The sequence below is a fragment of the Astatotilapia calliptera genome, chromosome 7, assembly GCF_964374335.1.
Source record: "Astatotilapia calliptera chromosome 7, fAstCal68.1, whole genome shotgun sequence".
In the NCBI taxonomy this organism is placed as follows: domain Eukaryota; kingdom Metazoa; phylum Chordata; class Actinopteri; order Cichliformes; family Cichlidae; genus Astatotilapia; species Astatotilapia calliptera.
The window spans coordinates 37576872-37648960 of record NC_137428.1 but is presented as its reverse complement, the minus strand read 5'-3'; the positions used below and the strand labels follow the sequence as shown (position 1 = coordinate 37648960).

General features: G+C 40.0%; 1 protein-coding gene across 1 annotated transcript; it reads left to right on the top strand.

Moving 5' to 3' along the window:
• The first annotated feature begins 38169 nt into the window (after positions 1-38169).
• On the top strand, positions 38170-61383 carry st8sia3 (ST8 alpha-N-acetyl-neuraminide alpha-2,8-sialyltransferase 3). Its single transcript, XM_026174505.2, has 4 exons — positions 38170-39175; positions 52697-52816; positions 54136-54693; positions 56924-61383. The coding sequence occupies exons 1-4, from the start codon at positions 38922-38924 to the stop codon at positions 57204-57206; spliced, it is 1215 nt and encodes a 404-aa protein (XP_026030290.1). The 5' UTR covers positions 38170-38921; the 3' UTR covers positions 57207-61383.
• Positions 61384-72089: the final 10706 nt, after the last annotated feature.

Below are 72089 nucleotides of genomic sequence, written 5' to 3'. Positions count from 1 at the left end.
ATCTGAGGCTGAGACCACGGGACTGTAAAACATGATTGTTGGGCTTCATGTCTGTGCTGAACAGTCATTTAAGATTAGTTAGTAAATAACAATTAGTTAATGTTGTTCATGAGACCAAAGTCATCTCACTGTGGCAATGTAAATATAATATGGCCAATATTATAGTATTGTCAGATTATTATGATATATATATATATATATGTATATCACTGACTTCCAGCTTGTTGTGTTTGTGGATATATGACTGACTTTAATTATTAAACATTCGCACATAAATAAGTGACGTCATATTCAGTACTTTTGACAGTTCACTCTTCGGGCGCTCCATTTTATTAGGGAAATTCCACATACATAAATGTAAATTTCAAAACTCAACCCCATCATTTAATTTGTTTTTGATTGAAATTGAATATTACTTAATCTCTCTTAAATTAACGTCCAATAAAAAAGGTTTATCATTGATTGAAATTCATTCAGAAATGTTTAACGAATGAGCTGTCACAACTTTCAAGTACAAAGTTGTTATGAAGTCTGTCACATTCCCCCCTTTTTTTTCTTTTTTTCTTTTTTTTTATCCTTTATTAATTTATCCTTCTTATTTCATTGTACTGTATATTGTTACTCTTATTTGCCTTGTATGTCTACTGTACAAACTGAACTGGAATGACTGACTGTTCGCTTTATGATTTCAATAAAGTTTGGGAAAAAAAACCCAACCTCTTCGGCCGCTCCCTTCTGCCGTATTTTGCGGCACAATTCTCCACACCCACCGGCGCGCTATGAATTGTGGGATATATGGGACCACGAAGCGTGCACCGGACCACGCTTGATATTTGGGGAAATCGACGGCGCATTTGGAGTATGCATTTGAAGCACACTTCGAATTGGGACAGCCGTCGTCGCGTGGCGGTGACGTAACCGCACTTACAGTTTTTTACAGCCGCTAGGACACATTTCACAATACTTAGGTCACTTTTGCAAAACTCTTCACACAATCCTCCTAACTGACCGTCAGCTTGGCAAAGCGGTTCATTTCACATTCAAAATGCACTACAACTACCAAAACACTTTATTCAGGTCTCAAATAAACTCATTCTTCTAGAACACTAGCAAAGGTTGACAGCCGACAAACACACTTTGTCACCCACAAAACAATGACCTAAAAAACACTAACAACATGTAGCATTACACAGTGTTTTCTTGTGTAAAACAAGGACACATCTCTGTTTATAATTTCAATATATGTTACTGGAATGAATCAGACATCATGCAGAATTCGTTAATATTTGTTTATGTATTTTTATTTTTTTGCACTAAGTAATCCCAAAATACAAGAATTTGTATACACACCATCCACTGATACACATACAATAGTAATGCTAATCTACTCGGTCTTCTCCATTTGGCCACATGTTCTCATCCACATCACATCTTATGTCATCTAGGGCAACACACCTAGGAAATAATCTTCTGGCTGCCAGAATTGAAGGAGTTGAAAAATTGAAGGAGTAACACCTGTGTAGATGTTCATCTACAATGAGAATCAGCTGTGGCTGGTTAAACTGCATTTTTAGATTTAAAATATGTTTCAATAAAATATTGCTGTTGAATTTTGCTGTCTTTTTAAGTTTTGCATTGTGTTATTGTTTTGGCCATAAGTTTAACAGTTTTGAAAACAGTATGTAAGCACATGCAAAATGTCCTGTACGTACAAAGATTTTTGGCAGTTGTTGTGTCTGAGTGAGAAAATAATTCATGAAATTTGAGAGATGTAGTCATTGAATGCATTTTGTGCCAAAACAATGATAACTGATCCTCAGTTTAGCCCACATAGACTTCTGTTGTGCTCACTGTGTGAGGAGTTTTGCAAAAGTATTGAGAAATGTGTCCTAGCGTCTGTAAAAAACTGTAAAATGCGTACTTCAAGCGTGCAGTCTCTTAATTGGGACACAGCCGTTGAGGAGCTAATTTAGCCATTTAAATCAGCTGTGTTGGTTCAAGGACACATCTAAAACCTGCAGGGACACCGGCCCTCGAGGCCTGGAATTGCCCACCCCTGGTCTAAAAGCTGGTGGCAAAATGAAGCAAAACTATCAGAATTTTACTGTAGATGAAAACTGATTATTACGATTAAGAATTGTAACAAAGAGTCAACATGGTGCTCAAATATTCCTTTCATAGGAAGTCCAACAATTGTTTCTAGTATTTTTCTAAATAATTAGCACAAAATAAAACAAAATGCCAGAATATAAGAAGCTACTACATCCAGGAGATGGAACTATTTTTGAGTAACCATTACATGTCAAAGCACAACATACTTAAAACATCCAGGCATGAGATGAATAACGTGTGTCATGCTGTGAGAGACACGCAAAGCCAAATATGATGACACTTGTTGAGTTTAAGCTTTTTTTTTTTTGTATTGGTATGATCAATACTTCTTGATGCAGATCCTGCACTGGTTTGTCCTGATGAAGGGAAGCTGAGTGTTTACCTGCAGATTGACCTGTAATCTATGTTCCTATCCTCACCTATGGACACAAGCTCTGGGTAGTGGCCGAAAGAATGAGCTCCATGATACAAGCAACAGAAATGATCTTCCTCCAAAGGATGTCTGGGCTCTGTCCTAGAGACAGGGTGAGTTAATTTATTTAGGATGGGCTCTGCTCCTCCACCTTGAAATATGATGCTTCTTGGGCATGTTTAAGGTACATCCAACTGATAGGAAACCCTGGACACACTGGAGAGGAGATGTCTCTTAACTGACTTTGGGAACACCTTGGTATTGTCTGGGAGAACTGGAGGAAGTTCCTCAATAGAGAGAGTTCTGGGCATCTCTGCTCAGACCAGTACTGAAGGACAGGCGTCACATTGCTGCTGTAGAGTCTTTTCTTGGTCAGACTGGTAAGACTTGCTTCTTGGGCGAATGCTGCCAATACTGGGGAGATGTATAATTCGGAGTAGCGGGAGAACCATGAGGATATAAATACACATGTAAAAGCAGCAGAAGGCAGAAAACGATTTGATCAAAGTGTGTTTCTGAATGAGCTGCAGTGTCTTTCAGACTCTCATTGATCTAAAATACACACACTTGATTCTCTTTCTTTCCTTTCTCACTCTTTTGATTTACTAACTCTGCCTGGCCCCTTTTCATCCCCCTCTCCCTCTCAAACACACACACTTACTTTAACATGGCCTCTGGTCTGTTCTCTACTCACTGGCAAATCAATAGACAACATGTTGAGCTCTATACAGGCACTGCTACTATGGATCCAAGGCCTAATTGCATGGCTGTAAAGCATTTGTGTAAAATGCAGAGGTTTAACTAAACAGTTTGTATGTGAGAATATATAGAATCAGAGACTTTGTGTGGTTCATTTTAGGTTCATGTGGGATTGTTTTACTATTAGACATAAGGCTGCTATTAACAAAGTGTCTAAAGATTTAAAACTGGTTTGAGCCTAAGGTGTCAGTTCTGTGTAGATTCAACACCAGCTCAGACCTTGTGTCAGGTGCACTTTTTAGCAGGTCACATGTTGGATTTTCCAGGTGGTCAGGTACAAGGACTTGACTGAAAATAAGTGAAGAAGCAGCAAATGTCTAAAGTAAAACTTTGAAAGACCTTCAGAAAACCCAGAGAACTGTTACTAAAGACCACTTTAAAAAAAATACAAGAAAGTCTGGCTCATTTGAATCAAACTACAAGGGGTGGTTCCAGGCTTTTACACAGTACTGTGCTTCATCAACAACCAGGATAAAGAAGCAAAGTGGCATCAGCTGTGGTCAGAAGCGTACAATTGCTTCCACACTGCTCCAGAAAAATCATCTAGAAATAATCTGTGTCTCCCTCCTGTCCATCCACTGAAGAGTCATCCAAGAACTTGTTCACGACAGTCTGAGGTGCACAAACAGCAGCAAACAATAGGCTTAATTATGCTCTACATGTCTAGGACCTGTAAGAAAACAGCTTTTTGATGCTACTTTTTAAACACAAATTTTCTGCCTCATATATTAAACACAAAGGCACAGTTTAACCTTCACAGATACACTCCAGTAAAAATGTTTTCTTTAATCTCCTCAAACTGTTTCCGTGGAAAAGTGGACAGTTGGTCCAAAGCAAGGTGACCTTCACCATCAGACAGGGTGGGACACATAATGATGATGATGTCACAGTGATGTAATCTGTCAGGAAGGTAATCAGGAGGTGACGTTTTCAATAAGTGTAGCTCATCTAAGATGGGTTGACCCAGAGTTTATTGTCTTGAAACTACAAGACGTGTGGAAGATGAGGAGGGGAAAAAAGAGATCCAAAATGTGAAGATATACGCAAAAAGGGAAGGCTAATCTGATGGGAAACAAAGGAAAAGGCAGATAAAGTATGAGAGACAGGCAGAGAGACAGGTACACGTGTTGACCCATGCAGCGTCCCCTCATGTTTCTGTCGTCCTTTATCCCCCTTACTCACAGATGAGACACAAACGTATGATTTGCCCTCTCCACCGAGGCTCCATAACTCACTGCCGCGCCTGCCGCTCGCTGTCACTGCAGCGAGACCCTCGCCGTTTTCGGGGGTGAAATATGGCCGCCTGCCCCGTCCCTGCGGCCCTCTCCAAAACAACGTTAGGCTGGAAAAATTGCACGAGGAGGCGCAGGGTTAATAGAGCGCTCCTCCTCTTTTAATTGAAAAAGTTAAACGAGGCGACGGGGCGAGGATGTTATTACAGGCAACGAGCCGGGAGCAGAGAGATGAATGGTGGCCTTCGAGGTTGGGTTAATGAGGACACTGGGGAGCATGTACTGGATACTGGGTACTGGACATGAGGGTCAAACGTGTGTGTTTGTGTGTGTGTGTTGAAAAGCAGGGTTCGCAGGGATAAAAACTGAGTTTTTCGGCTTGTGGTGGACAGTTTCCATGGTTTCTCAGGGGCTGATTTAAGGTAAAACCAACAGATTGTGACAGTTTCTTGAAGCTTAGCTTCGTTCATTCCATATCACTGGTTACAGGTGATCATTTGAATCATGAAGACTTTGGTGTTTTGCTGATGGCACATACATATGTGAGATTATTCTGGGTTTTCGTTTAATCATTTCCTGTTTCATTTTCCAGGAAACGACCTTGAACTTGGCACTTCCTGTCTTTTTCAGTTTCTTATCTACAGTATCTACTTCCTATTCTTGACATTGTCTCTGCTATCACGAGAGCATTATCAGAGCTTTGTTGTGATCTTTTGAAATAATTCACAGTCCAGTTATTCCATCTTCTCACTGTGTATACTTCAAGTCTTTCACCCTTTTAGGTTTCATTGTGTTTTTTCTGTCAGTTATTTTCCTTGTGTTCCTAATTCATCAACTTTCAGACTGGTTTTTGCTTCTCACTTGCTCATTTGCTCGCTTCTCCATGACCATTACATATATTTACTGATCATTTAGGTAATTGTAAATATAATAATGTATGCATCATTTTATTCATGACGGCTTTTCAAACGACTTGAAAACAGTGAAAACAACACAACTTTTCATGAGGTATAGTGCTTTTCTACTCTGGGCACTCAAAGCTCCTTTTAGGCCACATTCATACACATTAAGATGGAGGTAATTTAATGCCTTTTCTGTCACATGCACACACTCACACTCTGCATCAGGAGCAATTTGGGATTGGGACACTTCAACATGCAGACTATCAGAGCCACGCATCAAAACACTGACCTTCTAATTTGTAGATCACCTAATCCATCTCCAGGTAGCCAGATAGTCACCTGGAACTGTTTTCAATTATGAGGTGGGGCTTGTGAAGCATTAAGAGCTAGGGTGCACTTACACTAGACCAGTGGTTGTTAAACTGTGGTACACGTGGTGGTACTTGGGCTCTCTCTAGTGGTACGCTGGAAATCTTCCAAATATTTTTTAAGATTAAATAATATACCATTGTGGAGGTATGCAAAGAAGACACCAGAGTTCATGAGACTCTTCTGGGAGCCGGAGTCGACCAGAAAACATCTCCCCGAGTGTGAGTCTTCTATGAAGAGCAGCCTTTCCTCATCGCCAGCGGTCGTAGCGGCTACAGAGCGCTGGCGGGCTTGTTTCCTTGGGCCTTAAAACTGTACCGTGCTGTGGCGCCAACACACTGATGGTAAAAACACAGCCCTTGTGCTGTGCCGTGGTGCCACGATCCCAGCCACCATCGATGAGTCTGAGGCACCGGGAGAATCAGTGGGGGCACAGGAGATGCCGTCAGTGAGTCAGGAACTATCGCCTGGATGCTGAAACTCCTAGTAGCCAGGAGAATGTGATCTGCTTCTTCTGCGAGTGAGTGGTAATCCTTTGCAGCCAGCAACGGGGAGTCGGAGGAAGAGTGAGTTAAGAGGAGTCTTCCGTCATCCGTTCCTAGCAAGGACAGCGTGCTCTCCATGAGCTCAAGAGCAGTACCGTCACCCAGACCCGAGAGAAAGAGGAGTTTCTCGGCCCGCTCTGCGTCAGAGAGGAAGTAGCACCGCAGCAGCGCCTTGAGAGCGGTGGTCAAAGGAGCTTGCAAAGAAAAGCGTCTGGACTTCTTTAAGTTGCTTGAAGACGTTTCACCTCTCATCCGAGAAGCTTCTTCAGTTCTAAGGTCAAATGGTGGAGAGTCCCAGATATAAACCTAGTGGGAGTAACCCCCCACAGAGGGACAAAAGAACCCCCTGATGATCCTCTAATCGTCTGAGCCAAGGTGGGAAACTGGGTGTGGGTCCCAATCAGCCAGAATTTCGGGTATGTTCATTGTGAAACCTGGCCCCACCTTATCATGCGAATTCCTGAGGTCAGATGGCCCAGGATGTGAGTGGGCGTTAAGGTGTCTGGGAAGGGATCTCAAAACTGGATTATAGATGGCAGAGAGTTGGTGTCGTAAACCCCCGCCTCTGTTCAAAGATGGTCGCTCACAGTGGACATAGATGGCTTCTTTCACTCCTCTTTCAAACCATCTGTCCTCTCTGTCCAAAATGTGAACATTGGCATCCTCGAAAGAGTGTCCTTTATCCTTAAGATGCAGATGGACTGCTGAGTCTTGTCCTGTGGAGGTGGCTCTTCTGTGTTGTGCCATGCGCTTGTGAAGTGGCTGTTTGGTCTCTCCAATGTAGAGGTCTGAGCATTCCTCGCTGCACTGTACAGCATACACCACATTGTTAAGTTTGTGTTTTGGCGTTTTGTCTTTCGGGTGAACCAGTTTCTGTCTGAGCGTGTTGCTGGGTCTGAAATACACCGGGATGTCATGCTTGGAGAAAACTCTCCTGAGTTTTTCTGATACACCGGCTACATAGGGGATGACAATGTTGTTGCGTCTGTCCTTCTTATCCTCCCTCGCTGGTGTCTGGTCTTCTTTTCTGTGCCTCTTTGCTGACTTTAAGAACGCCCATTTAGGATAGCCGCACGTTTTGAGAGCGGTGTATTTCCCTTGGGTGGGGGGATCCCGGAGGAGGGTCATCACATGGCGGGTGGACAGCAGATCCAGCGAGGCCACCACATGATGGTATTTCGTGTCATCAGCTGAAACGCCACAAAGAGCAAACTGAGCTTTGAAGTGCACGAACCATGAAGGAGAGTCGTGAAGGCAAAAATCCGGAAGCTTAACTGTCACAGCAAAAATTAAAACTGCTATCACTTCTGACATAAATGAAGACAGAAAACTAAACAGCAGTGACGTTTGTAGGTTCAAGGTTCAAGGTTCTTTATTTGTCACATGCATAGTTATACAAGTATAACACACAGTGAAATGTAGCCAGTAGGGTTACTGAAGTTGGGCTAGCTGGTATATAATGATGTGCTACGTGGTAGCTAGCTACACAGCTATGGTTAGCATAATATGAACACAGTGAAGCTGGAGGATGAACACTAACTTTTATCCACTAGATAAAAGTTAACGTGAGGGTTCCTGATGGTTAGGGACAAATGCAATTGCTAAATGTTTAGGTCAAAGTGTGTTAAAAGCCAGTCCATAAAAATGTGTCTTTAGGAACGATTTCAAATGTTCAAGTGTTTGTGCAGATCTAATATTTAGAGGAACCATATTCCAGAGTCTGGGACCTGCCACAGAGAAGGCTCTGTCACCATGAGACTTAAGTTTAGTCCGTGGCATGGATAACACATGGATAACACTAACTGGACCTCATGGTTTTCTCTGGAACATGAATAAATAGGAGCTCAGACAGGTAAGCAGGGGCTCGACCGTTAACTGACTTAAAAACAAAAAGTAAGAGTTTAAATTGGATAACATAAGGAACAAGGAGCCAGTGTAGAGAGGCCACAACCTGGGATTAAATGCTCTTTCCATTTAGTGCCAGTTAGCAGACGAGCAGCTGCATTTTGGACGAGCTGGAGATGATAGAGAGAGGCCTGGAATTGCAGTAGTCCAATCTTCAAGTAATAAAGAGGTGAATAATACGTTCAAAGACATTAGCTGGAAGGTATCTCTTAATCTTGGCTAGCTGTCTTAAATGAAAAAAGGATTGCACTCTCCTGCCTACACAATTTGAAGGAACCATCAAGGTACACACCAAGGTTTTTTACATTTGTCCTACAATTGGAAGATAAGGGGAATTAAACTGATCATAAACCTGGCTTTAAGGACTGCCCCCACTAGTGATGGTTGAAGCAGGGAACAAAACCAAGCTCAGCTGATCTCGTATAACTTTACTGTGCCCGCAGTTGCTCTGCGAACCACTTTTTGCAACCCATGGCAGGTCCTTTTTTCATGACATTTCTGACTTAATAGTATAAATGTGTCATTATTATCATATTTTTTTTAAAATAAAAACTAATTGTAAAAACATAAAAGTGTGATTCTATTTTAGAGAAGAAACTTAAAAATCTGATCTGAGAGAGAACATATGAAAAAGCCCCTCCCTGGTAATCAGAGCGTGAAGTTTTAGGAAAGATTTAATCACCTTGTTGCCACAAAATGAGACAAATCAAGCGCTCCTTTTTCTGTTTAATATCTGAAACTGATCCAGTTCCCCCCCTCCTTCAGGCACCGTCAGCGCTCACAGCACCTCTCCCCCTCTTTACATGCCATCATTTATTAATGGTAAGAGGTCTGCATAAAGCATTAGCCGTGTTTGTGATAAACCATTAGTGATGTATTTCATTTCTCAGTAGGAAACGGAGGAGCGTTGGGGGCCGTTAATATCCGTTAATGTTAAGAGGCGGCGGAAGGGGAAGAGGTTCCTCCCTCTGAGGTGATTAGACCCGTCCATTTAGTTAGAGGATGCTGCGTACGTGCACACACAAACACATTACTTCCACAGGCTTTATGTGAGTGTGAACATGTCTCATTAGTGTGCTGGGCAAGCGACTGGGATTTAGCCTTTGTACCACCACTGCTCTTTTTCCAGCTGGAAAGTACATGCAGTAGTAAGTACTTGAGTAAAATGTCAGTTTACTCCAAATGTACTTGCATGTACATTACAGTCTTGGCAGGAAAACACAGCACACGCTCACTGTGTTACGCTGTGCAGACATTTTTCCAAACAAGCAAACGGAAACTTGGGAAAATGTTTTAACACATTTTCTACAAAACTAAGCAAAGCAAATATAAAACTTAACATAACAAACTAGCAGCAGCTCCTCCTCTGATATACTCGTCTATAATATTAACACTGTAGAGCAGGATTTGTTAGATATCAACCGACCTTTACTTGATGTTACAATGCAGGGAGTGAATAAAACCTAACTCTCACTTATGGTCATGAACTGACATGGTCATGGGTAGTGAGCTTCCTGTGAAGAGTGGCTGGGCTCAGCCTCAGAGCTAGTGTGAGGGGCTCAGAGTAGAGCAGCTACTCCTCCACTCTGAAAGGAGCTGGTTGAGGCCACCAAGAGCCTTCTGATAAGGATGGTGTCTGATGTGGCCTACTGGTTGGAAAAACTGGGGACAGACCCACTCCTAAGCCCCTTTTATGTTAGTACCTACTTGGATCAACTCGGCACGGTTTTCCACGGTTTTCAGGGTTTTCCATTAGGTCATAATACCTGGTACCAGGCACTTTATTAGTGCCTGCATGCTACGGACTGGCCAGTAGCATCACTCAATGAGTCTTAAGACCCTCTTGTTTACGAAAATTAAAACCGTCATTTTTGAAACCCGAGAACGAGGGAACTGGCTACAAAAAACACCGTGTTCCCCAGAGTCTGATGAAAACATACAGACCAAACAGCGGGTACATTCTTGCCTTGACGTCCACCTTTTTTTGTAGCGTTCGTGTTGCACATTAATTACGTTGTGGGACATTCTGACACGTTGCTATGATGACAACCATGGACGTTAGGTAGTACCAGATTGTAATGGAAAACCAGTCTATTTGAGTCGAGCTGATCCGAGTAGGTCCAAATGGAAAAGGGGCTCCAATAGACTGGAAAGAGTTGCATCAGGAAAGTCAGCAAATTTTTGTCAAATCAAACATGCAGATCATCAAGAATGAGATGGGTTGGAATAGTTTGTAGCGTGTATAGACTGCGTTTTATAGACAATCTGATATATTGAGTAATATTAAAAACACAAAACTTAGGAAATCTGTACCCCAGTTTTTCAAAATAAAGTTAAATGGTGTTGCAAATTACAGGAATCAGACTAGTTACAAATCATTTACCATCAGGTTCTTCCAAAACATGAGTGTGATTTAGAGAGAGGCGACCATTGTTCAGCAGTCCCCCAGACCAGTCATGAACGGCTCTCCTTCACTGGCATCCCCGAGACTGAGAGACCACCTGAATGCTACCTTATCACTGTTGCTATGCAGAATTCTGACTTAGAGACTTTTAGTCATAATTTTGCAGCCTTGCAACCAAGGACATACTTAAAATGTCTGAATCTGTGATTCCTTTTGTACTGAGCAGGATTACTATTACAACAACACATCGTCATTGAGGTAAAACTAACCTGTGTCATGACTAATCCCAGCTCATGCACCCTGTTAGTGAGCGAACAATCCAACGCTTGTTGAATTCTGCTTCACAATGATGGAAAGAGCCGACATCGAAGGGTCAAAAAGCGACCAAAGAACGCTTTCCCGCCACAAGCCTGTTATCCCTGTGATAACTTTTCTGACTCCTCCTGCTTAAAACCACAAGAGTCAGAAGGATCGTTAGGCCCGCTTTGGTGAATATACAACATGCTCACTCATCCAAGCACTTTTTCTGTGTAAGTTACCTCACACTCTGATGAATGCACCTGAGAGCAACTTGGGATTGGGATACCCAAGGATATAATGGCATGACCTTTGGAGCCAGCCTCAAGTGGACATTAGAGGAAGTGCAGTTACCGAAAATACTAACATGTCAAACTATATGAATGCCTGTAAAGGATCACTTGGTTTCACATTTAAAGGCACAAAAACAATATTTTCCTAAACTTAACCAAACACCTTTCCCAGCAGGACACTAATAGAGGTCTCCTAGTTGCGACTTATGAAATCACCATCCCTCCTAACAAGCTTTGTAGATCTTTAAAACGGCACTGTTAGTCAGTATCACTGAACACTGCTGTTTAAGTCTTAAATCCACAAACTTCGTTGATCAGTGAGAAAAACGATTCAGCTGTTTGCTTTTCAGCTCTCATACCAGTTGAATGTAATGCCATTACTACGGATTTGTCATAAGCAGAAGAAAATGGATGGATGAATGAATGAATGCTAAGAGCGATTATCCGACTTATGCGGCAGTGGGAATTTTATTGTGCAGAAACAGCCGGAAGAACAAGTGTAAATAATAAAATGATTGATTGCCTAATTCCATTCAGCTGCTTCAGTTTCAGGTTCCTGGGATTGTTCGTGTTGGCTCAGTGTCAGGGCATACTGGTGTGTTTCACTGGAGAGGAGCCAAAGTTAATGTATAATGTAGATAGTTGGAGAAAAAAAGAGCTTCTCCTGTGTCCAGAAAGTATCTCTGCGGCACGGCAGGATCCCCTTTACTCTCAGTCCTCTCTCTGCTCTCTCTCTCTGAGTGTGTCAGTCTCTGGAGTTTTAGCCGACACAATCAGATATAAATTAGTAATGATGAGCAAGCAGCTGGTGTGACTCTTTGTGTCCCTATAGTGTTCATCTTCACAGCTCAGAGAACATCCACTCCTCTCAGTGTCTGAGATTCACCTGCCGTGTTTCTTTATCATTCTCTCTCATACAAGACGTCACGACTGAGGTTTTCATTTACATTAGCGTGGTTTATGATCAAAGTGCATCAAAACGAATTACCATCGGACCTGCCTGAGCTTTATATTGCATTTAGTGCTAATCTTATCCTTCTAACCATGGGAATACAAAAAGCTCCATCAGTGACATCCCATCTTCTGTGTACGGCCTCAGAAGTGAAACGTTTAGCCTGCACTTATTTTGAAGCTACTCCTAGTGAATTCCTGGCCTATGCTAAACCAAGATGTTAAATATTACATTGCAACCATGAGCATGCCAGCATTGCCACTGCGAGTATCTTAGCATGGTAATGCCATACTATACATCTCTCTCTCTCTCTCTCTCTCTCTCTCTCTCTCTCTCTCTCTCTCTCTCTCTCTATATATATATATATATATATATATATATATATATATATATATATATATATATATATATATATATATATATATATATAGGGTGTATTTTGCAAGCAAGAGCGAACAAGAGGGTGAGAGAGCAAGAGCTGGAGAGTGACCAAGAGTGAGAGAATGAGTAAGAGCGAGAGCAGTAAATCGAAAGGTTCACTTTTTGGCTCAGCTCTCTCTCTCTCTCTCTCTCTCTCTCTCTCTCTCTCTCTCTCTCTCTCTCTATGTAGTCAAAGGAGTGCTAAAGAATCGCCACCTTAGCGTGGACCAGACAAGAAACCATTCAAAATGTCTTGTGAGTCCACGAATAAATAGTAAAAAGTTAGAAGCAAGGTCATTAGCACAGGCTTCTCTACAGCCAGGAGTCTCCCCCTGTGGTTAATTAAAAAATTGCAAGTATAAAGCACCTCCATGTTGGCTTCACTTTTCAGAACTGAAGGCTAAGCAACCTTTATTTGGTAATTGTTGCTTGACTTAATAGAGTATTAATAGTATTCAGGAAACTGATTAAACACCTAATTTTCTGACATCCCACACATGAATAAGAAAAGCAAAACGGAAGTAGAATATTTATTAATAAACACATGCCAATTATATTTAGTCATATGCTTTAATTTCAGTGTATTTTGTTTTGTTTCATGCCTTAATTTATATGGCTGTGCTTTTGTATTTATTATGTCTTCTTTATCAAGGCGCTGATCATTCTTGCTTTGTGCTTCAAAAGAGTAGATGAAAATTATGTTGGCATGCTTATGTCACCACTTCATGTTGTCTAAATACATCTAGGTCATAGAATCCCACTCCGTAGGGGCAAAATTTGCATTAGTTGTGACATATTAGTGTAAAAGCAGCAGGATTGAATGTCACTGGAGAGTTTTAATGTTCTTCTTTGTGTGTTTTTTCTCCTGCACAAATGGAAGTCATAAAACCGCACCTTAGACAACGAAAAACAAAATAAAGTTCAGTTCAGCCTCGGTTCGAGCTCTGCACTGTTGCAGCTTCAGTCTCAGTGTAATAAGTCAACTGCTAATTACAGAACAAGTGATATTACAACCTGAGTGTGTTCCCGCTGCCGCCTGGTTGTCAAACATCCCTGCAGCAGAAATCAATAGGTCATCATCTCTACATATTACTACATATCGGGAGGAGATGAGGGGGAGGGGGAGGCAGAGGTGTGGACAAGAAATCAAAGGAGGTAAAAAAAAAAATAGGAGGACAGACCTATGTTGCTCCTATTTCTTGGCATAGGAACACATTTAGGTAAAAAAAACATTTGACAGAAGATCGGTGTAACGCAATGGTGGCATCAAGTCTGTCTACAATCCAGGCATCTTCTGTCTTTTCCAGGCTACTTAATCTCCACGTGTGAAATATTTAGTGGGGTTTAAGTCTATTGTTTTCAGTGTGAAATACCTTTATAAGTTAGAGGAGTGCTGTGCCCTCAGTAGTGAAGCTCAGAATACATCAACCGTTGGCCATTGTCCAGAGAAAGAGAGCGATAGCATCAAAGCGTGAGTAAACAATTGGAATATTAATGGTTAAACTGAGAAACTGCAGAGTAGCTGCAGGAGGGTGTGTGTGAGTCAACAGAAACAGAAAATCCACTTAAAATGTGCCACTGACTCAGAGTCAATCATTAAACAGTCTGAGAGTCCGTGCAGGGATGGATATTGATTGCCATTTTTACAGGTCATTTCCTCTGAAGATGATTAATACGTCTGTTTCTCAATTTTCCTTCGGCCCGCCGTCTCTGATGTTTAACCTCCAGGCTGGCTGGGTCTCTGAGGAAGCCGGGGGAAGTTTGAATGCACTGGAGGATATTTCTATCCACAGAAAGCCAAATTCAAACCCTGGTGCTGGTGTAGAACCAGTTCTGAACTGGTGTCCTTTTAGAACCTGCTTACATGAGTGCCACATACAGTACTACAGTGGGGCAAAAAAGTATTTAGTCAGCCACCGATTGTGCAAGTTCCCCCACCTAAAATGATGACAGAGGTCAGTAATTTGCACCAGAGGTACACTTCAACTGTGAGAGACAGAATGTGAAAAAAAAATCCATGAATCCACATGGTAGGATTTGTAAAGAATTTATTCGTAAATCAGGGTGGAAAATAAGTATTTGGTCAATAACAAAAATACAACTCAATACTTTGTAACATAACCTTTGTTGGCAATAACAGAGGTCAAACGTTTACTATAGGTCTTTACCAGGTTTGCACACACAGTAGCTGGTATTTTGGCCCATTCCTCCATGCAGATCTTCTCGAGAGCAGTGATGTTTTGGGGCTGTCGCCGAGCAACACGGACTTTCAACTCCCGCCACAGATTTTCTATGGGGTTGAGGTCTGGAGACTGGCTAGGCCACTCCAGGACTTTCAAATGCTTCTTACGGAGCCACTCCGGGCGGTGTGTTTTGGATCATTGTCATGTTGGAAGACCCAGCCTCGTTTCATCTTCAAAGTTCTCACTGATGGAAGGAGGTTTTGGCTCAAAATCTCACGATACATGGCCCCATTCATTCTGTCCTTAACACGGATCAGTCGTCCTGTCCCCTTGGCAGAAAAACAGCCCCATAGCATGATGTTTCCACCCCCATGCTTCACAGTAGGTATGGTGTTCTTGGGATGCAACTCAGTATTCGTCTTCCTCCAAACACGACGAGTTGACTTTATACCAACAAGTTCTACTTTGGTTTCATCTGACCACATGACATTCTCCCAATCCTCTGCTGTATCATCCATGTGCTCTCTGGCAAACTTCAGACGGGCCTGGACATGCACTGGCTTCAGCAGCGGAACACGTCTGGCACTGCGGGATTTGATTCCCTGCCGTTGTAGTGTGTTACTGATGGTGACCTTTGTTACTTTGGTCCCAGCTCTCTGCAGGTCATTCACCAGGTCCCCCCGTGTGGTTCTGGGATCTTTGCTCACCGTTCTCATGATCATTTTGACCCCACGGGATGAGATCTTGCGTGGAGCCCCAGATCGAGGGAGATTATCAGTGGTCTTGTATGTCTTCCATTTTCTGATGATTGCTCCCACAGTTGATTTTTTCACACCAAGCTGCTTGCCTATTGTAGATTCACTCTTCCCAGTCTGGTGCAGGTCTACAATACTTTTCCTGGTGTCCTTCGAAAGCTCTTTGGTCTTGGCCATGGCGGAGTTTGGAGTCTGACTGTTTGAGGCTGTGGACAGGTGTCTTTTATACAGATGATGAGTTCAAACAGGTGCCATTCATACAGGTAACGAGTGGGGGACAGAAAAGCTTCTTACAGAAGACGTTACAGGTCTGTGAGAGCCAGAGATTTTCCTTGTTTGAGGTGACCAAATACTTATTTTCCACCCTGATTTACGAATAAATTCTTTACAAATCCTACCATGTGAATTCATGGATTTTTTTTCACATTCTGTCTCTCACAGTTGAAGTGTACCTCTGGTGCAAATTACTGACCTCTGTCATCATTTTAAGTGGGGGAACTTGCACAATCGGTGGCTGACTAAATACTTTTTTGCCCCACTGTACATACAGTAGCATTTCTAGGATTTCCATATATGCTTGTCACCATATTCTGTATATTTAGTTAGCTAGCTAGTTACACTCGCAGTAGCACAGGAACAGAGCCGGAGGGAAGGAGAGAGAAAGAGAGCCAGGGAGAACAACGTCACATTAGAAAGGTATAGTAATCATCCACAACTATTTTCAGTTGCAGATGATAAAGGATTCAGAAAGTTTATTCATGCAGGCCCATATGACAGAGAATGTGCATCTTCTTTTTGTTTTCATATTTTTATTTATATTTAATTGTGTTGTGGTTTGCAGTGTTTTGTGTTGTTTCAGTTTAAATTGGTTTAAAAGGAAAAAGTTGAACATTTTTTTAAATTATTTGAATATATATGAGTGCTTGTGTATAAATACACAAACAATACACACATGCTTTCAAATTGTGTAATTTAAGTGATCTAGGTAGCTCTGTTTTGAAGTTCAGTTAACGCTAGAAATGTGTTTTGGAGTTTGTACGTGTTTTGTCTCTAGGGACCACTGTATATATTTATATATAAACATATATAAATAAAACCACGTTTTTATTTATTTACATTAGTAATTCCTTTTGTGCATAATTTTATATTATTGTTAATAATAAATTAATTAAAGCAACAAAACAACCTGAAGAGCCGGTTGGGAGCCAAAAGAGCCGGCTCTCTAAAAAGAGCCAGAAATCCCATCACTACTGCGAAGTACACTTAATGTCCATTCCAAAATACAACCACAACCACTTCATTAGGTACATCTGTTCAACTGCTTGTTTGCGAATACTGAATCAGCTAATCACAAGTCAGTGCTTTTAGGCATATAGACGTGGTCAAGTCGACCTGCTGAAGTCTAAACCTAAATAAAAATGGGGAAAAAGGAGCTATAAGTGGCTTTAAACATGCCAGACGTCTGAAAAAGAGAACGCATCCAGTGAGCGGCAGTTGTCAAGGCCCAAAATTGTTGATGTCAGGGGAGAATGGCCATACTGCTTTGTGCTAAAAGAAAGGTGTCAGGAGTTTTCCTGTAATGCAACTCAGGTCAGAATAAATGACACTCAGACAGGTTTGCAGGTTTAACGTGCACACGGGTGAGAGCTCAAACGGAGACTCACACTCCGCAGCAGTTGCCACCCTTTATTTATACTCAAGCATGTTTGCGTCACAGACACATGAGTGGAAGAGATAACATACAAAGGTAGAGACTTCATCACATGCAGGAAGAGATAACATACAAAGGTAGAGACTTCATCACAGATACATGAGTGGAAGAGATGACATACAACAGTAGAGACTTTATGCTGAGCTTTGCACAGTGTAACTTCTCTAGTAAAAAGAGCAAACACATCTAGAGAACTTTAAATGAAATGTACTTCTATACATAAACATAATAAAATCTTTCAACAAAAGGCAATAGTAATGCACTTGTTACAATCAAGGTATGCAGAACTGCATCCCTAAATACACATGCCCATCCCTGAAGCAGAGAACGACAGTAGCAGAAGACCACACGAGGTGCCACTCTTGTCAGCCCAGAACAGGAAACTGAGTGTACAATTCACACAGGCTCAGTACAATTGGAGAATGGAAGATTGGGAAAACATTGCATGGTCTGATTAGTCGTGATTTTGGCTGCAAGATTTGGATAGTAGTGTCAGAATTTAGCAAAAACAGCATGAAAGCATGGCTCCAACAAGGCAGGCTCATGTTAGTGGTGTAATGGAGTGGGCGATATCTTCTTGGCATGATTTTGGACCACTTAGACTGAGCATTATCTAAACACCACAGCCTACCACAGAATATTGTTTTTGGCTATGCTCATCCCTTTTTGGCCACCGTGTACCCAGTGTAGCCTCCACAGCTACAAGATGTCAATCCTGTAGGGCACCTTTGGGATGGGGTGGAAGAGGTGATTCAAATCATGAATGTACAACAAACCTAGAGCAACTGTGTGATGCTGCCATGTAAATATGGACCAAAATCTCAGAGGAATGCTTCCGCACCTTGTTGGATCTGTGCCATTAATAAAATGAAAGCAGCTCTGAAGGAAAACGAGTTTCCAACCCAGTACTAGCGTAGGTGTGTGTAATAAAGGGATTGCTAAAATGTCCAGTAAATGACAGGTAGACCCTAGAAAAGTTCGGTTTAGGCCACATTGGGTGTTAACTTTCCAAATAATTTATCTTGTAAAAATATAACTTCCACTCTAAACTAGTTGGTTTGCCCACTGGCCCTAAAACACTTTCATTTAAACAGAAATAAATAAGCAGCAGAAAACATTCCTTTTGAATGCAGAATGAACATCTATAAAAATATGAAAGCTAAGGGGAAAATGGACGACTTTCTCTATAATTCAAAGTAGCTCATTTTTTCTCTATTCTAGTCAAACTGAAATTTATTTGATCTTTTAATAGGAGTGGACTTCTGTGGGGTTTTCGCTGTTATACCCAATAGAAATGAAGCAAATTTAAAAATTTGCTTAAGCACCTCACGGCCTCGTTATTGTATGTCTGCCACTTTCCATTTCTCTCTCTGTATATGAATCATTCTCCTTCCTCTCAATCATATTTACTTCCATTTTCACCTTCATCATTTCATAATCACATCCCAGATTACATTTTCTGAAATGAACCGAGTCAGTGTCACTGCCTCATTTGTTGGACTGTGCCTGTTTATTCTTCCTGATTGGATGTGAAGTCAGTTCACTGTAAAAACTCCATCACAAAAACAGCACGAAAGAGGAGGACCTTTGTTCCCTGGGCACTGTGAGGTTTTTTAAGCTAATGTTAAACACTCCAAAGGCTCTCTCTTCTTTCTCCACAACGGGGTAACACAAATCCACTCACTCGTCCACACGGTAACAGGCAGGCAGGGAAAGGTCCGGGGTAGATCTGTACACAGAAACTAGTGTTAACGGCGAACAGACGGAAACCACTTTACAGAGTTTAACTCACTAATGGTAGAGTGACTGACGCTGATAGCTCAACGATCCAGCAACGAGTAACACCGTGCCGCCGTCTTAAATAGGCCTTGCGATCACCCAGATAGGCAGCAGGTGCGTGGGCCAGGGGCGGGAGCCCATAATGAGCACCGCCCCGGCAGGTGAAAGAGAGAGAGAAAGAGAGAGAGCAAAAAAACCACCAAAACACATGTTGCCTAATACAGGATCAGCTGGTGAGGCACAGGGACCATGACACTATCTGCAGAAAAAAAAATCTCTTAAGGCAATTTTACTGTAAAGAGTTTAGGTTCAACTGAAATTTCATATCTTAAAGATTCAAGTAGGGTGTAAGCATTTCTCAGGTCAGTTGGTATTGCCTGAAAGTATAGCCGTGCCCAGTTGACAATATGTTTGGAATCACTGTCACGCTGAAAAATGAATAAGATGCTCTCCAGAATCTGATGGTACTTGTCTATATTTTCTATAGAGTACAGACCATGACACAGCCTGCACCGTGTTTTACAGATGGCTGCAGACACTCACTGATGTACCTCTCTCCTGATTCTAAACAATATCATGGCGTAGTTATGATAGGAGTTGAAATGCTGGCCGAGATCTCTTCACTTAACATCAGTGGCTTCTTCTCTTACCGTCAGTGTGAAGGACCTGATTGAGCTCTACCTCACCTCCTGCCACAGTCTGTCATCTTGCAGCTTGACAGCACGTCTACCTCGGTGTCTCTCTGCAGCAGTTTTCATATGAACCTACAATGGTTTTCACAGTAGATGTCTTGCACAAACAACTCTCATTAGGATGTTTTTTTTTCTGGTTTTGAGCTTCTAAAGAAGAGCAGAGTAAATCTTGCAACCGTACTTTATTTTTAATTCGACCTTTTCTATCTAGAACCACGCTGCTTTCACTGCTTGCAGACGCTGTAAAAAAGAAACTGGATCATTGACTCATCCATCAACCTCTTGTTGGGTTGAATCAAGGTTAGAACTACAGCTGTACCCAGTTTAATCTGTCTGATGGATGTTTATTTTGTAATCTTCACAGGTTTGCACATTTTTCCTTTCATCATATCACTCCAAAAATATTCACTTTATTTTCTGAAGCCTCAACAAGGACACTCGTCTCCATCTAGGTGTTGAGAAGCTAAAACTTAGTCACCAAACACTAAATCTCTCTGGCAGAATTTCCTCTTCATAGCAGAGAAGAGGATAAAGTCCAAACAACCTCAACTGGTGTTGCCAGAGCTTTAACTACACCAACAGATGTGGCAAAATGATCAAGGAATTGTCTTTGAGAACCCTGTAGACCACTAAAGAACCTCAAACACATTTGTAGAACTCAGGCTGGTGAAGTAAGCTTGAAGTTGAGGTACTGTGAGGACAGCTGACACCAGGCTGGAAGCTTTTGCAGTGATTACGCGTCACTGACAGTCACTTCTGTTCTGACTCCAGGGTTCGGTGCAGGGAGATGATTTGTGAGGCCTGTCATATTTTACAGTGTTCATCTCATGGGCTAAAATCATCCTAAGAGATCAGATCAATGTCAGCTCGTATAAGGACAGATCAATAATGTTTAGAGACAGACTGATCAGTAAAACCGGCGAGTTCTGATGTCTGGGAGCCTCGAGTGTAATGAAAGAGACAGGCAGAGAAAAAGAGGAAGGCCGGAGTTTTATCTACAACTCTTGTACATCTCCAGGTACTTTTCTTTAGTTTGTAACAGTTTGTAGTCCTGTAACTATTTGGGGACTGAGTAACTGACATTATTTTACAGTCAACATATTCCCTAAATGCTTCACATACACGCAAAGTATGGAAGGTGTGAAAGCAACAGAAAAGACTTATGAGCTAAATCTGAAATAGATCAGATAAACTGCAGTTACCAGCTTTCTTTCCTTTTTTCAACTTGCTTCATTTCCTCATCACTAATTGGCTCTTAGCTGAAATAATCTTCACACATGACTGCACATTGCACTTTTTTCGATGGAATATCTAGGTTGTTTTATCAGGCTTATATTATATTATAGTATTTTTTTTAATGAGTGTACGTGATGTGTTGGTTGTATGGTTGTTGTTTGTTTTGACATACTGTGAATCAATTTCCCATCAGGGACAATAAAGTTACCATTGACCATTGACCATCCTCTTTCACTCTCTCCTCCATGGACATACACTATCAGTCAAAGGTTTTAGAACAACAATTTTTCCTGGTTATTTATTGCAATTCAAGTCGTTCAAATCCATTGAATAGCTTGAAATGATACAAAGGTAAGTGGTGAACTGCCAGAGGTTAAAAAAAGGTAAGGTTACCCAAAACTGAAAAATAGTGTACATTTCAGAATTATACAAAAAGGCCTTTTTCAGTGAGCACAAAATGGGTTAACAATTTAAAGCTGTTCTGCAGCAATAGAGGCTGATCAAGCCTTGAAAGCTGGTGCTACTAATTCCTACAGGTGTTCCAACTTTTCTGGATTGCTTACAACCCCCTCTGTCTGCATAAAACCAGCGTTGGAACACACTGTGGTACTTTACCCTTGTGAGCATCAGTTGAACAGTACTGTACTGCAGAAAGTAGCGTGTTGCTACAAAAATGGTGAGAAAAAGGCAATTAACAATGGAAGAGAGACAGACCATCATAACACTTAAAAATGTAAGGCATACAGAAAAATTGCAAAGAAAGTCAAGGTGTCAGTGAGTACAGTTTCCTCTTCACCATCAAAAGGCTCTCAGAAAGTAGGGCAAACTCTGACAGCAAGAGGTCTGGCAGACCCAAAGCCACAACTGAATTAGAGAAACAAGTTTCTGAGAATTAACTGCTTGTGTGATAGGCAGCTCACAGGACAACAACTTAAAGCACAGTTGAAGTTGTGTGGTCATAGTAACCAAGTCTCAGTTTGAACTATGAAGAGAAGAGCTGCAGGTTTGACAGGACGAGCTGCAGCAAGAAAGCCACTGTTTTCAAGCAGGCGAAAGGCATGTTCCACAGTGTGTGGCATCAACTGTCAAACAGGGTGGAGGAAGTGTGATGGTCTGAGGCTGTTTTGCTGGATCCAGGGTTGGTGACTTGTACAGAGTGAGAGGCACCCTGAACCAAAACAACTACCACAGCATTCTGCAGCACCATGCAATACCCTCTGGTATGCGCCTAGTTGTTCAGGGGTTCAGCCTACAGCGAGATAATGACCCAAAACATAAGTCCAAGCTATGCCAGAACTACCTCAGGAAAAAAGAACAAGATCGTAAGCTTGAAAACATGGAGTGGGCAGCACAGTTTCCAGACTTAAACTCCATCGAGCTGGTTTGCGAGAACCTGGACAGAAGCGTGAAAGTAAAGCAGCCTACAAGTGCCACACATTTATGGGAACTTCTGCAACAGATATGGGAAGAACTTTCTGAAGGATATTTGATTTCTTTTGTTGAAAGAATGCCACGGGTGTGTTCAGCTGTTATATCTGCCAAAGGTGACTACTTTGAGTCAAAGGTTTAGAATACATTTTGGTCTCTAAATCGATTCCATGATTTCTTTTTTAACTCCAATTGTTTATTTGTACTATGATTTCATTTCAGAGTGCAACGACACATTAAACTGCATAATTTTCAATAAAAAAGAGTTAAAAAACTTTGACCGGTAGTGTACACAACTTGAGCTTATTATATAATATTATACTACAATATGTTCCGTTATTTGAGGTTATGGATGTTATTTGACTGGAGGCATAACTCACAGACACACGAGACGCGCCATTACTCCATGAGTGTCCTTTATTATTTTCCATCCCCCCCTACAACAACAACCCAGCAGAAACGTTCCTACCACTTAACATTTACCTGATACTACACAATATATTTCTAACTAACTAGGCAGTTCATTCTGTTTCTCTTGACAAAATATTCTTTACAGATACAATACATTTTTGGGTCAACCTGAACATTTGACCTTGAAGAAGTGGTCAGACGTCCAGCATAATGTGATATTTAGACTCCCCATATATCATTCCTTATAAGCTTATTTGTTGTAAATACAAACAAGAAATCATTTTAAAAGCTCTATATAGCATTAATATCGCTTATGTCACCCACTTATGTAGGCAACATCATGTAGCAACAAGCTCTACAAGATTCAGTGCAGAAGGCCAAATCATCTATAAGAAGTAAACCAATTTTCTAAGGCAGAAGGCCCAAAGTTAATTCAGCTTGCTAATTCATAAATGATTCAATGGTAAGGTTCTGGAAGACAAAAGCGAGGCTACCGACGAACCCATTTTCTGGAAAATAGCATAACGATTCCAAAGGATTCCTCTGACCTCCATATGTGAAGAGTATGAGTTTTTTTTTTTAGAACATCTAAAGTCTTTTTTCATGGTTTTTGATTGCTCCCATCCATGTTCCTTTTCACAATCAGATAAATGAGAAATACAAGAGACTCGTGTATTTCTCTTTATCACCTCGACTGTGTTCACCTTTCATTCCTTTTCTTGTTCTGTTTCTTGGGCCCAAAATCTGAAATAACATCACAGAGACACCTGAGAGATCCAAGAAGGTGAAAAACCGCTTTCTTGAGTTTGATTAACTATCAAAGTACCATTTATGAATGATTGTTATTATAAAGTGTTATCCATTAAAGTGGACTAACCATAGTACATGAATGGAGGCACACTCTACATATGCACATTTACTGCTGCATGCTATTATTTTTATTGCTATTTGTCTCCATCCTGATTATTAATGCATATTATTGTAACGGGATTGGTTGTTTGAACATTAACTGAATTAGTTTATGGTGTTCAGTTTCACAGCAGTGAAATTTTAAGACACAGACTGCAGCCGGAGGCCTCAACTCAAACTCTTCTTTAATTTTCATTTCTTATTCCTCCGCTGCTCTCTCTGGTTCTTCTTTACATGAACACTATTTTTCCTCCTCTTCTTGTTACTTTCTCAAATTGCTCTGTAATGAATGACTTTTCCTTCGTGTGTCTGATTGATGCTGGTCAGCTGTGGTCACGCACCTGCTGCAATTGATTGGCCGGAGCGACTCCTGCAATCAGTGAGCGGTGACCATCGCCTCACCCTGCCCCCTCCTCTTCCTCCTTCTCATCATCCGTCCTCCATCTCCTCTTCTCTCCTCACCTCTCCTCTCCTTCCTAGTCCCTTTATCTCCTCCCCCATCATCATGCCCCTCCTCCTCCTTATTTGCCTCTCCACACCTCGTTGGTCAGGCGAGTTGCTTGGCAACAGCTGTTCTCTCCCCTCCTCGCTCTCGCCTATGGTACTGTGGATGTGTGAGGTGAGAAAGGTGGGTGAAAAAAAGATGAATGATTGGAAATAGGAAGAGATATAATAAGGGATGGAGGAATGTGAAGAAAAGGGAGACAAAAGGATAAGTAAAATATGGGGATGCTTGCAGGGGGAAAGGAAGGCGTCATTGGGGGGATGCGTGGAAGTAGGGAGTGTATGTTCTGCAGCACAGCGACCATCTCCGCTCTCCTAATTCTCCCATTTATCTTTCGTACCTGCTCTCAAATGGAAAGAAATTGACCTTTCAGCTTCTGGACATGACAGCTGCTGTACTCGCTCTACAGCTGAGTGAGTTAAAACTAGAGCCTTGAACAGAGAGAGTTCAGCACAGGAGTAACCCGCCAGCCGCTGGTGTTAAGTTATTTCTTTAAATGTGAATTAGAAGTGAGAGGGTGGTGTTGTTTGTAGGTAAACCTGGATGTTGGATATCCTTTAATAAAAAGCTAAGGGGATTTTTCCACATACACTACAAAGTATAAGTACCATGTAAAACAATACTAAAAATTTAATTCGAGTTTACAATACTTAAAGAGCAACATCAGGCTATGAAAGACTACACAATGGATGCATGATGTTAGTGTCACCACCACTCGATGTATCTATTTCAACACAGGATGTTTCCAGGAGGACCAGCTAACTCCAGCTTGTTGTGGTCATGGTTCTTTGGGTTTATGAAGTGATTTATACATTGTTTAACATTATTTAGTCTTTTGAGTGTAGTATTATCTGCCAGTGCTTCTGAGTTTTGTCATCTGTGTTTCTAGTTCTTAGTTAGTGTCAACTAACTTTTGTCCCTTTTGTCAACTAACTTTTGTCCCCCTGTGGGGGGTTTCTCCCACTAGGTTTATATCTGGGACTCTCCACCATTTGACCTTAGAACTGAAGAAGCTTCTCGGATGAGAGGTGAAACGTCTTCAAGCAACTTAAAGAAGTCCAGACGCTTTTCTTTGCAAGCTCCTTTGACTACGATGACCTGGATGACTGAGAACCTTCACAAACAGTTAGTGTCAACCCTCATTTGATCTAATTGTGCGCCCCGTGTTATTGTCTAGCCTATTTTCTTGGTTTTGTGTTTTGATTCCCGTAGAGCCAATAAAACAATAAAGCTCTTTCTGAGTTTACATCATGGTCACACCATGGTTTTCCCATCTACGGTTGGGGTGGCATGATGCAACGGTAGACAGCACTTTTGCACATTTTGATTTGTACAGGTATTTGTTTTAGAAAAGCAACTTTCAAGGTGATTCCATATTTTGTTTCCTATACTTGATCTGGAAGAATGTCATTAATTTAAAAAAAAAAAAGTGTTTCATGATAGCCATTATGTTCAGCTCTTAAACAAAAACAGTTGTGTCCTGTTTGTAGTTTATTTTTAACAAAGTACATCCTCTACATTTCTACTGTCGGCTCTCTATGATGTCATAAAGATGTTAATTTGTTTCAGACAGGATGAGCAGAAGAGCTGCTGGATAAAATAAACAAGGATTATTTTTAACTTTACATCTTGCAAAGCTAATCCATCAGAGTCTGAGAGTCAAAGATGGAGATGGAGATCAACAGAAGAGATTCAGTTTGCTCTACATCCAGCTTTTTGCCACAGTGACCTCAAAAAGAAAAAAAAGAGTGACTGTGCTGACTTGAACATTATTCAAGTCACAACGTAATCCACCTCTGTCTGTGCAGCGCTAAGGCCAGTTTGGTCTATTTGGCTTTGTGGCACAGTCCTATAGTACTGTCTAGACACACACACACACACACACACACACACACACACAGAAACAGAGGGCTCAGGCCATCGCTGTCTGAACTATGAGTGATATACAGTCTATCTGCTGTCCTCCATCGATACAGTGGACGTAACAAAGCACTGCTTCCTACTCCATTTACACACACACACTCCATCTTCAGAGAGGAACAGGTTCAATTTCCAGGTGGGGATGATGATTTATGAAATGTGGAAACTGGATTCTTCAATGTGACCTTGGACATTCGGCCGAGGCTTCATTTACAGTCGCTCTCTGTTCTTTACCTGATGAGCTCCATCTCACCCGACACTCAGTGGAACATAAATAAACTGACAACAGAGCACATTAGTCACTTTTCACATACATAGATGGCAGATTTTAAAAATTAGGTGAAAAAGTGCAGACCAAGGCTGGATCACCAACCAGGCCCCGTACCATTTTCATGTTTAGTGACAATTTTCACTATTAAAGTGAAATATATATTAAAGCAAATGGTGGATTGTTAACTTTGAGCACCGAACTATCTGTCTTACTATTGTTTATGTCATAATTTAACATACAGGGTGATTTTCTAAGGCACAGAGATACCCCTCCAGCATCAATTTCCAATATGAGAAAACATGAGAAATAGGTTGTTTAGAGTTCTGAAGACTAGAAGACCCAAATCCAGAACTCCAGTTTTGGCGTGAACATGATCCGACCCCAATCCGAAGCAACTTTCAATTAATCTTTCTTTTTACATTGTTTATTAACTGTAGTTGTATTCGTGGTGTATTTTGGTTTCATGTAAATAAAAATAATAATAAACTTGTTTTGTATTTGAACTATGTTAAACTGTCCCTTTTTAAATGAAGGATTATTATTATTAACTTCCAGGTGTACATTAAAAGTGTGAGCTAAAAAACATCCCGCAGCCATGTATGCTTTGTATCCTAGAACAGCGGTCTCCAACCTTTTTTGCGCCACGGACCGGTTTATGCCCGACAATATTTTCACGGACCGGCCTTTAAGGTGTCACGGATAAATACAACAAAATAAAACTAGTACTGGTACCGAAAAAAAGAAGATTTATTCATAACACAAGTGAAAAGACCCAGGAAAACCGAGTTAATGATAAAAACGATAACAAAATAAAGCTGAAAACCGATAAAAACCCTGACAACCATACATTTCACACCTGAGCCTCAACTCTCGCGGCCCGGTACCAATTTAGATGAGGAGGCGGCGTTAGGTGAAAGTAATTAACAATAGGTGAAAACAATCAGACAAACAGGAAGTCAAAATTAAAATACAGCGCCAGGAAAAATATACATACCAAAGTGAAACAGTAAATACCTCTACAGACACTACTTAACACTGGGACACTGGGTGGGCTGTAATAATACTAATCAACTCCAACCAAAATCTAACAATCAACAAACTAAAAAAAATCACAAGAATAAAACAAAGGGATCAAAAACTTCATAAAACTAAATTAAGCACTGATACTACTTGGTTTGGTTTAACCCAGGAGTATGTGTCTGAAGTCATGTGTCCGGTTAAGTTTTTCTGAGTGCTTCATTCACACTGGGAGTGACTTCATGCCTTCTTCAGCCACTCTAAGCAACTTAGGACAGCTTCTGGCTTCTGGGAGAATTATATGAACGATGCATTTTGTGGAAATGCAAGTGTTGTCTTAAGTTGGTGCAATTCAGTGGCCATGGTGGGTGTATTCTAGGATTAAATCTGAATTCATGAAAAAGATCTGGTTTAAGGGTTTAAGTTTAGGTTGAGCTTAGGGTAGGACAGAGGTTCTCAAATGGTAAGTCCAAGCTTGTCTTGGGATTTTGTGTCAACTCATTAGTAATAACAACAACAAAGGAATACTTTATCATGTATAAGGGAAAATCTTTAATTATCACTGTAACCACATAAATAATAACTAATGAAAGCTAAATGTACCCTGTTAGGGCAGCGGTTTTGCTCAGCAGGCGACCCTGTGCTGCATGACTGGAAAGTAGCAGCTCTTTGCTATGTGTCTTCTCCTCTCTCCTTGCTTTCCTGTCTGTCTACACGTTCCAATAAAGGCTAAAATGCTAAAAAAAATAAAAAAGAAAAGAAGGTATTATTATTTTTATATTTATTCATATTAAAAAATAAATAAATGTACCCTATTAGTATCTGTTTTATGGCTTGCCCAGTTCTAACATGGTGCTAAGCAAGCTAAATCAGGACTTTAAAACCAGATAGCTTGTTGTGTCCATTTGCTTAAATGTTCTATCAAACATGCCTTGAAATATAAAAAAACAACAACAACAACAACACACCATTTCGGTTATATGGAGGCTAATCTCCACAGATTTGAATACTGGTATGCCTTGAAACTTCATTTTATCTTTTGGTAAGTCTGGGGTAAGTATTGTGGTTTGATTATGACTCTGTGTGTGTTTGTCTGTGTGTGTTGATGTGTGCACGTGCGTGCGCGTACAGTGCATTCATTTCATGCTCCCCCGGCTCAGGCGGTGCTGCAGACTCTGATCGTCCACCAACCTCTCTGCTCTAATGACTATTGATTATTAATTGACTCTTTCATGAGATGCGAGCTCCTCTGATTGGTTTCATATCGCGGGGTTCACATGAAAATCTGATCAGTCTGATTTATGAGTTCATTCTGGTTTTATTGAGGTGCTCAGTGAACTGCTGCGAGAACAAAGGAAAACAGCATATCTCATCCTTTCAAAGTAAAAGCTTATATTTTTGCTTGTTTCACTGCCAGTATTACTGAATAAATTTTTTATTTCTCAGTGCAGTCATGGTGTTTTTTAATATCTAAGTAAGTGGTTCTGCTGTAATGATCATAATAATTAAGTTCTTTTTTATTATACCATCTTTTTTCTGAATAAATCACATTTGGAGTCAGTTAAATTGTGCTAAAATCAACCCGAGCCTCATACCTTGCTGCGAGCAGATAGTCGGGCACGGTCAGCATTAGGTCATTATTTTCATGGCAGTTTTCATGATTCTACTAATGAACTGGTTGGACTATATAAAGAATACAAAGTATTCTAGAGTTAAATGTGAGGTCATCTGTCTGACTTGCCTGAAAGTCGGTCATGCAGCAAATCGATAACAGAATGGCTGAAAAAACCCCAAACTGAATCAAGGATCAAGGTGTTGCAGTGGTCAGTCAAAGAGAGCTATGCATAAACAAATTCCTGCAAATCTCAATGAACTGAAGCAACGTTGTAAAAATGAATGGAACAAAATTTCTCCACCATGATGTGAAATACTGATAAAGTCATACAGAAAATCATTATTTTAAATTATTGATGCTGAATCCTGGTGTGTAGTATGTTTTTCAGATGACTATATGTAGAGTGTGTGTCATGCTGAGAACTGGTCGTGTAGTGACATTAGCAGCTTATGGACGCTGGGGGTGGAAGAGAGGCACTTGAAAAAGAGCATAAGCATCACACCCTTTGGATTTTCATTGAAAATTCAACCCAAGTACATAGAAATCAGTCCACAGTTCTCACTTTTTACGTTAGGCTACATCTGCATATACAGTCCATGGGTATTTTTTTCTTAATGGGGATTTTGTACTTTTGAAAATTATTTCTGTCCCCATGAAACGACAAAAACCGATGTCACAGCTGTGCTAAGAATAGAATAGAATGAAATAGAATAGAATAAACCTTTATTATCCCACAGATGAGAAATTGTGGTGTTACAGAGCTCTTACAGCAAGAGAAAATAAAATATAAAAGGAAGACACAGGGTGCTCCTATAAACATAAGCAACCAAAGTTCGTATATACAGGTATATACAGGTAACAATGTACATCTTGATGCATGCTCAATCATCCGGGTAAGTAGATCTCCAAAAGTTGATTCTGTTCATCTGGTCTGTCTGAAGCAGTTAGAACAAGACAAGGCTATTGACCGGATCTCATACCACTGGCTATACCCAGGTGAATCTACACCAAGTCTGTATGGTTTACTGAAGATACATAAACAGGGTGCACCTTTAAGACCGATTGTCTGTATGATCAACTTGGTCACCTATAACATCTCCAAGTTTCTGGCTTCGATCCTCAAACTACTGGCTCTGAACACCACATCCAGAACATTTTGGATTATGTTGAGAAGGTGAGAGATGTCATTATGGAGGCAGATGAAACCACTGTCTTGTACGATGTTACATCTCTCTTCACTTGCTTGCTTGCTTCACTTGCATCCCAGTCACGGAAGCGTTGGAGGTAGTTCGTATGAGATTACAGGATGTTTGCTTTTGGAACGGAGTCGTCATTCCACCTACTTCACATACAAGGGTCAGTTCTATAAGCAGAAACATGGGTGTGCCATGGGTTCCCCAGTTTCACCCATCGTGGCCAATTTGTACATGGAAGAAGTGGAAAAGAGGGCTTTGCTATCCTACCCTGGAACACCACCAAGCCATTGTTCAGGTATGTGGATGACACCTGGGTGAAAATCAAATCTCAGAACGTACCACAATTCACGGATCACATTAACTTGGTTGACCAACATCAGTAATGGGGGACATATAAAAGCTAATGTGTACCATAAATCTACACACACGGATCAGTATTTAAGGTTTGACTCTCATCATCCACTGGAGCATCAATTGGGTGTCGTCTGGACGCTAAAACACAGAGCGAACACCATCTCCACTGACACAGCGGCCAGGGAAGCAGAAGAACATCACATCAAGAAGGCCCTAAATGTGGTTATCCCAGCTGGACTTTTGTCAAAGCTGGGAAGGCGCCTAAAGAAAGCTCCAGCCGATCCAGGAGAGACCACAGCCTAAGCGAAAACCTGTAGTGATCCCATATGTGTCAGGAGTATCAGAACAGCTGAGACACACTTTTTCTAAACACCGGGTCTCTGTAGCTTTTAAACCCCAAAACACGCTGCGCCAAAAATTGGTCCACCCCAAGGATCGGGTCCCCCGACACAAACAGAGTAACATAGTGTACGCTGTGAAGTGCCAGGAGGATTGCCAGGATTTATACATCGGGGAAACCAAACAACCTCTGGCGAAGCGGATGACACAACACAGAAGAGCCACCTCATCAGGCCAGGACACTGCAGTCTATTCACACCTACAGGCCAGTGAGGTGTGAATAGACTGCAGAGTCTTTCAGTGATGAGGATGTACACATCCTGGACAGGGAGGAACGCTGGTTTGAGCGCAGAGTCAAGGAGGCCATTTACGTGAAAAGGGAAAGACCATCTGGAGGGCCCGAGGAGCCCGTCCAGCCAGCTGCAGCCTCATCATCCTCGCCTGCTGCAGCGTCATCATCAGCTGCAGCCTCATCATCCTCGCCTGCTGCAGCTTCATCTTCCGCCTCGCCTGGCCCAGCCTCCGTGCCTTCAGCCTCGCCTGGCCCAGCCTCGTCTGGGTCTGGAGCTAAACGGCCGTTTTCTAGACCGCTGGCCGAGCGCCATCGCCGTCGTGGGCGGCCCCCGGACCGCCTTCGCCTGAGTGGCCGCCGCTGCCTTCCGCACGGCCGGCCCCCGGACCACCATCGCCTGAGTGGCCGCCGCTGCCTTCCGCACGGCCAGGCCCCGGACCGCCATTGCCTGAGTGGCCGCCGTTGCCTTCCACACGGCCGGCCCCCGGACCAGCGCTGTCGTCACCGCCGTTGCCGTCCGCACGGTCGGCCCCCTGAACTCTTTTGTCTTGGACTCCTGTGCTGTCGGCCTCCTGAACTCTTTTGTCTTGGACTCCTGTGCTGTCGGCCCCCTGGCCGGCCCCCTGGGCCTTTCTGTTTTGGACTCCTGTGCTGTCGGCCCCCTGGCTGGCCCCCTGGACCTTTCTGTTTTGGACTCCATTTTCCTTGGGCTATGGTGTGTTTTGTTTTATTGGTCTTTTTTTGGTTTTGGTCTCTGTTTTCCTGTGCTTTGGTGTGCTTCTTTTCTTTTGGTCTTTGGCCTCGTGTTTTGTTTTTCTTTTTGTCTTTTGGCCTTCTGGTGCTCCTGTTTTGTTTTGCCTCGAGCCCTCCTTCCTGGGTCCCCCGCCGCCCGCCCTGGTCGGGTTGTTTTCTGCTTTGGGCGGTTTTCGTTTTTTTTTGTTTTGGTGTTCTTGTGTTGGGCTGTCTGGGGCCAGCCCTTGACGGGGGGGGGGGGGGGGGGGGGGGGTGTACTGTCATGATCCTGGGTCCTTTTGACCCAGCGTTTTGTGTTTTCTCTTCGTGATTGTGGTTCTGTTATTTCTCTGGTTAGTGTTTACTCTGTTCTGCCCGTGTGTTCCTGTATCTGGCGGGCGATCGTGGCTCAAGAGTTGGGAGTTCGCCTTGTAATCGGAAGGTTGCCGGTTCGAGCCCTGGCTTGGACAGTCTCGGTCGTTGTGTCCTTGGGCAAGACACTTCCCCTGTTGCCTACTGGTGGTGGTCAGAGGGCCCGGTGGCGCCAGTGTCCGGCAGCCTCGCCTCTGTCAGTGCGCCCCAGGGTGGCTGTGGCTACTATGTAGCCTGCCATCACCAGTGTGTGAATGTGTGCGTGAATGGGTGGATGACTGGGTATGTAAAGCGCTTTGGGGTCCTTAGGGACTAGTAAAGCGCTATATAAATACAGGCCATTTACCATTTACCATATCTAGTCCGCGTTTCTTAGTTTGTGTCTTTTCTTGTGTAAGTTCCTGTTTTATTGTGAAGGTCTGTGTCTTATGTGAGTGTTTTCAGTTTGCCTCCCTAGTCTCGTCTTGTTAATCACTCCCAGCTGTGTTCCCACCTGTATGTAATCTCCCTGTGTTCTCTGAGTGTATTTAAGTTGTGTCTTCTGTCATAGTAATTGCTGGTTCGTCTGTGTTGTTTCCCCTCGGTCTCCCTGCGTCTCTCCGTATGTATTTCCCCGGACCTCCCTGCATCTTCGTTTCTGGTTTGTCTTATTAGTTTACCCAGTTTAGGTTTCTAGTTTCATGTTTTGCCACCCTTGCTGTTTGTATTGACCCACTATTATAAATAAACACTCACCTGCACCAGAACTGCCGCCCTTTTGGTCCTTACTACAAATCCACACGGCTTGCCCCGCAAACCGTGACACTTGGCATGGATACAAAGCTACCTAAAATATAGCGCATGGAAACATGGCACAACAGACAACCTGACACTGAACAAAGGAGGACAGAGGACTTAACTACACAGAGATAATGATGGGATGGGGAACAGGTGGGAACACAGCTGGGAAAAATCAGACCTAACGAGACAAAGGGAAGCAAAACTAGACACACTGTACATAGGACGGGGACTAAAACACAGAGGGAATCTAATAAACAAATGAACTTAGCTAACCTAAAGAACTTAAACATAAACATCAACACCCAAATAAACTAAAACTTAAAACACTAGGCCAGAAGACCCAGGAACGTGACATCCATGACATCTTTTACATTATGTCCTGCTGACGAAGTATAAAGTAGTAGCAGCTGGTGTCTGTTTGAGGCTTAAATGGACGGAGGAGGACCATGACAGAATCAGCGAATCAGTGAAGAGAAAAACCCCCCCGATGGCCTGCTTTATCTGGAAGCTGATACACCAGTATCTTGATGCTGGATTGCTCTTCCTCGCCTCTCTTTCAGTGTCACTTTACTTCTTGTCTGTTACATTCGCGTCTCCCACCCTCAACACTTTTCTTCTGTCATCTTATTGTCTTAGCTGAACTCATAACCTCTTTTTTTAATTTGTCTTCATGGATGCTCAAATCATCCAGGTAAGTAAAATCAAAAAGGTTGATTCTGTTCATCTGGACGTAGCGTTTTCAGTGCGAGAAACATTTCGTCATAATCCAAGTGACTTCTTCAGTCTCAGCTGACTGCAGGTTTCCCCAACCTTAGAGTACATTTGCACATCAGTGGAAACTAGCCCACTGACTGAATAATGGGCTGTGAGGTCAGTTCCTTGATCATTAATATGCAAATTCTCATGACCATTGATCAACAACCACTGATCAAAGCCCATTGATCAAAGTATTTTTTAATTCCCCCCTTTAATTTCTATTAAAAAATATTGTTGGCTTTTTGTTTACTTTAGATTTTTATATTTAGAGGATTGGGGGGGGGTTGCGGTAAGGTGCAGGGAAGTAAAAAGATATCAATGGAAAAGCATAATACAGTGCTGTGCAGTGAAATAAAGTGATGTTAAGGGCTCACTAATATAGCAAGCGGCAACCTCTGATGCTGAAAATTTGAGTGGCGAATACAGCAGTTCCTCTAACAGCCACTTGACGCTGGTTCCAAAAGGGAGTTGGTCTCCACAGACCCCCATGTTGAAATGTACAGCAGAAATAAACACATTGATTGGTTGCCAAAAAAAAAAATCTTCATTTCTATGGATTGTTTATCCCTTCTTAAAATCTTTTTTTTTTTAAAGAAGTTTGATGCTGGTGAAGCTTAAAGTTCAGTTTGGGGCTGCTGATAGATTCAAAGTGCCTTACCCTACAGGTAATATCACTTCATTAGTCTGTATAAAATATGTCATTTCTTCTTTACTAATGTGATGTGTCTGTTGGCACGTTGTAATCATTATTTTTTTGTCAGCAAAAATAAAAAAACCAAAAAACTGGCAGTGGGTAGTTTAGGTGTGGAACATGAATACACCATTTATAGTATACTTCTAATATTTAGTTTTTCTGTATCTTTTTAATAGGAAATTAAATATTTAAAATTATTAATTAAAGTATTTCAGTGGAATTGTACTTGGTCTTTTTTCCCCCAATCAGATGGATGACCTCCTTTTTAACACTGCCTGGATCTCTCTGTGTCTCCCTCTCTGCTTTATGTCCTATCAGGCTTCAATAGCAGTATAAAGGTCACTGCTGAAATGCCAGCAGCCATGTCAGCCAGTCTTTCTCTCTGTGTGATGGCTTTGTGGAGCCTCATCTAATCTTTCTTTGTTTCGGTGGAAAATAATTGACATGGAGGAATCCCTAATCTTTGTTTCTTTACTTCTGTCTAGAGGAGGTGATCTTAAACCAGTCTTTACACTATGTCTGTAATCCTATAAGGCTGCGCTGAAATGTGGATAAAGAGATAGCATGATCTGCTATTAACTGCATGATTCAGTTAAAAAAAAATTTCCTTATTTAGCTTAAACTGGGCCTTACATAAACACATTATCTGAACCTACCACGTTTAATGTGATCATGCACCACCTATCTATCGGAAAGAAAATATTAAATTAACAGGCCTGCTTTAACAACCTCAAAGTTATTCAGTGATTCGACTATTACGCACACATTACTGACTATATTTCAGCATTGGGCGTTTGATCATTTCCTGTTTTCTCTGACTTTGACAGTATCGCACGTGCCTCGCTTTGAGTTTTGCTTCCTTTCTAGACCTGTTTTTCTTTTTTGTCATTGTCAAGTTGCCTTTGTGCATATCTGTGTTTTTATTTATTCACCAGCTTGATTGTGACTTCCTTTTTCTTGGAACAGTGATTAAAACTTGCCTTTTGTTAGTCAACACATTGCTTCATCTTTTTTCTGACACAGTCACAGCTTTTTCTTTAGTGAACTGTAAATACCTTTTAAATCAGTTAAAAAAAACCTCACAATCTTGATTTACAGAGCTTATATGAATGTGTTCTTACTGAAAAACAACACCTCAGTAGAATATTTTTTATCACCGCAGTGTAATATAAAGATTTGTATCAGTTCTGTTGATTGTTTTCTTGAACCATCAGATGTTGCGTTGCTATGGGAGGGTTTCCTGTGTTTCTTTCATCAAAGAAGTTTATCTTCTGCAAAAAAGAAGCAACAAAGGAAGCTCTGGAGCACCTTTCTTTGCTAATTATTACACTCTGCCTGCATTAAAAACCCACGTTTGTTCAACACAGCGGTTTGGATGACTTCTGCATCATGGAGGAATGGAAACATTTGTGCTGACTTAATCTCAATTCCGTCAACAGCAATGACAAGACCCTCTGACAGTAATATAAACAGCTAGCACCGACCAGCTCCTACTCTGGCTACCATGCAGATTATTCTGACTCACTTCACTCAGCTCGAAACCTTAAAAAAATATATTTCAGTTGCACCCCAGCTTTTTTGTTCTGAACATTCTTGAGACCATTTTCCTCTGAAAATGTGTTAAATTAAAATAACAATACCTACATTAAGATCAAATTTTGTGCAGATACATACCAGTACAAGTGACCAAGCTCATACAGTCATCCTCAATAAAAAGGTTTCACAATCACACTCATACTTATTAATCTTTGTCTCTCTTCCACAATAGGTCTTCTATCCTGTCTTCCTTCTCTCACATCAACTGGTAATATAGTTCTTGTATAGAACGTGTAATACAGTGGAGTATAGTACTTCTGTAGTCTTTGCACTATTTTTTTTTTTATCTGTGCGCACATTCTTTGTTCTTTATGTGCATATTAAATGTTTGCATTTGCACTATTTTTTTTATGCCTTGCACATCCGGAGATGCCAAAGTAATTTAGTTGTTTTGGTTGATTTTTGATTGTCATACCTTCTTTTGGGTTCTGGAAAGCACTTTGTAGCTTAAGGATAACTATTATTATTATTATTATTATTATTATTATTATCAGTAGTAGTAGTACTAGTAGTGTAACATCCTAACATATTACAGTTTGAATAGTACTCACTATAGTGCTCTGAAACAGAATTTCAAAATATGCAAAATGTAAAATGTTTTGTGTAAAGGCTTCCTCAATCTCAGCTGACTGCAGGTTTCTCCAACCTTATAAACAGTATATTTGCACAATGCCTGAAACTAGCCCACTGAATTATTACATTTATTACATTTAAAAGCTGATGTGTACCATAAACCTACACATACGGATCAGTATTTAAGGTTTGACTCTAATCATCCACTGGAGCATAAACTGAGTGTCATCAGGACGCTACAACACAGAGCGAACACCATCCCCACTGACAGAGAGACAGCGGCCAGGGAAGCAGAAGAACAGCACATCAAGAAGGCCCTGAGTAAATGTGGTTATCCCAGCTGGACTTTTGTCAAAGCTGGGAAGGTGCCTAAAGAAAGCTCCAACCAATCCAGGAGAGAAGGACAACCGCGGCCTAAGTGAAAACCTGTAGTGATCCCATATGTGTCAGGAGTATCAGAACAGCTGAGACACACTTTTTCTAAAACTGCAGCTGTGTGTTTTTATGCGTCTCTGTAGCTTTTAAACCCCCAAACACGCTGCGCCAAAAGTTGGTCCACCCCAAGGATCGGGTCCCCGACACAAACAGAGTAACATAGTGTACGCTGTGAAGTGCCAGGAGGATTGCCAGGAATTATATATCAAGGAAACCAAACAACCTCTGGTGAAGCGGATGACACAACACAGAAAAGCCACCTCATCATGCCAGGACTCTGCAGTCTATTCACACCTTCAGGCCAGTGGACACTCTTTCAATGATGAGGATGTGCACATCCTGGACAGGGAGGAACGCTGGTTTAAGCGCGGAGTCAAGGAGGCCATTTACATGAAAAGGGAAAGACCATCTCTGAATCGAGGAGGGGGCCTAAGGGTACATTTTTCACCATCTTATAATGCTGTGATTGCAGCCATCCCCGAACTCTCTGTGAACGGTACTCATGGCCTTTGATCAGTGGTCTTTGATCAATGGTCATGACAACTTGCATATTTATGATCAAGGAACTGACCTCACAGCCCATTGTTCCTTCAGTGGGCTGGTTTTAGATATTGTGGAAATGTACTGTTTATAAGATTGGGGAAACCTGCAGTCAGCTGAGACTGAAGAAGTCATTTGGATTATCACGAAACGTTTCTCCCACTGAAAACGTCCAGATGAAGAGAATCAGCCTTTTGGGATTCATGTCATAAGGTTTCTAAAGTAGCCATGCATCATGCGGTCCTGCATATGACCATGTGTCAGAAAAGGAAATTAAAACTCCCAGTGATGCATTTAGAAACTTAGGACACATTGAGTGGACAGCGAGTTCAAGTGACCCTTTGCACTGCAGCAGAGGAGAGAAGCAACACCCTCGCAGAAACTCATGAGTCACATATTCTGTTATTTAACAAATACTGAAAGTCTACGCAGCAGCAGACTAACACTCAGTCTAAACTGACGGCTGCTTTGTCACGAGCTGAAAACAGTGAAATGTTGTCACGTGTCTGCAGATCTGCGTCTATAGACAGAGCGACACATGACGCCTCAGCTGCCTCCTCTCTCCTGCTCGCTCTCTCTCCGCATCTCTGCCTCCATCAGGACACGGAGCTCCGCCTCGGATGCTGCTGGAACTGTTTATCTGATTACCAGATACACGAGCTGCGCTTCCTTAAAGCGACACCCTGGCCTTAATTAATTACACTGCCAGAGAGAAAGAGAAAGAAGGAGAAGAGGAGAGAGAGACGCCGAGGATGCAGTGCCCACCTCCTCCCTGCAGGATGCCGCGAGCCGCCGCTTCATCTCCTGCCTCGAGGTTATGAACTGTAATCTGACCCTGCACGCCAGCAGGAAGACCCCCTCCTCTTCCTCCTCCTCCCCCCTCCTCTCCATCCTGGGATACATCCACGATCAGTGTGTCACGCGGGTTTTTCTTCCGCTTTCTCTCTGCATCACGCTCAGCTGATGAAACTGGCAGCAAACGCGCGTCCCTACAGCCTGCACGGCATCTATGGAAGGCGTTTTTAGGTCCGCGTGTGAGCGTCCTCTCTGCTGTGCTGGCGGCCTTCCTGTGTTTCTGCACTCCTGTTTCGCCGCTGGTACTTTTCCGCTCGCACGCAGCAGATGAAACCCCGACTCCCTGCCTCTGCGCTTCCTCCCCGCGTGGGCTCTGAGACCTGCGTCAAGCGCGCCTCGTCCTCTCCGCGCCCCCGCCGTCGCCGTGCCGCTGATGCGGTGCGCCTGGGTGCTCGCTTTCTCCTCGTCCTGGCCGGTTCCTGATCCTCTGGGCCGGAGGGCCAGCCTCCTCCATCGGGGCAGGATGGTACGGTTTGTGAGCGCGCTGGGGCTCGTCATATTCAGCGTGGCGCTGCTCATCCTGTCTCTCATCAGCTATGTCTCCATCAAGAAGGACTTCCTGTTCAGCACCCCGAGATATGGACACAACGGCGGACCCAGGATGTACATGTTCCACGCGGGGTTTCGGTGAGTCCAGGCCAGGCTGTGGACCTGCAGGTTGTTTGGATCGCAGCAGCTGAGTGTTTGCTTTTTATTTTTGCATCAGTAGGAAACCGTTTTTTGGCGTTGGTCACACTCAGGCGAAGGCCTCTCTGCTGGGTGAGGCCTGCCTGCTTTTTCATTTTTACTCAAGCTCATTTCCATAATTTACACTCAAGAATGTCCAGAAGTATGTGGACACCACATTCCCGTAAATAGCCTACATTGTAAATGTAAACAATGTCCACGAATTTAAAGTTGAATTAATACACTTAAACATCTTTGAACCTTAACCTTCTCACTCATTTTTGTGTCCACACACTTGAGCTTTAAATGTTTCATTTCATTTTTTTCTGAGTAATGAATAACTGCAGTTTTTATGACTTCCTCTTTGGGTTCAGTAATTTAGTAAATCTGTGCAGTGGGTCTTAGTCAGAGGGGAAGCATTTAAAACAGTGTAACCAAGGAGGAAGTGCTAAAATCTGCTGTTCCTCCTACTTAAGTAACTGCTGACTTTGGAGTCAGTCTGCTTAAGGAAAGACTCCAGTCTTTTCGGTTTTGCTAAAGTAATAACTCCAGTAAGGACATTGTTAAAGACACGAGAAACAAAACTCTTATAATGACTCAGCAGTCTCAGAGAGTGTCCATGTTGTTGTTCAAAACTGTAGCTGTGTGTATTAATGTAAGGAATTCAAATTAAAGAAGATACTCTAACTCAGCCGGGTGACCTTTACTTAGTTTTTGAAACATGTTGTACTTCTTAAGTCTAGCTTGTCTTGCACTTTTTTCTGGTTTAGACTTGAGATCCTGATTTACAGTGACGGAAAACCACAGTGTTAAAGCATACAGTTATACAACCCCAATTCCTCAAAAGTTGTGAATCTGTGTAAAGTGTAAATAAAAAAATAATAACATGATTTACAAATCTCATAAACACAAATCTAATCTAATGTTTAAACTGATCCAAGACTGGATAAGAAACATATTAGCTCATTTTGAATTTGATGGAAGGAACATGTCTCATGGTCATGCTTAACTCTGTAGCATCCCCACTACTTTTAACATTGGTCTGTAACTGTCTGGGAACTGACATTCCATATGTCAGTTCCCAGACAGTTACAGACCAATGTTAAAACATCCATCCATCCATCCATCCATCCATCCGTCCATCCATCAGGTGACAGTATTCCAGACATATTTTTCTCCAGCCACAGTTTCTCCTGTGGATCCTGGGGTGCTCCCCGGCCAGACGCAAAATATAATCTCTCCAGAAGGTTTTAGGACTACCCTGGGTTTTCACCCCAGTGCCCAGGAGGCATCCTATTGAGATGCCATACCCACCTTAGCCAGTACCTTCTGACACGGAGCAGCCGCTGTACTTAAGATTCTTCTGGAAGTCTGAACCTCTTACCTTTCCGTCACCTGACTATAATATCCCAAGATACTTGAACTTCCTTGCAACTCCCTTGCTTGAGGCAACTTCTCAGTTTTGGGTTTTATAAACTGCTCTCACCTTTTCTGTTTTGTCTCTTATGTGATAAGATTAATGCCACTTATGTCTGACAGTCAGCACAGGAAACAGCTGACATATCTCCCTAAAGTTGAAAAAAACAAACAAAAACAAAACCCACATGAGATCCATAACGAATATATTTATATAACTGAAAAGAGAACATCTATCTCTATGTGAAAGAACAGGAGCATGACTTCCTCTCTCTTCTGTTAAATTTCCAGGAAGTCAAGGCTACAGTTTCTAGCACCTGTTTAACAAAAATAGCAGCATGCTCTTCCTCCAAAATCTAAAATTATTTTCACTACAGATGTTGCTACAGATTAAATTTATAGCCTCCCGTTTCCCCGTCTTCATTCTAAGGTCAACTAAACTAAGAAAAGTCGAAACGGGGTCCACAGGCCCACACAGCGTGGTACATCCTGTTTACTGCTAATGCTACGCCTGTACTTGCAAGTGCAGGTGGGACTTCTGTATCACCCCCTGATTAGGTGAAAACAGATGATGGTGGCAATTTGATCAAAACACTGCAGAGTTGGTTCAGCTTAACATTTTCTATCAAAGTGTCCGTTTGTTATTGATCAATTTGCAGTTAATACACCGTAGAATGACACTGACTGCTTCCTAACTCATCACTGGTGGAAGGCGTTTTTTCCCCCACTGAATAAGGAGACAGCTTTGTCCTAATAAACCGATCTAAATGTGGTACACGTCAGTGTGTTTTCCAGTCAGTGTGAGTGTGTGTCAGCCTGAAGAAAAACAGGGCATCTGTCACTTAATCCCACAGCTGTGAACTAGATCAGCACTTCTCACTCTCATTTAATTTTATAAGTTTTATTCTAATGAAGGAAGACGTACGTTTTGCTCTTATAAAAAAAAACCATTTGCATTCATCAGCCGCTTTATTACACCCAACAAACTACATGTTAATGCAAATATCTAAATCAGCCAGCTACATGTCAGCAATCCAGTGCATTTAGGCATGTAGACATAATCAAGATGACCTGCTGAAATCCAAACCAAGCATCAGAATGGTGAAGAAAGGTCATAAAGTGAATTTGAATGTGGCATGGTTTTTGTGTTGTCAGACAGGCTGGTCTGAGTATTTTAGAAAGTTCTGATCTGCTGGGATTTAACTGCACAACCATCTCTAGGGTCTGCAGAGAATGGTTTGAAAAAGAGAAAATATCCAGAGAGTGGCAGTTCTCTGGGTGAAAATACCTTGTTAATGCCAGCAGCAGAAGACAGGGTGTCACTCCTCTCAAATAATAAGAAGAATCTGAGGCTACAATTTGCACAGAATGTTAGAAAAACATTGACTTGTCTGATTAGTCTGGATTCTGTTGTGGTGTCTGGATGAAACGGTCAGAATTTAGTGTAAACAACGTGAAAATATGGATCCGACCTGTCTCTGATCAATGGTTCAGACTGATGGTGGTGATAGTAGTGGTGGAATAGTGTTGTGGATATTTTCTTGCCACACTTAGAGCCCCTCAGTATGTACTGATCATTATGTAAACGCCACAGGCCACCTGAGTATTGTTGTTTATCATGACCATCCCTTTATAAGTACAATGTACCATCTTCTGATGGCTGCTTCCAGCAGGATAACGCAAAATGTCACAAAGCTCATTTGTGCCGCAAAGAATTAAAGCAGTTCGGAAGGTAAAGGGGTGTCCAAACTACAATATCAAGGTGTACCTAATAAGGAGTGTATATTCCCAGTGTTTACGCAGGACTTCTGGCTAATATATGAACCAAAGACATCAGCGGGTTCATCATAAGTGGTTTATTTAGTCATCAGTCATTTAGACACACTCAGATTACAAAGTTCTCTCAGATTTGACCTCATCTGTCTCCAAATTCCAGGTTTTATACTAATTCTACACCAGTAATGTGTTCATTGTATAAAAGTGGCAAAATTGATGTAAATCCTCATACAAGCCAGTATTACAGCTACTGTCAGGTTTGTCTTTAAAACATTATTCCTCATAAAGACTGATTATAAACATTAAGGATTAGCTTGAGTTACATTTACTGCAGGAACTTACAGTCTAAATACAATGTAAAGTGCATTTCCACAACATTAATTCCATCAGTACAACAACATGTCATCAGTCATGTCACACTCGCTGCTCTGTAGCTTCCAAATTATCTCTCCTCCTCAGTGTTAGGCTGATCTTCCTACAGATGTTTCACATTCAGTAAGGGGGGTGGGGAGTATTTTGTGAGCCGCTGGAAAGTTTTTAAAGTGAAACATCTGTGCAGAAAGTAAAACATCCTAATAAATAAGCTGTCTCCCTACGGTGGCCCCTAGAGACAAAGCATGTACAAACTCCAAAACACTTACAAATTCCAAATAGCACACACAAACTCCAAAACACGTACAAAATCCAAAACACATGCAAAATCCAAAACATGTGCAAACTTCAAATCCAAGACGCTAGGGGCAGTGTTGAACTCGATTTGCAAAATAAACGGCAAGTTTGTTGCAAACACATAGGCTCTAGTCTCCCTCGCGCTTCCCAGGTTGCCTAGCAACCATGATACTAACAGCTGGAAACGTGTCATACAACTTTGTTTGACAGAAATGAAGGAGAACATTTTTTTCATTTGTTTGTTTGTTTCTACAAGAGCTTTGTGTGATTTGATAAGTATCTGAGGCTGAGACCACAGGACAGTAAAACATGATTTTTGGGCTTCATTTCTGTACTGAACAGTCATTTAAGATTAGTTAGTAAATAACAATTAGCTAATGTTGTTCATGAGACTAAAGTCATATCACTTTTGTAATGTAAATATAATATGGCCAATATTCTAGTTATTATATTAATCATTATTAGCTATTACAGCAGTGAACATGAACTCTGTGTCAAATACTGAGCCTCAGTACAGATTCAAGTTGCAGTTATTTACATGTCTTATCACCTTAAATCTTCACTGCCAAATTTATTTGCCACTGAAGCAGAAGGATGGCATCTGAATAAAACCTCTCTTGACATGCCTAGATGACATTAAAGCTTGGTTGGCTCTAAACTTTTTAAATTTGAATGAAAACAAAACAGATTTGTTGGTGTTTGGACCCAGTGGCCCCTGTGAGTCCTCTTCTATTGATTTAGAACCCTTGGAAGTTTATTTTAAACCTGTTGTTACTGCCCTTGGTTTTAAGTTGGACCAGTCCATTTTTATCATTTAAGGCGACTGGCAAGAGTGAAATCTTTTCTTCCTAGGCAGCACTTTGAAACCGTGATCCATGCTTTTATTTCTTCCCCTGTGGACTACTGTAATGCACTTTATGTGGGGGTCAGTCAGTTGTTACTCTGACATCTGCAGCTGGTTCAAAATGTATATTGACAGTGCATATATAGGTGTATCATATATAAGAGACAAATGTTGTTCCTTCAGTATGTTGGCATTACTAAGTTTGGCTCAATGCTTACATACATGTGTAAAAAGAAAATGTAAAAGCTGTGATAACTGTTTCTGATAGAATGAAGAGTAGACTGATATATGAAATATTCCTTTGAGAAAATCAGACCCTGTCATAACTGCTTTAAGTCATACAGAATAGATATCAGAGCCTTAAACAGGCTGAATTCTGCTAAATGGGTCAAACTGGGCAGAAAGTCTACAAACACATAACATCCTTATAGAATATGATGTAACACTATAGATCAACTTACCTCAGAATATATAAAGCATATAAACAATTACAGCAATATGATGCAACAAACACAGCAGTGCTACTAATCCAAAATACTCAAAGCTTCATAGAACTGGAACAAACATTTATTTTTAGTTCCATTCTGCTGCTGATACATACTTTAGGTTTCTGAACATTAAACTTGTTGCTGCCTTTCATAGTGTGTAACCTGAAGGCCCTGAGTACTTTCTCCCACACTGAAAACACTGGAATGATAAAATTATTTGAACATTACCTAATAAGAATGATTCAGGACAGACAATTAGTTATGTTAAACTTTCCTAGCAGTCCTTCACAAACAGGGAACAGTCTGTCTATTCTCTCCATCTGTCAGCTGCTGCTGGCTCTTCCTCCTCCTCTTCCTCACACACTGTTGAGTTTGTCCTGGTGGATCATCAGGGGTGCAAAGCCTCACAGATGATGTGCAGCAGTGGGTCCCTCAGTCTGTCCTCACTCTGGACACTTGCAGGTGTCACACATAGAAATCAAATGTGTGATAAGCTGCAGGATTCAAACACAAGTGTAACTTATAAACACATGTTCATACTTTTATTCCACAATCAGAGAGAAAGAAACAGAGAGAGAGTGCAGGACAGACAGACAGGTGACAGTCTCAGGTGTACACACTGCTACAAAACAGCACAAAAGAAGGAGGATTTAGTGTTTGTGTTATTACGAGTGCTAAACAAGAACAGTGCCCAGATGGTACAGTGGACACATGTGTGACTCCTGTGATTAAAGCATCTTTCTTTCAGCTTAACGAGTGAACCGTCAGCTGACTGACATGACTGACTTTAATTACGCATAAAATCATCACATTCTCTGTAAGATTAAAGTCAGCTATTGAACGGCGTATATTTTGAAGTAAAGGCTTTAAAACCAAGTTAGTACAAACATCGCTAATGTCACATAACTTTCCCGACATGTTGCCAACAGTAATGTTTTAATGTTCATCATTATAAAAACATTTGCGCTTAAATAAGTGACATAATATTCAGTACTTACTTCTGAAAGTTTACTCTTTGTCCGCTCCGCTTCCGCCGTTTTTTTTCCGGCAAAATTATCCACACCACCGCCGCGCTATGAAGTCTGGGATATGTTGGGCCATGAAGGCTACACCGACCCATCCTTAAAATTCAGGGGAATTAAGGACACATTTGAGGGCCGCATTTCGAGCAGCCTTTGAATTGGGACAGCCTTCGTCGTGTTGCTGTGACGTAATCGGCCTTAAAATGCGACCTTTAAGGCTGCAGACCCCAAATCCGGTCATTGGTACTTCCTGGCTTGTGTAGTTACTAGGTAGCAAAAGCTCAACACTGCTCCTAGCGTCCTGGAGCACTTCCGTTGTGTTTTGGGGTTTGCATGTGTTTTGGAGTTTGCGCGTGTTTCGGGGGTTTGCACGTGTTTTGGAGTTTGTAAGTGTTTTGTATTTTGTACGTGTTTTGGATTTTGCATGTTTTTTGTATTTTGTAAGTGTTTTGGAGCTTGCATGTGTTTTGGAGTTTGTAAGTGTTTTGGAGTTTGTAAGTGTTTTGGAGTTTGTACATGCTTTGTCTCTAGGGGCCACCGTAGGGTCTCCTGTATACAGTGCTTAACACATTCATTAAACCACCAACAAATGTAAAGTTTATACCACAGCTGCCCTAAATTGTCAGTAGTGGTAATTACCAAAAATCATTTTTATATTTCTGATACCATCAATACACCTGTGTGCACAAGCTGTTAATCAAAATTATATTTTTAATTCTAAAATATTATTATTGCTATCCCTGAAATTTCAAATGTACACCTAAAAATAGTAAAGCACATTATTATTATTTTATCAAGATTACAGTTTTACTTGATTACTTACTTCCTGAAAAGAAAAAAATGTTTTAGTGGTTGAATGTTATTTGTGATTAATTTGGAATTTTTCAGAGAGATCGGCCATAAAAAAAAAAATTCAAATAATTTTTTTTAGTTTTAAACAAGTTTTTGAAATATCACACACACACACACACACACACACACACACACACACACACACACACACACACACACACACACACACACACACACACACACACACACACACACACACACGCTTTGTCCAAATATTTATAGTGTTCTGTTTGAAAACTGCATTTGAAAGCACAATTTCCTTTTAGCATTAGTTGTGATGCAAAAGTACAGAAACTTTGCTCATAAAAAAGTGAAGTGAAAAAACCTGAGATTAACTTGGGGGATGTCCCCTTCCAGGTCATCTCTTTGTGCAGCTTTGCACAGCTTCCTGCATAGCTCCTTTCCATTTTTCACCATTCACTCGTCTTAGATTTGATGATTAGAGCTAAAACTCTACCTCCGACCCCATGAACACAAAGTGGTCCACACAGCCCAGACCTTGGAGGTGGCCAGGTGTGCTCAGTTTTCTAAACTGGATTCCCAGCAACTTTAGCGACTTATGTTTCATGTTTTGATTGGTTCCTTAAACTTTCCTTTCAGCCTGTTGTGTGGCAGGTCTCATCTGTAGACACTGGAGATGTGGTGTGGTTTGCTTCCAATCAGTCACACTGGCACCACCTGGGCCCAGTCTAACAGTGCTATAAGCCCTCAGTGTGGTTCTCCTCCCTCAGCCACCTTTTGGATGTTGTTTGGTCTTTTATTTGATTTTCTACACTACACCATACACCATTTCTTTACTCAAGCAATCATTTATACCACTGATTGCATTGATTACACACACCAGTTCAAGTTCTTTCCTTGTTTCCTAAATTTGAAATAGTTTAATTGGCATTTGTGTGCATCCCCCTTGTGAGATTTCACACCAATGCTGGAGAACTAGAGCCCATACAAGTAGCAAACAAAAACCTGGATGATATCGAGGACTACCACAACAGTGGCCTGGCCAGCAGTTGGTGTAGACCGGGGATGGCTGGTCAGCAGCTACTGATTGACAGACCTGATGGATAAAAATATAACTAAGAAAGAATGATAAAAAAGTCACCAAATATACAAGTGTGTGTGAAACAATGAACCACAGTCTAATGCACTTAAAAAGGTGTTGACATTTTTCTGTCCAGTCACGCAGCAGACAGTCATTTATCTTAGAATATGAACAGAAAACATCAGGAGCTGCTTTTCACAAAGACTGATGGCAGAAATCACCTGTGCTAAAAAAAAAAAAAAAGGAAGAAGAAGCAGGTTTTAGTAGGGACAGTGCAGCTGAGCTCCACAGAAATCTGTAAATCTTTGCTGTCCGACATGTTGGGTCATGTGCGATGTTCAAACAGCGCAGGTCTGATGAGGGCTCTGTAGGCCGGCCGGCCGTCCTTGGCTGATTTGATTTACAACACGAGTGCCGCATTCATTTTCCTCCCGCCTGTAATAATTTTCCCCCTCGCTTGCTACCATCGCAGGCCAAGGTTACGCTCAGAGTGAGTTAGATGTGGAGCAGAGCAGCATTTTTAAAAGAAAGCAGTTTGTTAGTGGACAAGTTTCTTGTCATGTTGTTGCAGCGTGAGCCCTAATTTATCATCAGGAACTTGGTGATTGCTCTGATCACTGTGCAGCCATATTGGATGGAGAAGGTTTTAGTCCATGTCATGGACTTTCTGCCTGCCAATCAATATTACAATTCAAATGATATTAGTTATCTTTGTTGTTATATCTTAATCAGGAAGAAAATGTCACTAGTTTCTCATTGCTTTCTTTCTGAAGAGGAATGAAAGCAATGCCACAGCTTCTGAAAGTAAATCATGCTGATGAGCTGTTTTGTTAAGATATAAATAATCTCAAGGTTTCAAGCTATCTCTCAAATCACCTGCTTTGTATACAGTAACAAACATAGCTAGATGCAGGGAGCTATAGTTATGGAGCTTTTCTTTTTTTGCATAGTCTCTACATGTGATGTAATCTCAACCAAGAGCTATCTCACTCAAAACCACATGTACCACCAGCCTCTTAATTGTACTCGCTGAAACATCAGAGGGTTAAAAACATCTTTCAGACTCTTGTAACCGATCCATTTTGCCAATGCGGAAGTTTCTTAGAAAAAAAAATGTACCGCTGTTCTTGATTGAAAATGCCTGTTTTCACTTTCCCATTACAGTGAAAGTATTTTGTTTAAATCTGTGCTTTGTTGTGTGTGATGATTGGAGGTCTTCTTATTTTTGATACTGCTGTCACAGTTATAAATGTGCTGTTGAGCCATTTAGATGATTTGCGGTGAGTATTTGAAACGCACTATAGCCTCTGCATGCCTGGTCTCCAGCTCCAAAGTGGTGGGTGTCATTTGAAATGTCAATGAAGAACGAGTGAGTTATTTATCTTTTCTTTTTGTTTCACGCCCCTCCTGCAGTGAGAGGCCACCTCGCAAACCCGACCTGAGGTGAATAAAGAGTGCTGATGCTAAAAACGGAAGGATGCAGTGCAAGCCTTTCTTTTTTTATATCCGGGTTTATGTCAATCACATATGTATCAAATGGGTATATGTATGTCAGTCGACTGCTGTTAAAGCTTGACCTGCCAGCCTACTTACCATCTTTCAAGTCAAATCAAAATTAAGATCACGAATGCTCACTTGAGCCCTGTTAATGTTGTGGTGCTGAATTTGACATGGCATGAAGAAATGTACCATATATATATATATATATATATATATATATATATATATATATATATATATATGTATATATATATATATATATATATATATATAAAAATTAGATGTATATTTGTATATTGTAACCTTACTCCGTTTAAGCAGAGGTTGCAAAATGATTCAGCATTTCATTGTAATCTGTGAGCATTATAATTTGAGCATACACAGCTAAATACATTCAAAAATAAGAAGTCTTACATACAAGCTTAGATCCTTTCCAACCTCCAGTTTGTAGAGCTTTAATGGTAAAAATTGTATTTCATGCTGATTCAGATTCAACTCCTAAACTGCAAAAAATGTCCGCAAAAATGTCAGATGCTACAGCAACGCCTGAGTTGCACAGACATAATAGAGGCCGAGCCACCAGTTCATTAGGGGAAAATGTGCATTCTCTAATTGGTGGCAAGTGACTAGGTGGCGGCAAAGAACTTCGTTATGATTGCTTTAGTTGCTAGCAGATTGTTGCCTGTAGTTTGCATGAAAGATGCCAACTTTTATAACTTTTATAACCTTTGGGGTTATGTCAGAAAGGGTATCTGGTTTTAAAGTCTAACAAAACAAATATGCAGAGCTACCTTGTGCTAATCTTGTGTTGCACTGTCTAGCTTCACTGCTGCTCAGAGAGTAGTTGGCAAGTGTTTGCAGACAGGTTGGTGTCTTCCATTCAAACTACAGGCAACCATCTGCTAGTGAAGAAAGCAGTCATAAGCTGTGTCCCAAAACGTAGGCTGCATCCTTCGGAGGCCACATTTGAAGGCCAATTACGTGACAGCCAGGCGACGAAGGCTGTCCCAATTCGTCGACTGCTTCAAATACGGCTCACAAATGCGTCCTTCATTTCCCCAAATTTGAAGGATGGGTCGGGTGTGTCCTTCGTGGCCCACCATATCCCAGAATAAATAGCACGGCTCAGCCAATTTCAGTTTTCAACAATGGCGGCCGTTACTAAGTTTTAATATTACTCTTATTGCTCTTTCTGGGTCACAAAATAAACTTTTAACATATTTTCAGACGAGAAAGTAGCCATGTAAACTTCAAATATCTGCTTGGTTTATCAAGACATCGCATATTTGCAAAAGTGCTCCGACATTTTCGGAGACGTCTTTTACCCACCCGCTTGATAGCTAGCCGGGGGGTTCAATGGTCACTCGAGCCGGCAAGAGCAGCGGACTCCCAGCTTCATCGTTTTCAGACCCTGCTGTCTTTCACTACTCAGGTTAAACATGATATATAAGTCACTCGGATAACTTAAAAATGTAATTTTTTTTGAAGGCTAGACCGTCCCATTTCACAGCCTCGCACTTACGGCCTTCTCGGTCTTCGAAGGACCCGGCCCAGGCTGGGTCCTCCGAAGGATGCGGCCTACGTTTTGTGACACAGCTATAGACTTTCAAAAATCTCAAGCAAACTCCATGCCAACTGGTCAGGGAGTGCATATTTTTCCCTAGCAACCAGTCATTACTGGCTTGCCTGGTAGGACAGTCCAAGTTACCTCTGTTGCTTTCTGGACTGTCCTAATGCAGTCACCTGCACGAACCTGGTTCTTCATGGAGGATAAACATCAAGGACTTCAAACAGTATTTGATCAACTATTATTTGCCTATGTCATACTAGAGACCTAAAATCTTGACATTTTGAAGTTTAGTCTGTGGCAGGAAACTAGTCTTAATGACTCAGTTTTCCCAGACAGGGATTAAGCCTTGGAATAAAACTTTCCAGTGGAGACCTTCATTGAATTTTTGTTTTAGTCTAGGCTTAATTCACTATATACAAAATGTCGAGTTTTCATTGCAAAAACCCGGTGTATAGAAATTCTTTTAAAATACTTACCTGATGAATCTCTTTGTTGAGTCTAGGTTTTATTACAAATGTTCAGGACGATTATCATTACCGAGAAATTAAAGTTGGGCCTTCTTGCACTGCAAATAAAAATGTTCATCTTAACACGTTTGTTTTGTCATTGATGTGAATCAGTGTTTTAAAAGCATCCCAAACACAGACACAGTGAATGAAACTGTATTAGGCTGAACAGTCAATATTTCCTCAATGTCACTATGAATAACTTGTTAAGATGGACAGAGTTGATGCAACTGTTTGGCCTTATTGCTCATTTTTCCACAGAATCCCGAAGAGTCTATTCTTTGACTAAACCAGATTCGCATGCAGGAAAGAGACTGAAAGTCTGCATTTACATTGAGCTGAGTGTAAATGAATGAGTTGTTTTTCACTGCAGCTGATTTCCAAATGAACAGAATGATAGATATTTGCAAAATGGCTCTTTAAAGTCTTGCACATTTCAGTAAGTTTCTTTTGGAAGCATTTTAGCTTTGTGGAGAAAAAGACAAAATCTGATTTATGAATGGAGAGTTCCCATCTACAGTTCCTGTCTTATTTATATTTTCATGTAATAGTTTTAGCCATATTGTTTTTGTTACTTTTATTAAAACATCACTGTAAAGAAGTTGTGAAAAAACACCAGCTGACAATCAGACAGGTTTTTAAACAATTCAGCATTTTTGGTTCCAGGTATTTGCCCAACTAAATATCATTGAGTATTTGTGGCTGTAGCAAGAAAGGCTGGCATGCATGCTGCATGCACGAGGTGCGATCAAAAGATGCTTGGCCATATCAGTGCAGTCCCTACTCATTAACTGGACTACTGGCCAGATTTGCATCCCTGCAACTTCATCTTTCTTAAACTTTCTTAAAAATGCAAATAAAAGTGGAATGACTAAAGTTTTGACACAGTGGAAGAAATCAAGTGCTTATTGTAGAAGGAGTCATGCTGACCTTGATGGAAAGATTGTTCAAATTTGATTTTTATTGACTACCTTATAACTTTCTGATCACACCTCACATACTTTGTGCAAGAAGACATAACGACATAACAGTGCAAGAAGCTGCTTCTCTGGATGGGCTCCAACTCCACCGCTTTGGACTGCTGCTAGTGACTGTAATCCATGTTCTGCTCTGCAGCTTTGGTGAGCTCAGTGTAGTGGCATCAGCTCCTTACCTTTTATGGATCACTGGGCAACACTCTGTAGTTGGTGGTATTGGACACTCTCTCTCCAGAACAGAACAACATTTACAGTCGCCAGCTGCAGTTCAAGGCACTTGTCGGTGTCTGAATGGTGCTGAGGACCCACCAGAGCATAAAGCTGACCAGCATGCAAGTGTTAAATGCTATATGAAAAAAAAAAAAAACTCAAAACACTTGGGCACTCATACCAGTATAATATGCATGTTTGAAAAAAAAAAAAGATTTCTTTAATAATTAGCTTATTCTTAAAAAACACGCCTGTTGACTTCATGTAAAGATATGCACAGGATGAATATTTCTGACACACTAAAAGTGTATTTAGTATATTTATTCTCAGACTGTTGCTGTACTATTGTACAGTTTCTAGTTTTATTCAGAAGCCACTAAGCCACAGTTTTTACTACCAAATAAAAATGTGTTTATATCCTGGCTTGGTCAAAACCTGCCTGATTGCCTGACTTTTTGTTATTATGTCCATTTGATGATATTCAAAGCTGCTTAATGGTTTACCAAAAAGCTAAAATGCTTCATAAAATATTTCTAAGTGCAACTGCATGATTTACTTTCATTAAAAAGAGGACCAAGTTAATTGACATGTCTCTGCCTCCTCTGTGCAGCTCCCAGTTGGCGATGAAGTATTTGGATCCAGCTTTTACTTCTCTGACCAACGCTCTCAGCGAGGACCTGCAGAACTCATCTAAATGGAGGCACAACAGCACTGCTTTTAACCAGCAGAGGTAGAACACACACACACACACGCACACACACACACACGCACGCACGCACGCACGCACGCACGCACGCACGCACGCACGCACGCACACACACACACACACACACACACACACACACACACACACACACAAAAACTGTCTCCTGCATTGGTTTCTGATGGTCTTGAAAGCTTAACATGCTTTTAGCACTCCCAACAGCAAGTGTTAGTTGTGAAAAAGTTTGCCACATTTTTTGTGTTAGTGAAAGCTTTGGGTAGCTGTTCAGAAACACTTCACTGAATCCGAGCCCAGTATCACTTCTGTTTACTGATTGTGGACCATTTTGAAACTCTTCTGGATTAGTGCAAGATATTTTTTGCTAAATGAAAGCATGAACTTAAAATTCATCTAGTAGATTTTTCTTTGTGGATAGGGCTGCTACTGACCTATATTCTACAATACAAAAACATACAAGTCCAAGCTATGTGTAGTCATAGCGAGTCACATTAAAGTCCAGAAGTTTGATGCTAATCTAAAGAAGTTTCAAGTCTGAAGTTAGAGCATCACTTAAGTCAGTTAAGTGTTTAGTCACATTTTAAAATACATCCTCCTGCTCTAAAACTGAAGGCACTTTTCTCAACAGACTCCTAACTGTTTAGTAGAGTTCGCTATCAGCCAATGAAGATACCTTAAACCTCTTAAGATTCTTTTTAATGACCACCAGGGGGCAATACCTGTGGTTGCAAGAAAGATTTTTGATAAGAAGTCTCCGGGAAATTGGCCTTCTGACCTGACCTCAGTAAATAGTTTCTTGATGAGTTTATGGGCTTAGTCAAATAATAGTCTCAGATTTAGGTTACTCAAGGCAATCCTACAATCATATCTGCCTCTTGCTTCTCACATTTGGCTTCAAAAGACAAAGATGGTCATTATGAAAACACTCAGATAGAGCCATCAAAGCAGGACTTTGGAACTGTGGTTGACATCATGTAGCTACATCCATTTTTTATACTATCTATGGTTACCACCAATTATCAGACCCAAATCTATTTGTGTCAAAATAGAGTTCAATGTGCCCACACAAATACAAGATACAGGGTAAGAACTCTGGTGCCAGCAAAGTGGAGGGAGGAGAGCCTTTCTTCCTGAAGATCGACTACATATCAGCTTCCAGTCCTACTGCCATCACCTTGTCTTGTTTATTTATTTTTGTCCACCTGGAACAACTCCCAGCACACTTTCGCTGCACATGCTTTTGTAGTGTTCTACCTGACTGACTTTCTCTGTGTTGTCTGTTGTAGCTAAAAAAAATCTCAACAAGGCAATATATTTCCATCTTGCAGGAAGGAGATCTCTCAGTACATCGACATACCCCACAACTTCACGCTGACTCGAGACTCAGTCCGAATCGGTCAGCTGATGCATTATGACTACTCCAGCCACAAATACGTCTTCTCCATCAGCGACAACTTTCGCTCTCTCCTCCCGGAGGTCTCACCAATCCTCAACAAGCACTATAACGTATGTGCTGTGATTGGCAACAGCGGTATCCTCACTGGCTCACGCTGTGGTCCCCAGATTGAGAAATACGACTTTGTCTTCCGCTGCAATTTTGCGCCAACTGAGATCTTTAAAAAAGATGTTGGGCGTCGCACCAACATGACGACCTTTAACCCCAGTATCCTGGAGAAATACTATAACAACTTACTAACTGTGCAGGACAGAAATAACTTCTTCCTTAGCCTGAAGAAGCTAGATGGCGCCATTCTGTGGATCCCGGCGTTTTTCTTCCACACGTCGGCCACAGTGACGAGAACGTTGGTGGACTTTTTTGTGGAGCATAAAGGTCAGCTCAAGGTCCAGCTCGCCTGGCCTGGAAACATCATGAAATATGTCAACAAGTAAGAAAAAGCAGACTATTAAAGTACATTCAGGTGTTAAATCATTAATATCTAGTACGTCATCAGTCCACATCTCCACATGTGATCACTATGTCATTAGTAGCAGTAAAACATTTTATAACTCTACTCATTAAAAATAAAGATGTATACTTAATATAAATTTGGCTGATCTCCTCTTCAGTGTCTTCTCCATGTGCACCTCTGGACCTCTTCCAGATGAGGAATTTGCACTTATATTTGTATGTCTGTGACGTACACTGTATTGTCTTCATTGTGTTATAAAAAGAAAAACTCTACAACTTTAGTTTCACATTAATGAAGACTTCAAAAAGCCAAGCCGGAAGAGGAACAGAGCTGCATAAGGAGGCAACCCTGATGGCCAAGACTGGCCAAATTAGGACTGGCCATCATTTCTGTGTGGAGTATCCTGAAGGGAATAAATGGTTAAGAAGATAGGGGGATGGTTTTAAGTCAGGAGTCTGTGTGGACAGATTTGTTTTTGAATATAACCCCCCAGTGGCCGTTAGATGAACTGCAGTTTTGGCCTTTTATTTTCTGAGGTTGTAGCTGAGTTTTTACAAATTTTGTTCTAGGGTACATATTTGTGTTCACAGTAATGAGGAAACATGTTCTTCAGTCCAACAACGCAATTTATTAATGACTTTAATAGTTTTTGGACAACAGTAGGGTTGTTGACTGATAGATTAATTTCTGGATTTTGGTCTTTAATTGATTTGTTTGACAAGGAAATCTCCATCATCAACGTGAACATTAGGTTTACTAGATAACTTTTTTCTAAATATGTCTTGTCATTGTCATTGGTAATTATTTACCTTTTACCTATGATGATACTCACATTTCATAAGGTTGTCAAAGTGACCTGTTGAAGTTCAAACTGAGCACCAGAATGTGGAAGAAAGGTGATTTATCTGATGCTGAACGTGGCATGGCTGTTGGTACCAGACGGGCTCTGAGATTTTGGAAACTGCTGATTTGTGATTTTTTTTTTCCAAACAACCATCTCTAGGGTTTCACATTATCGATAATGTTAGTAGATCAATATAGACTAAAATCTAAAGGAATGGTTCCAGTATGTTTTTGAATCTATGCCATGAAGGATTAAGGCAGTTCTGAAGGTAAAATGGGGTCCAACCCACTACTTGAATTAATCTCTGAGTTTATTGCATAGCTCATTAAGATTAACAGCTGATCAAATTCGGTGCTTTCTGCTTGTTAAAAATGGACATGCTCACAACTGGATTTCATTTCCGCCCGGTTAGCTTGGTCGTCCCTGTCTCTTAGCATTTAAAGGCTGTAGCTATTTGTGCTTTCTCTCTGTCTGTGTTTTTAAATGTCCCTCATCCACCTCAATCCTGTTTAAAGAAACTAGTAGAAACTGGCTGACACGTGGCTGTTTTGTATTGAGCTGTATTCTATATGTCAAAAGAGGAGATTTAGGCTCCAAAGCCGGATTATAAGGAAACAGCTATTTAGTGAAAGGTATGGCACACAGCTGTAACAGTGTGTGTGGAGAGAGGGGGATTTAAGTTGGGTTCTTAGTGTTGTAGTGGCAGAATAGGGCTGCCCGTACAGTAGTCTAATCTTTACCAATCCCATTAAGTCTACCTGCTCTGGAAGAATTACCACTTTTAAGCAGCTCAGACGGCTTTCAGCGCTGTAAGGACTCTTGAAGCCGCTTTTGTTTAGGCCAGTTTGGAGAGTTTCCCCCTTTGTGATTCTTCAGAGCAAAACTGCCACATTAAAGCTTCAGCAGATTATGTCCTATCAATAGAGTCCTATTTTCAGAATTTTTGGGAATGATTTCTAGAAAAAAGCAGACAAAAGTGGACAGGATGATATTCCTTTATCTCCGTTTACCAAAATTCAGGTTTTTGCCTAAACTGTTCAAAACAAGGGGGAAATAACTAGGAACAAAAGCAGGAAGTCGATGCTAAAAAGGATCAAAACACAGCAAAAACATTGCAAAAAAAGTACAAGGAACATGTCACAGATAAACTCAGTGGTTTGTTGCAAATCCTTGATTCTAATATTCTTTAATTCTAATAATCGCTTTGCATTTATTTGCCACTTAGTTATTAGGTCATAGCATTTTTCAAGTGTTTAATAGTAAAAGTGATATAATTCACTTTAAGAGTGAATAAATAAAGTTGTGAGTGCCTGAATTATTAATTTAATCTGTGACCAGTCTCTTGTCATTCATACTCCACAGCTACTGGAAAACCAAGCAGCTGTCGCCGAAGCGCCTGAGCACAGGCATTCTGATGTACACGCTGGCTTCTTCCATGTGTGACCAGATCCACCTGTACGGTTTCTGGCCCTTTGGCTGGGACCCGAACACAGGCAAAGAGCTCCCCTACCACTACTACGACAAGAAGGGCACCAAATTCACCACCAAGTGGCAGGAGTCCCACCAGCTGCCAGCCGAGTTTAAACTCCTCTACAAGATGCACACAGAAGGACTGCTGAAGCTCTCCCTCTCCCACTGTGCTTAGGGATAAAACTGTGGCAGGTACTGTGCTCCTTCAGGCTCCGATCCAGCACTTCCACTGGCCGGAATTACAGAAAGGGTGAGACAAGCAAAGTTGGGACTCCTGCCGTTTAGTCAAAGGCAACAGCTTGACTGTAAGGCTGAGTTGGTGCAGTGGAGATCAGTCTGAGATACCAGAGCAAAGGCTCGTAATCGTGTGCTCAAGATGAACTGTGACAGCTCAATAAACAAGCAGTGTGTTAATTTTCTACTGCTCATAAATCTACAGCTGAACAGCACTGCGTTTAGTTTCATTTTACCACAAAAAGGTGGACTGTCATACAAAAGCTGGTCTTCAGACGAGTGTCACAGTGCTGAATCATTTAATAGCTTTTTAATTGCAGTCGTGGTCTTTCACAGAACTAATGCAGACACATGCAACATAAAACTGCTCCATCCAGAAATGACAGCATGTAGGCCAATCAGATTCAAGCACATAGATCCAGGCATGGCAAAAAACATGATTTTGTGGCTGTTTTCAAAAATTGCAAAGTGCTGTCTTACGTTCGTTATATATTATAATAAACAGCCGTGTGGCGCTGGGGTTTGGTAAACCCTCAAACTCAGAGCTCTGACATTTTGGGTTTTTTTTTTCTTTGGTTTCTTTGCTGTTTTTGGTCTGAAAACAACAATGCTGGGATCATCCGCATGTCAGGGACCACACTGACAAAGTCTGGAGGTTGGATGTATGCAGGGTCCTGACAATATCCTAGATTTTATTTTTGCACATTAGAGTCATATTAAGAAAAGAAGATGAAGCTTGATGAAGATGATGATGAGATCAGAATACACAGTATTTTGCCTTTGACCAAGATACATTATCAGTCTACATATCTTTCTGTTTTCAAAACTTCTACAGTGCCACATACAAAGGAGAACAAAAGGAGGGACCAGGTTTGGCTTTCTTTGCTCCACCTGACAGCTCCAACATCATTATCAGTCTTTCCTTTTGCCATGTCTGCTGTTGTGCTATATATATATATATAAGAACGCTCAGTCTCTATATTTAGCACAGTGAAAGGATATAGTAGATCCTACAGTAGTGCAATCGGTGCCTGGAGAAGTCTCTTTTTTGTTTATTTAAGCAGCAGGCATGATATAGTATAAACGCCCTGTGCTACAAGCACTAAAGTATGAAAAAACTTATTGCATTTGCACTTCACTCTCCAAAAACGAAGTAGTATTTTACATATATTCACTTAACTCTATCTGAGTTTGTGTCCATCTGATGAATACAAATCAATTTTTCTTTCTCCTTTTAGTCTCATTAGCTCATTCCTTATTCCCGTTTCTACCCTGCTGTTTTTATTTGTTTGTTGCGTATGAGTGGTTTGATAACCTTTGATTTCTAAAGTGAACCTACTGCTAATGTTAGAGCTATAAACAGAGTAAACCGTGGAGTTAACGTCACTTTAAAAGATCTACTTTTAAAACAAATAACTATACGTTTCATAGGGATAGTAGGGCTGAGTGATTCTTTTGAATATCATTTAGGAAAAACAAGATAATTGGATTAAGTGTTGGAGATGGAGCCAAGACGATGAAAAGAGCTACTTTGGTCAATACAATTTCTGTAGAAGTAAATTATGACAAGGTTTAGGAAAGGCTAGAAGCTCTGAAAGGCAGGTTGGTACAAAGCAGAGTTTGCTTTGCAGTCAAAAGCAAGTCAATTCTCTACAACTATTTAAAATATTTAAAATTATTTATTTATTTATTAAATTAAATAAATGCATGATTCTTGAATCAATAATCACATTAAATAATCACAATTACAAACAATCCCAAATCCCAGCTGATCTGTAAAGTTCAATCACAGACTGTATTTAAATGATGGAAATTGTGACGTCACAGTTGATTAGTGCGGCAAGGAAGCTAATTTACCATATTAACTTATTTTAAAAAAAAAAACAACATAAATTCAGTATAACCTGAAACTACCAACTGAGCCAAGTCATAAGAAAAGTGTTCACTTCACATGGCAAGAAAGCCGAACTGCTGAAGTTGCCCCCGACTGGCTTTTAGAAATAATGTAGATTTAAGGTACTTCTGTATGGACCCAGAAGCTACATCCAGCTTTTTTAAATGCAGTTTAAGAGTCCAGCCCAGCTAGAAAGAAATAAAAAGACATTAATTTAAGGTGACTAATAAAAAGTTAATTTAAGATGCATCAGCAAAGCTTCTTCTTCTGCTTTTACATGGAAAATAGTTCCTATTATATTTTATTCAAGTCCTCTTTGATAGAAGTTGTGGCATTGTAGTGTAGTGCCTCCTGGATGACCACACGGGGCCTCGCCTTCTCCCTTTGATGATGAAATTTACATCACTTAAACCTTTTAGCTGCTTGTCTTTAGCATCGTGTTTTGGGCCGCGTACAATTCACCACTTTATGCCAGCAACAACGAGACTTTTTACAGACAATCAGATTGAGCCACGAAGACATTCAAGAGGGAATTAGCATTGTCAGCGCCATCGACACAATGTTAAAATTCTTGTTTGCTGTTTTGTAAAATGGGCTGTGTGGTGTTTAGATTTACCTTGTTACTCAGTAAAACAGTGAACCTGCCACAAGTGAATGGAAAGAGTTTAAAAATATAGTATAAGAATAAGATGTGTTTATATTTGTGTTTATTTATTAGTTTTTTTAAATCATGTCTAAATTTTATTTTGTGTAAAGGGACAACACTGGTAAATGTACAGTTTGTTCATTTTAGCAGGAAGACATGTGTTCCCTCTTCCATACTGTTTTTTTTTTTTTTTAAAGAATGACGATGATGCAAGTCCAGATATTTGACTGACCACTGGTGGGTCCATTGAGACGCTGTTATTTTGAACCTTTACTGTTAGAAAATACTAGTAAGACAATGGAGAGAGCCTGAAGTGGTTTTAACCTCAACTTATGATCAAGAATCGGTAGATTAAAGGTCGTCACTGGCACGAGACTCTGTTGCTTATCTGTTGATGTAATTGTGGAGAGTTGAGACTTTAACATTGAAATAAGATAAAGTTATTATAAAGGGGTTTTTTGTGCTTACACAACAAAGTCTTTGTTTGTCGGCTTGTTCATTGGTTTTATAAAGTATAACAAGCACAAAGATAAGACAATTAAAATATCAATTTTCTTACTGTCATTAATCCCTGTTTGTAGTTGTTACAGAAATGTGCACATTTTTCACAATATATCCCAGGAGGCACTTTTCATTTCATGGGAAAAATCCACCATCGATGTAAAAGTTTTGGCACTCTTGGCTTTCCATACATATTTGCATCCACATACTCAGGTTTTTGTGAACAGGTACAGTTGGACAAACTTCTTTTATCATTACTTCCTTGAGTGTTTTGTGGTATGTTAATCTTTTTCTCTTTTTTTGCTGTTGCTTCTGTGTATGTGTGTTTACAAATCCATCAAATACTTTTTCATTTGTAGTTAATTAGAGATGATTTAAGACACCACATGCTACATGAGAGAAATTCCATCATAAGCATGTTTTGTTTTTAGGCACATCAAATATGAATTATAATTTTTTTTTTACATGCTTTTTATCTCCAAGGGAGAGTTGTGTCTTTGTGGATTTTTAATTTTTAACATTTTTTGAGTTTTGCAAAAATGAGGGAAACTGGGACTAATTTTGTAATCTGCAGCTCAATTTTTGCTGGATTTCACTTATTTTTCCTTTTAGTGTCCTAAAATTTTATTCCAGAAAGATTAAATATGATGTTTTAGGGAATTAAAGACATAGAGATTGTCGTTGTGAAGGTTATGCTATTTTCTGACTTGAGCTGAGTTTTACAAGATGTTCTCATGTTTTATTTTTGTCTTTTTTCTTCTTTCTTTTGTCATCTTTTATTTTTGTAGTGTAAAATAATAGTAAAATATCAGGTAACAGCTTTTACAGAATGTATTTTTTCACATTGTGAATGAAACTGATGCCGGCTCCATTCACGTCCATGTCTTCAGAGACCAATGGAGGAAGATTCGTGCAGGAATAACATAAACTAGAACCACTTTTAGATATCATAAACAATATGCTGTAGATTTAATAATAAGTTTAAGTCATCCAGTACTTGAAAGAAACTATATCTACTCTGTATTTATTTCATTATTTAGTCATTAAATGAATTAAATGATCAGTTTGACAATGTGAGTGGTGTCTTCTTCTCCTTTGTTTGTTAAAAAGATGAAAACATCTTTTTCCTTCCTTAGTCAGCACAAACTGAAATAATTCTAAAGCTGGAAGCTGCTGACTGTGGTGGGAAAAATAATCTCGGTTCAGAAAATGCTCAACGTTATCAGCAGTAAACACTGATTTGTCCACGTCGCACAGAGTAAAACCCGCTCAGTGACCTTTAATCTACACGAGGGAGGACACGGAGGTCCGTGTGCCATCACACGTCGACACGTCTAACGCTGATGTGACTGCACATCATTCCCTTCCAGTGAAATTTTTATAACTGTTATGCAAAACAGGGCAACAAATGGCGATGCAGTGGATAGCTTTGTTGCCTCCCAGCAGGAATATCCTGGGCCTGGGACTTTGGAAGTTCTTCATTCTGTCTGCTTCCCTCCACAGTTCGGAGATATCCATGCTAGGTTAATGGGTGATTCTAAATCTCTCTTTTAGCCCTGCACCAGACCGGCGACGTGTCCAGGGTCCATCGTTTGCCTTATGACAGCTTTGATAGGCTTCAGTCTCACTACTACTTTGAATCAGATGAGTGGAAGAAAGTGAATGAGTGGATGGATACAAAACCCTGCACCAACTTACCTCTGCTTAAACAGCAAAACTGCAACTCATTCCAGCAGCCCGTGTCTCTGATCCAGAGTTTTTACAATTTTATCATTTTGTTTTTGAAATTGTTTTTTTTTGTTGTTGTCGCTGTGTATCTACACAGAGTTTATGTGTCACATGCTTTATGTTTAACATAGAAGCCAAATAGAAATATCTGATATAATGAATATTTGAATATTTGAATATTAATGATAAAAAAGCGTATTCAGTCACTCATTGAGACATTGAGAAAGTCCACTTCACTCGGCCACTGTGAGTGCACTACCTGTCAAAGTGCAATCAAATCACTGATTAAAGCTTAATTAGACAATACTCTTTGTTTCTGGACTGTTTTCAAAGTGCACTGCGATGGTGACTGAACTGTGCACAAATCCTCGCCTTGTTCATGGGTACCTGAATAGTTTTGAAGCCTGCCGGTATCTCATACATCAGCCCAGGTCTGGAATAACTAAAAAGCCTCCTTTGACAGTCTGTCCCACAAAATGCATAAACAGTACAAGAAAACAAAAGATGCAAAAGCCTCATATTTAAGTGAATGTATGTATATATTTGAGGCTGTATGTTTACTTGTGACCCTGTGTGGATTACAGAAAAACCCAAATAAATTCCAAATTGTGCATCCAAATCTTGTTTTTTAAAATCATTGAAGATGTATGCTGTGCAATCATTTCACTCAGGCAAAAGACATGAGATTCATACTCAAAATGAGGTTAGGTGTACTTAAAGGATGGATCAAATTATAACATAGGGATTACCATAAAACATGACAAACATAAACATAAACACAATTACAATTACTGCGGGTTATAATGGCATGTTTATAAAAAATAGTAAAAAAACCCAAAACAACAACAACCTTGTTAAAACTATGGAAAACTATGAAACTATTTAGGCCAAACCGTTTGGTACTAGGCTGTAAATACGCTTTTAGATGATGTAAATTTGGACATTTTAATCTGGAGGTGTGTGGAGATTCACTCACTTTTTGATCACTGGATTTTCGGCTCTGGGGTTTCCTCTCGAAGAAGCCTGAGAAAAGTAAGTGCAGGCCCCACAAAGAAACTCAACTTTCAGCACAACTGCTTAATCACTGAATTCAGTCTGGCATGGACCATAAGGATAATGTAAAAGTGACAATGATTCAACCTGTTCGGACCAAGTAAAGTCATGACATCAGTGATTTGCAGCACACTTCTGAGTCCAGAGTTTTCTAAACTGAAGCCTCGTTCTCTCTTCCTTCAGCATAAAATTTCCAACTGAATTCTTAAAAAATTGTTTCAGATCCAGATGTTTGGGACCCTACTCTCTTTCAACCATCATCACATAATTCCTTTATTTGTGTGTAACATGTGAGTTACAAAGCCCAACCTGAAGTCAGGCGCACAGTTTCTTGTGAAGGCTAAACAGGCCTCTTTCATCTACTAAACAGAAGGGAAGTAGTTTAATTCCTGCAATCCCCATTTTGAAGTGTCCTTGAGCAACATCCTAAACCCTAAATTGGCTTGATCATTGATTGGTGTGTTTAAAAGTGTTTAAAGACATTGAAAAATAAAGTGCTTTGTGAATGAATCAGTCTCCAAAAGCAAGAGTCCACAGTAGGAGCAGAGAACTGCAGTACAGCGTATCCCTCTGTCCCTAGAAAGTCCAAGTGAAATGTCTTCTTCCAACATATCCTGTACTTCACGAGTGTCCTCATTTATAAAGATATACATTTGATGAAAGTCACTTAAAATATCATCACATTTGCAGGATCTGATGTTTTCAAAGTGGTGTCATTTTATTTGTCTAAAATGCACACAGCAGTTCAAAGGCAAACACACAATGCAAACAGAAGTGATACGAGGCTGCGACGCCCTGCAGGCCGATACTCTGTGAACAGCAGAGGTCAAAGGTTGTCGAGGGTCTTCAGAACGACTGCAAAGCTGCTGAGAGGACGCTCAGAAAACAGCTGGATTTTAAAAGCTCTGCTTCAGGAAAGATTTCTGCACATTTACAGATATGCCACAAATACTTGTGAAGATGTTTAGGACACATTTTCATCTGAGATGAATCAGGATTCAGGAAACTAATAAAACTGTGATTAATTGCACTAGAGCTTTTTCGAATATCTGCCATAGACAAAGTTTAGGTATGATGAACAATAACAGGTCCAATAAGAAAATGTATTTCTGTATGAAACAAAAACAGTCCACTCACTCAAATAGACAAAAAAATAAATACATTTTGATTCCACAAAATAAGGCAGAAAATAGATGTTAAGTAATACTTAATTAACCACTACTTTAGCAGTTATTAATTGTTGTTATTATATTGTAACTAAATCAGAATTAGGTGGAAGTGAATGTATTTAATGTTGTGGTTGATCAATGTTTGGTCTTTATTTATAACACTAACCCACTTATTGTTTTCTTTATTTTTGTAATGTTTTAAAAAACATTAAGTTATTTTATTCATTTTGTTATGTCGGTATTCATTCATTAACTCAGTTAGCTATTTGCATATCTATTGATTTTTGGTTTATCTAATTTTGTATTTGTTTGTTGAGTATCTATTTATATAAACTCTCTGCAGGAATCAATAAAGGTTTTTCCCCTAAGACCTTTTTCTTTTTAAGTTGTCTTTGACTGTTGACGCATCTTCAGAAGCAGGTCAGTAAAGTTGGATCATCTAAAATATCTGTGCTCCCAGATGACTTTTAAAGCTCGAGAGTAGATGTGAAAAAAAAAGATAAGATTTCATACCAAATTAAACATTAATCACACAAACAGTTGTTTTTTTTAAATTTTATTTAAAGCACCATTTGATTATTTTATGACTAAATTAATAATCCCTTTTTCACACTGATTAACGATCTACACAATGGTGTGTTAAATCCAGCTGTTGACTTCTGCAGAATTTCTTTTGTTAAGCTTTGCTCACACGGGGCAGGGAGGACTGAAAGTGTCAGAGGTCAGAGGTCAGCCACCACCGGCGCACGCCATCTGACCCGTCTCATTTACATACAAACTGACCTACTTTCAGATGGCGCTAGTTTTTGTCTTTAAAACTCCTGAAAGATTTGAAGGAAATAAAATTATTTTAGAATCAAAACTTTTTTTTTAATAAACTGAAATTTATTGGAATTTGCTTTATTTGAATGTCTGCATTTTCATGCAGTTTGGAAAAAGAATAAAAGAAAATTTGAAGGCATATTTAATAAACACTAGTTGCTGACGTTTGATGGCTTCAGAGGCCCAAATTTAAATTTTCATAATAAAACGAAGAAGCAACTGAGAAACATGAACTCATATTTTTACATACTGTAAAATAAAAAGTTGATCTCAGTTTCAGTAATTAAAGCACTTTGTGTATATTATAAGTTGGATTTTCATGCTGGTGTATTTTAATGTTCTATTACCACAGAGTAGAGCTGTTTTAATGTCCTCCCTCTATTCTTTTAATCTCTCACTGAGTCCGATTCAGGACGTCTTCATCAGGATAAATTTGGCACCAATCACCTTCCTTCCTAAAGAAGTAAAAGTGGCTAAAATGATTAACCAGGTCAAGTGAGATATATAGATCTTTTTATTTGCCCAACCAAAATAAACCCATAAAATTCAAAGTGACAGATAAAAAATGACATCATGTGTAGAAGAACGAAAGTCAATATCGCGCAGATGAGAAAAATAAGAATAAAAAGCCAAAGATATATATATATATATATATATATATATATATATATATATATATATATATATATATATATATATATATATATATATATATATATATATATATATATATATATATATATATATATATATATCTTGTAAATATTAGTCCTGAAATCCTCAGATGATTTTTTTTTCAGCTGTCGTCTCCAATTCAAACGTGTCGATTCGTGAAATATTAAACTCGGCTCTTCTTTCCCTTATTTCTCCTCTCTTTGATCAGTGTTGTGAATACTCAGAGATGCTCAACCGTCTTCTTGACGAGTGGAAATCAATAAATCAAATGCTATGATTAAAAGAGCAACATGCCAGAGGACATTAAATAATCATGCAGGAAGGAGAGGAGGAGGAGGAGGAAGAGCCCTCCCCCTATTTCAGTCCTGTAGTTAATGGGCGAGTCTCTAACTAAACCTGATACTCTGCAGAAATCAGCTTCAGATGCTCAGATTTTGGAAAATGAGCCATTTTATTGACAAAAAAGATAAGAAGGGGGAAAATCTTTGTGAATTATTTAAAATTATTTTTGGCATTTAAAATGTGTGTGTGTGTGCCCTCTGTCTTTATAATGGTGTTACAGCTGGTTTATAAGGCAGGTTATTGCTTGGAAGTCCAATTTTTTACTTACTTTTGTAATATTGCACTTCTTAGTTAGCATGTATTTTGTGTAAAATTATGTGTTTATGTCTATTTATTTTGGTGTCCTGTGTGTCATGTAAATACACGTGACCCTCCCACAATGGCCAGTTCAGCATCGTCGATTCCTCCTGCATTTCCGGCTACCTTTTCACTGTAGTTTTTGCAGTAATCAGTGAGAGAATAACAATCATCACCTCAGTATAAAGTACGATGATTGTAGTGTAAATAGAAGGCCTAAAAAATGTCAGCAGATTTCTGGAGGGAGATTTCAGAAACTGGCGAAATGGATGAGAATGTATGAAAAACAACGACATCAAAAAACTAACCATTATAAAGAGCAGGAGGAAAAAATCCCAGGATTTTATGAATGGATGGATTTTAATTTTAATCTCGGCTGGCATTGCATTAGAAACATGGGGACACTTACATAGGATACATCATCGGCACAAGTCTATATCAGACTTTAGTCTTAGGCTTAGTCTATATGCAAATTTGCTATAAGGTCAACAAGTACAAATAGATTTAGACAGACATCAGAATCAGAATCAGCTTTATTGACCAGGTATATGTCACATACAAGGAATTGGGCTATTTCTTTGCTCTCAGTTTAACAGAATAGACAACAGACAATACTGACACTAGCAACAATGGTGCTAGTGCATATAGCACAATGAAACTGTTATAAAATTGCAGTTTTCAGAAAAAAAATACTAAGGAATCAAGTTTTATCTAAGAATTTCTATTCATGATCGATGCTTATGAAGGAAACACAAAGACTTTAGACCCTCCTACTGTCCACACACAGAGGTCTGAAGGATTTTCCTGGAATGGTGATGCTGTTTTCCAGAGAACTGATTTGTCAGTAGGCAGTGACAGCGTCGGTCTCTGCTGAAGCAGGTTAGGTTTGCAGCATAATTTAACGTAGCGATGTACCCAGTGAATCCCTTACCCTTTACCAGGATAAGCCCAATTCCTGCCTCATAGTGCAGACCTCTGAAACCAAAACTCAATAATATGAAAGAAGAATCAAACACAACATAAACCCAGACTCCAGGAACAATTAAGCTTTTAGTCCTAGGATCTAATCTGGTGTCCAGTTCTGATTTATTGTTTTTGATGTAACTGTAATGACACAGACACAAATAACGATAAAATAAAATAAAATAAAATGAAATAAAATGCTGGATAAAGATAAAAGGAAAAAGACGTAAATGGAAGAAATTGAAAAATTAAGGTTCCAATTTTTTCAGAATATATTTCTTGGTTTTGACTTCTACAGTAAGTACAATATGGACAAAAAGAACATATCAGTCCAGAATCAAAAATGACAACATTTCTGTGAAACGAGCCCTGCTGCAGGAACATTCAGACGCTGCATCGCAATGGCACAAGGCTCCAAATACCAAACTTTAAAAACTTGGTCTGGCTTTGAAATTAATACACATGTGGGGGTATTCAAAAACAGGGTCTTCTAAAACACTGCACATAAAAAAAGGTCACATTTTCTGTTTTTAAACTAAAGATTTATTAAAGCTGGTAATCAAAACATCACAGTCTTTATCACAGAAATTTGTTTAAAACCTTTTAAACAAAAGCAAATCTCAAACAGAAAATACTTACTGTGCCTGCCAAAATCTTTTTTAATTTTATTATTTCAAATAATTGAACTAATAAAACAAAAAATTTTCCCCCCATTAGGCCAACACAGTAACGTGTTGTTTGTCAAACTGTGCACTGTCAGCAAAACCAGAGAAAGCACAGATGAAACGCACTGCAAAACATTTTGTTTAACTTTAGGTTAAAATCAAGTTCATCTTCTCTTCAGAGTGAAAAAAGAAACGTGTAAATTATAAAATGTAAACAACACTTTACTCAACAAAAACAACCTTGATTGCAAGACTGCTTATACATTGTGTACTGCATTATACTACACACACACACACACACACACACACACACACACACACACACACACACACACACACACACACACACCAGGTCATGCAGTGTGAACCAAAGTGCAGAGTTGAGAAGTAAAGCTGCCCTCAGATCACCGAGAGGAAACTGAGCTCACATGGAAGTTCATCACCAATATTGATCTGAATTAGCATGAGCTGTCGCGGCCTGTGGCCATGTTCCCTCTGATGTTTGCCTAAACACACAAATATGTGTGTGTGTGTGTGTGTGTGTGTGTGTGTGTGTGTGTGTGTGTATAAAACCTAGTTAATGAGTAGAAATGATAAGTGCATTAATAATTATGAAAAATACTATATTTCTTCCTTTTCCATGTGCAGGTTAAAAAATGTAAAAATATCTACTTGCTCAATATTTAACTAAAGACAAGACGAGTTAATAATATTTCATTTTGTTTGATTTGTGTCCTCTTTGTTTCCTGTCTTATCTGAGCAGCAGCGCTATTAAAACTTTATGATTCGTACATTTTCAAATGTATGTTATGAGTTGCAGATGATAGAATAACAGCATGGAAGTTAATTATTGTAAAATGTGTGAAGACTGAGGTTATGTTATCTTTACTGTGAGTGCACATTTTTGAAAACTAATTTTAAAATTTAAATAGAAATAAGCAGAAAATATAATTTAACAACTTATCAACTTACTTCCTGATTCTACTTTACCTCGTCCCCTTGTTTAAAAATACTGAGCACTATAATACTCACACAAGTAACATACATCAAATTCACTTAATTTAATTCAAAAGAGTTAAAGAACTTTACAGATTCAAATATTTCACCTTTAAAATGTTTCTCTCGAGTCTTCACATTTACGGGAAAAACTAATAAACACCCTCACCCTTGTGTTTACCCCTTGAAACAACAAAATTCTGTTGTCACGCTCAGTGGGGTTTTGTCTAAACTGTAAAGTTTAGATTTTTGGGTGTGTGGTGAATTTGATCCTTGGGTATATTGTTGAATCTTCTGTAAAGGAATTTTGGTCTTAGAGTGAAGTGTGGATTCTTTGGAGTTTTGCACTCTGTGTTCTCAGGGCTTTTTTTCTGTTCAGCTTTATCGTGATTCTAAGTTCTCACTTTGTTTCTGCTCATTGTTTGAAGATTTGATTTTCATGCGCGCTGGGATTTTGAGCTTTCACTTCATGTTGTAGTGCAGGTTTAATTATTGGGTTTGTTATGTGTGGAAACGCCTCGGTCTGCTCCTCGTTCTCCCTGTGAAGATTTGTATTTCTGTTTACCCCGTTTTGGACTTTGTAGTGGACTCATCACATGACCTGATAAAGATTCTTTGGCTTTGTGTTGGTTGAATTCCTGCATTTGTGTGCTTTACTTTCCAAGCTGTAATGTTTTCTAATATTCATTTAAGAGTGTATAGTGTAAGAGTGCTATGCATGGGTTTAATGTATATGTCTGTTAATCATTTTACCTTTAAAACATGTCGTCATATAGTGATACAAGATGAAGCTCCTTACCTTTATGCATTTTTTTTTATATCTGCATGTTTAAATAAAGAGTGGTTAATGGCAGCTCTGATCTTTTTAGCGTGTTGCTGATGTTGCATGACAGCATGGTGCTGTAGCTGCAAAACAAAGGCAACCAGTCCATTAAAAAAAACAAAAACAAACATTGACGACATGGAGAGGCAATCTTTTTTGTATTTTTACACTTTCTGTCCGTTACTGCACTGCTGCTGATGCATTCACACCCTCTTTAATTGTCCCTTGGGGAATATCTTGTTTACTATTGTTATATTTTATATTTCTTATACTTCATACTTTTATCTGAGTCACTGTTTTCCTTTAATGTTACACATCACGTGAGGCTGGCATAATTGCAGTTTTATTGTTCTTGTCTTTGTTTTTCATGGACAGTGGATGTTTTCATTATATTGTTGCTCCTTCAAGCCTCTGCACACAATTTGATGATATTTCGGTGTCTTGTTTTGTGTTTTTCCCACTTTAATTTTTAAAGAACCTCCCGCCATTTGCCTGCAAGAGATAATTAGCTCGCTAACAGTGATACATTTATAGAAATACTTGTTTATATGCGTTGCCCTTCTCCATTAAAAAATAATGAATCCAGCATCTTTTATGTATGAAAGTTTGCTCATTTGCTTCTTTTTTTATTTTCTAAAAACAAGGCTGACTTCATTATAACATGTTTTTTACCAGTTAAAACTGCGAGGCGCGTCCGTCCAACCCTGACCATCAGTGTCAAGTTTTTAAGCGGCCGATTTGTTGCACTCGGCTGGAGTTTAGCAGCAGTTCAAGAATGCCCAACAGCTAATATAGAAATTCATAAAAGCATGAGATAAAAGGCTGTTAAGGGAGTGTTTATTTAGAGCTGGAAATGCAGCAACAATGGCGTGCGGTCACATTTGAATACAGCGGGCCGGCTCTGCACGCGGCCATTGTGTTCCCATCAAAGACTGATTTCATGGCCAACAGAGCCGCAACAAAAGAGGCAGCAGGTCCCGAAAGTTTGAAAAGGCTTGAGGAGAATAAAGGAGGAAGAGAAAAGGGATGAGGAGAAGAGAAGGGGGAAGATGGGAGAAAAAAAGAAGGAAGATATTTGAAGTTTGCTCGAATTTTTATTCCCAGAACACACACAGAAAGCTCTTTTTTTTTCTTTACAGCAGAAAGTTAAAGCCTCTAAAACATTTATCAATGCTGTTATACAGGCAGCCAGGGACGGAGTCTTCTCTCCATAAAGACGCGGACTTGTGCTGCAGATTTTGCATCTATAAATCACTTCATAATGTAGACATTTAACCATAATTAAGCCATCTCTTCTCTTGTCTTTATAAATGATCTTAGCAGATTACTGCAAATATCATGTTAAAAACATCAGTATTTTATAGATCTCATATAACCTTGCATGCCTACATTTCTATATATCTATAAAGAAATTAGGAAAAAAAGGATTTTTCAGAATGTATTGTGTGTCCATAGATATATTCATTATATTTATGTTAGCTTCATACATTCATATTTTCTCATTAAAATATTCTGTTTTATCATTACATGTTTGTCCATATATGATCTTTGTACATGTATAGATCTATATTATTATTATAATTATTATATATTATTGACATAACTCTAAATTAGCTGTTTGTTTCATTTTTTCAATACTAACTCAAAATATCTGCAAAAGCTGCACATCCTTCATCATGATTCCTATTTTTACCTTGTTTAGCTTTTATATTTCATACTTGTTTTTTTAATCTTTTGTTTATTTTAATTTGTTGTACAAGGTGCCTATAAATAAAATGTATTATTATTATTATTATTATTATTATTATTATTATTATTATTATTATTATTATAATATTTGCAGCCATGCAAAATTACAGTTTTTCTGAATTGCTGAAACACTAAATTCCATTGTAAAAACGAAACTGTTAACTATGAAAACTCTTTCATCAAATCAATCCCACAGTTGCCAAAATCTTACAGTTTTTTCTGATTGCTTAAGCACATTTTTTGTAACTATTGGCTAATTTTGCAAAACTCTTCACACAAATAAGAAAACCTGTCACCCAATAATCAAAACATTTTAGTTCTCTTGCAAAAGCAAACACAGCTAGATTAACTCTTCACACCTTCGTAAAAATGGTGTTTCCGTATCAAACAGTACACACAAGCCATCATCTACTAAGCACACAATGCGCCAACTGCACACTGATGGTATGAATACAAAACACATCTGGCTTTTGCTTTCTCTGTGCACAAGGTAGGCTATGT

Excerpts from the sequence above, each read along its gene's own strand:
- st8sia3 (XM_026174505.2), top strand. The coding sequence starts at position 38,922 with ATGCGGTGCGCCTGGGTGCTCGCTTTCTCCTCGTCCTGGCCGGTTCCT. Across the intron at positions 39,176-52,696 it reads ATGTTCCACGCGGGGTTTCG|CTCCCAGTTGGCGATGAAGT; the intron begins GTGAGTCCAGGC and ends TCCTCTGTGCAG. Across the intron at positions 54,694-56,923 it reads ATCATGAAATATGTCAACAA|CTACTGGAAAACCAAGCAGC; the intron begins GTAAGAAAAAGC and ends CATACTCCACAG.